General features: G+C 34.9%; 6 protein-coding genes across 7 annotated transcripts; 4 read left to right on the forward strand and 2 right to left on the reverse strand.

The window, feature by feature from the left end:
* Positions 1–1,828: 1,828 nt before the first annotated feature.
* On the reverse strand, positions 1,829–4,872 carry LOC131944757 (centriolin-like). Its single transcript, XM_059305564.1, has 5 exons — positions 4,491–4,872; positions 4,063–4,186; positions 3,873–3,923; positions 3,110–3,747; positions 1,829–2,533 (listed from the first exon to the last, which is right to left on the reverse strand). The coding sequence occupies exons 1-5, from the start codon at positions 4,596–4,598 to the stop codon at positions 1,868–1,870; spliced, it is 1,587 nt and encodes a 528-aa protein (XP_059161547.1). The 5' UTR covers positions 4,599–4,872; the 3' UTR covers positions 1,829–1,867.
* Positions 4,873–7,719: 2,847 nt separating this feature from the next.
* On the forward strand, positions 7,720–12,361 carry LOC131944768 (uncharacterized). Its single transcript, XM_059305580.1, has 8 exons — positions 7,720–7,800; positions 8,075–8,188; positions 8,606–8,732; positions 9,089–9,175; positions 9,535–10,229; positions 10,412–10,516; positions 11,163–11,213; positions 11,470–12,361. The coding sequence occupies exons 2-8, from the start codon at positions 8,078–8,080 to the stop codon at positions 12,106–12,108; spliced, it is 1,815 nt and encodes a 604-aa protein (XP_059161563.1). The 5' UTR covers positions 7,720–7,800; positions 8,075–8,077; the 3' UTR covers positions 12,109–12,361.
* Positions 12,362–16,039: 3,678 nt separating this feature from the next.
* Positions 16,040–19,627, forward strand: LOC131944778 (uncharacterized). Its single transcript, XM_059305592.1, has 7 exons — positions 16,040–16,134; positions 16,725–16,852; positions 17,068–17,194; positions 17,488–17,840; positions 17,989–18,093; positions 18,601–18,651; positions 18,777–19,627. The coding sequence occupies exons 2-7, from the start codon at positions 16,745–16,747 to the stop codon at positions 19,431–19,433; spliced, it is 1,401 nt and encodes a 466-aa protein (XP_059161575.1). The 5' UTR covers positions 16,040–16,134; positions 16,725–16,744; the 3' UTR covers positions 19,434–19,627.
* Positions 19,628–27,394: 7,767 nt separating this feature from the next.
* Positions 27,395–35,124, reverse strand: LOC131944809 (uncharacterized). Of its 2 annotated transcripts, XM_059305627.1 has the most exons (10): positions 34,971–35,124; positions 34,599–34,701; positions 33,964–34,121; positions 33,699–33,864; positions 32,723–32,763; positions 32,534–32,558; positions 31,756–31,833; positions 31,346–31,420; positions 30,864–30,898; positions 27,395–30,215 (listed from the first exon to the last, which is right to left on the reverse strand). In XM_059305627.1, coding segments are annotated over exons 2-10 (2,250 nt in total). In that variant the 5' UTR covers positions 34,600–34,701; positions 34,971–35,124; the 3' UTR covers positions 27,395–28,544. The 2 variants fall into 2 exon arrangements, with proteins under 2 accessions (XP_059161610.1, XP_059161609.1); XM_059305626.1 differs by having other exon boundaries at positions 34,599–35,124.
* Positions 35,125–36,557: 1,433 nt separating this feature from the next.
* On the forward strand, positions 36,558–44,902 carry LOC131944800 (non-structural maintenance of chromosomes element 3 homolog). Its single transcript, XM_059305613.1, has 9 exons — positions 36,558–36,710; positions 39,847–39,936; positions 40,825–40,888; positions 41,101–41,180; positions 41,936–42,036; positions 43,103–43,185; positions 43,546–43,588; positions 43,891–44,068; positions 44,381–44,902. Exons 1-9 carry the CDS (start codon positions 36,708–36,710, stop codon positions 44,438–44,440), a joined length of 702 nt encoding a protein of 233 aa, XP_059161596.1. The 5' UTR covers positions 36,558–36,707; the 3' UTR covers positions 44,441–44,902.
* An 8,102-nt stretch (positions 44,903–53,004) lies between these two features.
* Positions 53,005–60,443, forward strand: LOC131944794 (myosin-IIIa-like; the record flags this gene model as incomplete). The annotated part of the gene is made up of 7 exons (XM_059305607.1): positions 53,005–53,054; positions 54,304–54,491; positions 56,424–56,528; positions 57,095–57,194; positions 58,489–58,565; positions 59,538–59,698; positions 60,208–60,443. Coding segments are annotated over exons 1-7 (907 nt in total), but the record flags the coding sequence as incomplete, so codon positions are not given.
* Between the last annotated feature and the right edge of the window lie 9,089 nt (positions 60,444–69,532).

Consider the following 69,532-nt stretch of genomic DNA (forward strand, 5'->3'; position numbering starts at 1 on the left):
TATTGTGTTCAGTGTGTTGTACCAAAGTACAGAATACAGATAACTGACAGCAGGCAGATAAAACGAGCCTAGCTGTACCAGGAAGAAACGTAAATATACCACCGTTAAGGTTTGTTTACAGTTTAAAATGGATATATTGTTAGTAAATATAACATAAGTAGAAATACCACCATTGTTTCTTTTTTATTAGCATGTACATTGCTAATAAAAATATCGCTATTGTATATTGTCCTACATTCCAACCGTTTCTTTCAGGCATCGCTTCTAAGGGGTGAAGGGGGAGGAAGTTTGGCTCCCCCCTTCCCTCCCCAGCGAAGAAAAAGGTTTCTAAAAGGAACACTGCATGTAAACTCTCAGTAATTATAGATAGCATCCGTTAATTGTTAACTTATGTCTACACTGCTTTCCATCAGTGGCGTAGGCAGGGGGGGCGGTTGGGGGGGGGGGGTTATAACCCCCCCATAGAACCTCGGTATATATATAAAAAGTATGAGGGGGGTGCAAATCGAAAGTTTGAGGGGGGGTGCAAATCGAATGTTTGAGGGAGAGGGTGCAAATCGAAAGTTTGAGGGGGGTGTAAATCGAAAGTTTGAGGGGGGGGGGGGTGCAAATCGAAAGTTTGAAGGGGGGTGCAAATCGGAAGTTTGAGGGGGGGGGGGGGTGCAAATCGAAACCCCCTTAAGACGATCCTGGCTACGCCACTGCTTTCTATATTGCCAATAATAAAGCAAGTTTTGTGTGTCTACCATTTGATTACTAGTTAAGATATGATATTATCAAATGACAATGTTGATGTTTAGTAGCCCACCTTTTTCTTTGTGACAACATTCAAATGACTTTAAAAAATTAAAATTGTGTTGTTATGTTGTTATTAGAAAGCAAACAGCTACCAGTAAATTTTTGGGTTGTTTTCAATATAGTAAATTACCCTTAAGAACATATAGAGTAGACAAGAATAGAAAAGGTTGTAAATGATTGTGTCAGCTTCACGCGGTACGGGCTTTTACTTTGCTTTAGTCGAGTATGTGCGTGTGTGTTTGGTGTGTGTGTGCGTGCGTGTGTGTGTGTGTATGTGCCGCATGTGTAACTATAAAAATATCGAATAAAAAATATTAATTAACGAACGGAACAAATGATGGTATAATTTTAATAGGTATTTTTTGTAAATGTAAGTAGGCATTTATTTTCCATCATTGGAAATTAAGCATGTGTTACTCCATGCTTAATCTACTTCACATTCTATATAAGGTAGGACCACAGAAACATTAAGTGCATTAAATGACGTGTCACTGGGAAAACCCCAACTGGGAAATCTAAGTATGAATGAATGTGAGTTTCCTTCAAATTTATTACATGCTTGGGTAAATCCAATTACACAAACATACAATATAAAACAAAGACATAATAGAGTTATAATAAGGTTACAATGTTATTAGCGCAGTTAGATTTCCAATTGTATAATTTCGAAAAACAATTATAAACTTAATAGACGAGATATTGAATTCAAATTTTACATGTACGTTTTTATCATAATATGTAACATCACATCATTGATATATGCAGTGGCGTAGCGAGGTCGGGTGTCACCCGGTGCGGCACTTAATGGTGTCACCCCCCCCCCCCCCTAGAGGCATAGAGACCCTTCCCAGGGACAAACTTGCAAATTTTCGATTTGCACCCCCCCCCCTCTCAAACTTTCGATTTGCACCCTCCCCCCTCGAGTTTTTCTCTATATATTTTGCTATTTTTTGCCTTGGTGTCACCCCCCTAAATGGTGTCACCCGGTGCGGTCCGCACCCCCGCCCCCCCCCCTCGCTACGCCCCTGGATATATGTAAATGTAGCTATGTTGTATTAATTAGAACTATCTATCGTGAGTACAGCAAGCGTTGACCAGAATATTTAGATTTCTGTATCAACTCCAACAGCTGAAAGACAGGTTTCGTCCTCTGGGTTTTATCTGTTGTGGAGTTGTAGAACAGTACGGCTCTCTTGCCACACTCCAGGTACAACTCTCTCAGATCGTTTTTCGGGTGCTCTATCCACTCGCTGAACGACCTCGGCTTCTTGTTCTGCTTCTGGTTATACTCAAACAAGTCACCGCACGTCACGACCAGAACACCGAACTTGTGGATGAAGTCGTCTCCCAAGACTTGTTTCAATCGTTTAAGGCAGCTTTGATCTTCCATGCTGAACTTTGTACCGTACTTAAACACAAACAACACGGCGTTGAAACCTTTGGGACAGAGAGAAAACGCGAGAGTGAGCTGTTCTTTCTTGGCGTCAGACACGACGGGGTTGACGTGCGATGAGGCGAAACCCAGATCATCGCAGGTGAAGCACTCGTAGATGCCGCGGTTGTCCACCACGGTGATGGTGTAGCCGTCCATCACGGCCGTGGCGATCTCGCTTCTAGACTTGCTGCCCTCTACACAAGCTCCTGCTAGGACGGAGCTGCCGAGAATGGAATTTCCAGTTGAACTTTTTCCTTGTCCTGATTTTCCTATCATCAAAATGTTTATTTCTGACTTGCCCTGAAAGAAAATGATAAATTAAACCCAGATCTGCTTTTGAAAGCACCTCGGCATGCCAGAGTTTCTTCCAGGCTTCTCTCTCTCCCGCCCTCCCAGAACGAAATGGAATTTATATAGAAAACCTATACTTTTTATACTTTTTATACTTTTACCATTGTCCGCCACCCTGGTAAATGTTGTCCGCCCCGCCCCACCCACCACAAAAATATCAAGTGCTCCCCCCCCCCCGGAGAAAAAAGTCTGGAAGAAACACCACAGCATAATGATGGTTATGTTATATCTTACACGACCACATATTTAAATGATTAAGAAAATTTTAAAATGTAATACTTATTTAATAATCAATACCTGTATATTATATACCATTACGTTAAATCAATTTGTGTATATTTCAAGTACCATAATCAAACCGCCATAGTGCTAGGATGTTGAACTCACCTTACCATCAACACCATCTTTACTGCTGGCTTATTTAATAATCAATAACTTGCATATCATATATTATTATATCGACTTATTTAGTGTGTATTGAAGTACCATTATCAAACCGCCATAGTGCTAGTGTGTTGAACTCACCTTTCCATCAACACCATCTTTACTGCTGGCTGTGTGCTTTCTGACCTGGTTCTCCAGCCCCGCCATCTTGCAGCTCAAGTCCCTGACGTCACAGCTTGCCATGTTAACGTTAGCCTCGAGAGTCGCTAGCTTCACTGTGACCAAATCCAGTTCCATCTTCAGGGTGTGCTGGCTTTCTTTCAGACTCCGGATCTGGCTAGCCAATTCTTCCTTATCCTCCATAAGCCTTATGGGTTCCTTACCATGTTTTACCTCGTTGACTTTTTCTTTTTCAGTGATTTCTTTTTCAGCCTTTTCTTTATCAGCCTTTTCTTTTTCAGCCTTTTCTTTTTCAACCTTTTCTTTATCAGCGTTTTCTTTTTTAGCCTTTTCTTTTTCAACCTTTTCTTTTTCAGCCTTATCTTTCTCAGCCTGTTCGCTAACTTTAATTTGTCCCTTGACGCTTTTCACGACGTTCAGCTGCCGCTGATCAATCTCCTCCAACTTTGCTCTCATCTCCATCAGCTGGGTTGTCACCCGTAGTTTCCATTTGCTGAACTCGTTGAACTTTTCTTGAGAGTTGTCCGCCCTTTCCTTCAGTGAGTTGATGTCCCTTTCCTGGGCGTCAAGTCGAGTCAGTGCTTTAGACAGGACTTCATCTGTATACAGAATCAGTAGAACGTTAATGCCAACTTAGACTTTTGATGTAATTTTAAATCTAATTTTATTTTTAAAGTAAAAAAAATTGTTATGGTCAATATTTTGTTAGCATAATGGCTCTTACCGTGATAGTCATTTTGTGTGTCTTGTTCAGCCTTGCACGATTCATTTTGGACTAAAATTAAAAACAAAATATATATGTATTAATTTTAAAAATATTTAATTTTAAATCGATGTTTAGGGAAAGGAACCATCGGTGATATTTCAAAAACCACTACGACCATTTTTAAAATCGCTTCGACGTTCCGACATACCTGTAACCGAGTCTAGTTTTCCTATCAGGTAAATGATTGCACTGTCGATTAAATTACAAATCTCAAGAAATTCTTTCTGGCTTCCCTCTTGATGGCTCATAAATTCCTTCACTTTCTTTAACACCTGGTATATATATATATATATATATATATATATATATATATATATATATATATATATATATATATATATATATATATATATATATGTGTGTGTGTGTGTGTGTGAGTGTGTGTGTGTGTAAGTGTATATATTGCGTACAACCTTTAAAATTCGTTTAATTAGTGGGTTCACAATTCATTTCTTTAAATGCAAATAGTTTATAAACATAAAAAATAAAAAGATGTAAGTAGGTTTATAGATTTTATAATCAATGAGGCAGTTAGTACTATTAATCAACTTCTTATTGAGCTAACTGTGTGCGTACCTTATCAACGTAAGCATCTAGGTTAGAGTGTAGAGCTTTTCTCTCCTCCTCTAGCTGCTGGAGTTTCTGTTGAACAAATTGTTTCTGTCGCTCACAAGCCTGGGCCATGCTGGTTAACCATAAGCCTAACTGGTGGTTAAACCTAATATGTTGATGGTTTATCCACAAACCTGACTTGTCGTTGAACTTAACCTGTTGACTGTTTAACTTAACCAGTCGTTAAACCAAACCTTTTGACTGTATAACGACAAGCCTGACTGACTAAACCAAACTTGTTTGTGCTTTCACGACTAACTTAACATTAAGCAAACACATTCGGTGTTTAATGACAAGTTTATCGTCGTCGTTAGAATGCAACTATTATCTACTTCCTGTTCGGGACTTTATCATCCCCTTAATAAATTATCTGCCTAATTGTTGGGCTGATAATAGTCCACAACATGCTATCTTATCAAGCTGGTAATATTTTTTTTTCGTCATCTCTCTCCAGGGCAGTGGTTCCTAACCTGGGTTCAATTGAACCCCTGGAATTCGGCGAAGATTTAGACAAACCCGACTCAATTGATTCACGGTCGAATTTAGTCAGTGCGGCCGATAGAACTATATTAGAAGGGTTAGCTGAACAGTCATATAAAACTGGCGGGGTTTGGTACCTCCAAAAAACTGAGAGCCGCTATTTCCTATATGAGGAATAAACCGAGTTATACATTTGATTTAAGATTTTTGTCAGGAATAATCATTAGTTATGTTGTTCAATGTTATTTTGTCACCAAAACAAAATTGTCAACAAACACATGTTATAACACATTTTACATTCGTTTATGTTTGAACATACCATATTTAGTCCACTTATAAAAATATAGATGTGGTAAGTTCAGCATAGACTGTAAAATATATTTTACATTTTATATTTGTTTATTTTTAACCTACCATATTTAGCCCAGATATACAATTGTGGGTGCGACTAAACAAATTAACACTTAGGGGTCAACCATAAATGACGTCACGCTTTTTTTGACGATTTTTACCCCCCCCCCCCTCCCCTCCGTCACACGTCGTCACAAAAAGCCAGATCACCCCCCCTAAAATGACGTCACACCTCAGCCTACAACCCCCCTCAAAATTGCAGTTGAATTTCTTTTTTAAACATCGATATTTTTTCCAAAATCTTGTCTGAAATATGTCAAAATAGAGTATTTTAATCAATTCCTATTATAATTTATTAAAACCGTTTTCTAAAACGCTAAATAACGTCTAAAATTCGTTTTCTAACATTTCTTATCTATAAAGCAAAAGTGTGACGTCGCACTATCTGAAACCCCCCCCCCCCTCCCCCTCATCACACATCGTCACAAAATTACCGACCCCCGCCCTCCCCCCTACGAGTGTGACGTCATTTATGGACGACCCCTTACTTAATATCATTAATGGTTTTTAAAAAAGTACCTACCACAACAACATGGGAAAGGACCGAGAAATTCAGAAAAGAAGGTGGAGATGTTAACCCATGGAAATTAGCAACATGTATTAATCTCTACAAGATCCACAAAGATTAAGAAAATATAAGAGACCCAAAAAAAAAACACCTGGATCAAGAAACTAAAAAAAAGACATGAAAGTTATGGAAACATGTCGGAAAGAATGGGAGAATATTGAAAATAAACGATATCTCCTCTCACGTTGAGAATGTGAAGAGGAAGAACATTCGCATTCAAGTGCAGCTACAGTCTAGCTGATATGTGTTTAAAACAAGTGTGGTCTTTAAGCCAGTGTGTTACATGATAAAGATAACAATGCATGAGATCAGAATTTCTTACAGACATCTCTTCGGGGGGCCCCCCCACCCCCGCCCCTGAGAAAGTCTACCGACCCCCCCCCCTTACGAAATGGAATTTATATAGAAAATATATTTTTAATAGTGTCGTCGTCGTCGTTCCCCCCCCCCCCCCCCCGGAAATTTTAATCCGCCCTTCCCACGACGAAAACTTCAAGTGCACCCACGGAGAAAAAAGTCTGGAAGAAACACTGCATGAGATGGATATTTTACTGTTTTATTGCTGCTACACACTCGATAGGTGTAACTTGTAAATATTCATTCTCTAGAGAGAATTCTATGTTTAGCAGGAAGTGTTTTCTCCATTAGATGAAGAAGCTATTTTTAGGTGCTTACCATGCTAAGGACATTTGCTGTGTGTAGGTTGTGTCGTATTAAATGTGTAGCTGTTTTTTTCAGATGTGTTGTAATGTGTTAAGTGTAGATGGTTTTTCAGATGTGCTGTTAAGGCTGTACTGTGTTGCTGTTTTTTCAGACGTGCTGGTATAGGTCTAGTTGTGTCATTTAGCTACGGAACAAATAGTGTGACGCCCAATGTTAAATGTGTTGTTTTAATAGACGTACTGATATTGTTGTACCGTGTAGCGACTGAACAAGATTTGTGACACGCCAAATGTTAACTGTGTTGTTCTTTTAATAGACGTGCTGATATTGTTGCGACTGAAATAAAAGTGTGACACCCAATGTTAACCGTGTATGTGTTTTAAAAAATGTCGAGGTAACAGTCTGTGTTGTATATTATGCAGGATCTACACATAATGAGGTTCACTGCCTGTGTGGGTGCTAGACGATTTAAATAGATAGAAAGGTTTTTGTTGCTTAAAATGATAGTGGTTTCCCTGTTCTTTCAGACGGTGTTTATACCTAGACACTTACATCACAAGTACAATACACAGTGTTTATTTTGTGATATAGGTGATATATGTAACTTAGGCAATATAGGCAATTTAGATAACGTTGATCATATTGGTAATTTTGGGCTATTAGTCATACAGAAAGTTTAGGTAATTGAGTTAAATAGTAAATAATTAATATATGACAATTGACACGACTGGTGAAGTAGAGTTTGTTTGGAATCAAATACCTGACAATTAATTGAGCTAAATAGTTCATGATTCATATCTGACAATTAATACGACTATTGATAGTTTATCTAGATTCAATAACAGACAATTAATTGATTTAAATAGTAAATAATTAACCTTTTAACAATTGATAAGACTGTTGAACTATAGTTTATCTGGAATTAAAAACAGACAATTAGTATTTAGAGAAAACAATGTATTTAACGCAGCTTAAAAAAAAACTATATGAAGTAATTAAGCATTACTTATTAAAATGTTTTTAAATTTTAAAATCTCAATATATTAAAAACATGACCGATTATTTAAGCTACAGGTTTTGTGATCATCCGCGAATTACTCGGTTCAGTGATCAGATGCTTATGGTAATCCATAACCCATTTTGATATCTAAGGTTGGTACGGTGTTTCGTTGGGTGTATTATTAGCGATGAGTGTCATTGTTTGTTAAATAGTCTACATGTATTTATAAGTGTTATCGCTTTCTAGTCAACATGTAGTGGTAATTTTTATCGCTTGTTGGGTACTTTTATGTATGTAGACGTAGTGTCAAGTAGTCAGTGTATATCACTGTTTCTCTAAATAAACATTTAACGTCAGTTTATTAAATTCAAGTTTTCTAACTAAACAAAGCCAGTTCTGACTGACTGTATTTCTTCACAAACCCAGACGATGGCAGAACCAATCAGTCAAAGACACGCTAAGTTTATTCAGCAAAAACTGGCACTTCTGTTTGAAGAAAGACAAAACCTGCTCGCGCATGTGGACGATTACGTCAATAAGGTACATTTAATTAAAGAGAATACTACAAGTGTAACAAAATAAATTAATTAACAAATCATCATCATCATCCTTTCCCAATCATCCTTCGTGCCCAAGACCTCGGCAACTGAAGGAATAGTGTGGTCAGCCGCCTTTGTTTTCCCTAACGTGAGCTAGGTACCCATCAGAGCTGGATTCAGGAACGGTCTACTGACTTAAACCCGGATTCGAACTCTCTAACATTAAAAGAAATTAAAAGAATATATTAAATACAGTTACGCGAATTATGCCAAACACAGCGAAGCGTATTGTCTTCTTAGCAATTATTAGAAACTGAGATCACCTTTTATCAAATCATTATTTACATTATCTTAGTGCTTTATTAAATCATTATTTACATTATCTTCGAATTTTAGAGTTTTTTATTCTTGTGTGAAGGTCACTGACCGGGCTAAATCGTGGATGCAGAAGGACGATGCCAACAAACCATGTAGTTTTATGGACATCTGCTCCTCTATCGATTCAACGGCTGCATTTGTCATGGAACACGTCGACCATTTTTCAGGTCAAATCATTTTCATTTTTTAAAATATGCTTTTGCTTATAATTTAATAATAGTTTTTTCTTGTAATTTTATATCATGGTGTATATACAGTGGCGTAGGCAGGGGGGGTTAGGGGGGGTCATAACCCCCCCCCCCCCCCCATAGACCCCTCGGTATATATAAAAAGTATAAGGGGGGGGTGCAAATCGAAAGTTTGAGGGGGGGTGCAAATCGAAAGTTTGTCCCCGGGTAAAAATTGGAACCCCCCTTGAGACGATCCTGGCTACGCCACTGCGTATATATGTTTAAATGTATACACCATGTTTGTTATTAAAACACGCTATGCTAATTAATTCTTCCACTTCTGCAACCTTCAGATGGATCAACAGTTCTGACCCCTCCCCCCGGGAACAGCAACACTAAAGAGCAAGCTTTGAGAGACAAAACACCTGAAAACACACATGGTAAAATATTCATAGAAATTATGATTACATTTTTTGTACATGTAAGTTCTTATGTTTCAAAGGGTAACCACGAACAATATATATATATATATATATATATATACATCGTTTAATATAATAAAAAAACAACTTATCATGTGATATTTAACAAGAATCAAAATTCAAAGTTGTCATAGAATTGACTTGTAGGAGTGTAAATTATATCATGCAACACTTAATGGTATATATCTTGTATCATGCAACAATTAATGGGATATATCTTGTATTATTTAACAATTAATGGGATATATCCTATATCACATAACATAATTATGTAAAATTAATAGGATATAAACAACGTATATGTATATTTGTTACAGAACAATCATTGACCAATCTTATTGAACGGGTACAAGCGGTCGAGCAAGTTCTAGAGTCGATAAAAAACATAAAGGCTGATGTAGACGGTATCAAATCACAGATAGATCAAATAAAGAGTGATCGAAGGACAAAAAACGCTGAAAATGACCAAACTACCAGCAGATCAAATGACTCGGCTCTGAGAACTGAGATGACCACAGCAATTTCTGAACTACAACGTCAGTACACTGAGGTCAAGAAGAAGACACAGCTGACGACAGAGAAATGTGGAACTATTGAAGGAGGGTTACACGAATGTTTAAAACGTCTTGAACGATTTGAATGTAGTATGAAAGATTTGACAAAATCTGTAACTTCGTTTGGTAAAAAACACGAAGAAGGTCAACAAAAAACGAACTCTCAAATACAAGATCTAAGAGAAGAGTTAGAACAAAACATGGAGGAGAGAGAGAAGAAGCGGAACAAAAGAGTCTCACGACTGAAAGACAAAGTCAGTGAATTGGACGTCATTTTAGCAGGACAAACATCTAAACTCGCGGAGTGTGAAGTTAAAGTTAGCACCAACGTGAGAGAGATGAATGATCTGCGTGCAAAGCTGGAGGTCTTGTCTAAAACAGGTGGAGCAGAAATGAAGAGCGTCCCACTGACTGAGAGGGGTGGTGTCGTGCAAAGACGGGATGATACGGAGACAAAGGTAGTCTAAGTCATAAATAATTAGGTATTTAAAATAAATATACTGCGTGCTATTATTCAGATTCTATTTTATTTAACCGTATCACATGTTTAATTAATTTCGTTTTTTTTTCTCCAGAATAAATCAAGCAATGAATATTGTTTTAACTTGTATAATAAATTAATCTTTTATTCTTATCATAGATTGGAATATTGTACCAGACGATCAGCAAACGATTATTTCCCTTGGACAATTTGCAAACTACACTGAACAAATGTATCGCTACAAAAGCTGCTAGGGATGCTGAGGTTTCTATATCCTTAAAATCTTTACATGTGTAGGGGTGCTGTGAGGCCAAGTTTGGGAAAGTTTGATTCTATATATATCTGTAATATTCCGTCATGAGCATACAATGTATATTCTTTCTCTAGGGATAACCTTTTCTTATATATGACTGGTACAGTATGTGGAATCAAAGACCACTTGGAGATGATAAGAATACTGTTCTTTATTTACGCATCAATCTATTTACAACTAAAACTCGACTTCCACTAATACTATCTAAATGCAACTAACACTTCTCCCTACATGCTCGAATGACCAACTCTAACACTATATTTTAACATCTCTGCGTCTTTCCTCTAGCGCTATCTATCTCCAACTGCTGACCCACACTTCACTGGTCAACTGACCGTCTCACGTGATCGGTCATCTCCTGCAATTCTATTGGTCTACCTGACTACGCTATGCTCGGTTTCTGCAATTTTCTGCTTGACCTACATGACGTTTAATTTGCGTCATCACAGGTGCCTTAACTAACATCTAAACGTTTATTATAACAGGATATATATATATATATATATATATATATATATATATATATATATATATATATATATATATATATATTTATATATATATATATATATATATATAGTTTTCTGACGTCCACAGAAAGTTCTCCTGTATCAGCATGTTGCGAGTCTTAAAGCGGCCATTAATAAAGTAAATATCATTTTTTTTTCTTCACCTTATATTTTTTGCTTAAATGACAATTTTTTTTTACTAAATGTAAACGTTATACAAAAAACCACACAAAGTTTGAAATACTTTTTTTATCCAAATTCTAAAATATATTTCTTCAAGGCTCTGAAACCACAGTTCATAGTATAAGATTTTTTTTTAATTGAAATTTAAAAAAAAATATTTTGAAAATGATAATTACGAATTTTTATTAATGAAACTTAATTTTTTTGTTTAGAATCAAGGGGGCTACAGTATACTACTGGTCGGTGGGATTCGCTCAGGTAAAAGTTCGACTGGGAATTCCCTTCTCGGTCATCAACCTTTCACCCCGGGAGGTCAACAGACGGAGGAATGCACTGTGGCGTGCGGCGAGGTCAAAGGTCAGATCATCGAGGTCGTGGACACGATTGGCATGTACAACTTCCGATTTCCTGATGAGATCCACTCCACACGGCAGATGATGAAGCACGTGTTTTCTAAAAACCCGCGCGGTTTTCACGTCTGCCTTTTTGTGACGTCATACACAAACCCGTACTACGTCAGCGATCTGAAATTTATCGGGTACCTGAAACAACTGTTCGGTGCGGATTTTGTCCGGAAGTTCTGCGTGCTTGTCGTCACTGGGGGCGACCAGTTTGATCTGGAGTATTCCAGCAACGGCGTGTCGTTCCTAGACTGGGTGAGCTCAGAAAGCTGTGAGCTAAACCAGATTTTTATTGAGTGCAACAGACGGGCTGTTCTGTTTGACAACAACACGTTAAGTGAGGACAAGAAAACCAAACAAAACGATAAGGTCTGGGAATTGCTGGAACAGATGCTGAACTACGACCCGAGGTTCACTGAGTGCGATATGGTTAACAGCCTGTCTAGGTAGTGCTATGGGAAAATAAAACAGTATAGCTAGAAATTGTCTTGAAGGATGTGAAAAATTAATAGGCGTCATCACCCGATACTATTTATAGAAGCAGCATTAGAGGTTTGGTGAGGTTCTGGTTTAAAGTGATAGGTTTATGGCGCAGATGTACACAGATGTAATATACTTTTTTAATTTCCTGTATACAAAGAAAGTGATTATATTTTTTTTATACCTCACTGTCAGATAATATGACCTTTGGGAAGTTTTGATATCAATTATTTTAAGTGGTTTGTACTTTTCTAATATATATATATATATATATATATATATATATATATATATATATATATATATATATATATATATATATATATATATATATATATATATATATATATACTAGCTGCATCCCGTGCTCCGCCACGGTAAATCTTTTTAAAATATACCAACTTTGGAACAGAACAAAACAAACAAAAACACAACACAAACACAAACAAAACACAACCACAACACAACCACATTACAACCACAACACAATCACAACACAACCACAACACAACCACAACACAACCACAAAACAACCACAACACAACCACAACACACGGTAAATCTTTTTTAAATGTACCAAGTTGGGAACAGAACAAAACTAAATACAACACAAACGAACGCAAAGAAAAAACAAAAACGAAAAAACAAACACAACACTCAACATAAACTCAATTTAAATGTAATCATAAAGGCATATTGCTCACAGTCAATCCTGTAGCGCCAAATCGCGCCCTTTCCGAGCGCCGGCGGAAAATTTCGATTTACACCCTCCCACCTCCCTCAAACTTTCGATTTCCACCATCCCCCCCCCTCTTGCTACGCCTCTGTTATAAAACCCCTAGCTTTTCCGCAAATAAATTAAAGGCAGTATTTAGAATATCCGTGTTTTGCCGACCATATTGCACTTTATAAATTCATGCATTTTTTTCAGTACTTTTAAAAATTTACAAAAAGTTTCATGACTAAAACCATTGCGCACCTAATGAACGTGATGACTTAATATAGTAATGGAGAATAGTTGATTAAAAATTATAATTAAACAGTACATTCAGTGAATAAAATAAATAAAAGATAGCCTTTTATCAATCAATGCTAATAATAATATTCCAACAATAATGTACTCTTACACGTCTGCATAATTTGCATTCACATTTTGCTAATTATATTATTCCAACAATTATTCCGTCTTGCAGATTTTGCATTCACATTTTTAGCGTGAGTTCAATTTATCTTTGAATTACCTCCATTGGCAAAATTACTAAGCAGTTTAATTAGATTTTTTCTACTGTACTGTTATTATGTTATTAATATGTAGGCCTATCCACTTTTTCTGGTAATATTAACGAAAACGATATTTGACATTGATCCTTTTAATATGTTTTAGCAATGTGCGTGTATTTAATATTCTCTTTACGTTATGCAAAATTGTACAAACAGTGGAAATTATAAAATAGCTTTATGCCGCTATATAAACAAACCCTACTCTAATACTTATAATAAGACACTGCGGTGCACTGAAAAGCACAGCATGGTGCGTAGTTTACTTTTATAGTCCCAAAATCTATAGCGATGACGGACGGAAGGAAGGAAGGAAGGACAGACACAGCCCGCTTATATTATAGATATATAATATGGCATGGCAAAGATTAAATATTATATTCTACAGGATACTATATACTATGTATATTTTTAAAAATATTTAATATGATAAAAAAAGCATTTTGTTTCAGAGTAATAATGAACACTTGATAAATGTGATGTTCTCTTAAAAGCCATAATTACTAACTACTGTTTATAATTATTACTATCTTTCAAAGGCTATGTGTTATTAGTTTTTATTAGTGATTGATTTATTAATTATTTTTTTTTTACTTTTACTCAACAATGATGTTAGAATGTTGCTTTTACTTGATGAATGTTAAAAAAAACGTAACACCAAATAAATGAAACAATTTACTGTTACACATGTGTTACAATTCGTCGTCTTAGAGCACCAGTAAATTATGAATATCTTTACGCTTCATGTCAAATTTTACCGTGTATACAGTAAATAATACGCATTTATTCATGTTGTTGAAACACAGGTGTAATGTATAGAAACTATCTAGATCTGAAAATATATTCAAAACTAAACTTAAACAACAATTATTTTATGACCTCTCATTCATCCATAATGTTCTTATTTTATCTCAATTTGTATTATAACTATGTAATATTATTTCTCAATTCCACATTTTTAGTGCTATGTTACTGCTATGTCTTTACTACGCATTTGCTTTTTTTAATGCTGTTCTTAAATTGTTGTTTTATTTGTTTAGTTTTAAAACGGCCAATGTGAAAAAAGGCCTACGTGCCTACTATTGTTACCGTTATTGAATAAATTGAATAAATAAATTGAATAAACAGCTACAGCACATTGCGAAGCTTGTTATGGTCTTGTTACACGGCTTAAAGTGTGTTGGTCTGTTTTTTGTTTTACTGAAATCATCTTCTTACTAAATATACTGTGACAAGTTTCACACAATACATTATACTACACGTTACAATTTTTATAGAGAACTGACACGCTATAAAATATGAATAGATAACTATTTACAAATATATGTTTCGATAAATAATAGCTTTAAAAAACACAACTTGGAAGAAAATTGTATTATTATTTATCTGGCACCTAATTATTAACACAAGTCAATGAGTTTACAACATTCTCGTAACTAGAGTTAGGTAACGTAGATCTACATATAGAAAACTCTTCACTGATTTTGTTTTAAAGCTTACCTGCCCTTTTCTAACCTACTATCTGATCGTGACGTCTATTTATAGCTTTGTAGTTAGCATCCATGCAATAAACAGTGGGTGCACGATTTATGGAATAATTGCAAGCATTCGATGCGAACATAAAATCACGTATTCTTGAATTGGAAGCTGATACCACGTGACCGATATGGCCGCCTTGTGTTGTGGACTGAGCCTGTAGGCTGCACACATTACAACTGGAGTTTGTTTCAGGCATCTATTCGCAACCCCAAACCTCCATAAGAAATATAATTTATATATAAAATATATATTTCACCCTTTGACAGACCCACGACCTCCTAAAAATTTAAGTCTCTACACACTTTTTAAAAAGAAAAAAAAGAAAATCTAAGTGTGTAAATTTGACTATTACAAATTGGGAGCTCCTGAAAGAATGGTCAACAGTAGAAGGCACTAAAAGTTTTAAGATGTATGTTCTAGCAATTAATATTGCCTACACGTAAATATTTTGCACATGTGTTTTATAACTAAAGTATCAACATTAATAATCATATCGAACAAGACAATACTAAAAATTGTGAAAATACAATGAATTGGGGAGGGTGGTGGTTTCTCATTTTGTTATATAAATTTGTTTTATTGTTATATTACTTATACGGGCTTATGGTCTATCAACGTCTTATTTAACTATTTTGTTTTTATTAATTTTTTTTTCAAACGTTTCAAACTTTCAGCCATTGAATTCATGGTTTATGATTAATTTTTCGAGACTTGAAGAAACTGCATATAAAATTTAACTTTTATCCGTGGTCAAAACAACTAAAATAATTATTTAATTTTTGTGTTCCTAACATTATATTGTCCTGTTGGAGGTGGGATGAGAGTAGTGGTTTTTAAATTCGTTAAAACATTTTGGTTATGGTCTATGAAAATAACGTAATACGGAATATTAAAGTGGACTCAAATATGCCACGTTTTGGGTTATAGGGTATGTCCGAGCTCCTTAAAAACATTGTTTTAAAACAAAAGTAGGCGAGGTGCTAAAAATAAACTAGTACAATTTGTTTCGTAAAATAAATTTAGGTGCAGATAGGGAATTCCCAATATTACATATTACATAATGAGGTCAACAAAAATAATGTTTTAAGTTGGTAAAGTCAAGCGCCATGTTCTATGTTTCGACACAGTGTTGGCTAATTATTTTAAAGTCAAAATATAGCGGCTCTCTTGATTATAACTGTAAGTTGTTAAATCAAAATATAGCGGTTCTCTTGATTATAACTGTAAATTTTAAAAATGTGTAGCCTATTTGTGCTTGTTAAGTTACAGTCAACCCAATATAAACGTTGTAGAACGCCTTAGTAACTTAAGTAAACAAACGATGCTTTACGACAAGATGGTTTTCCTCTTTCAATGAATCATTGAGTTTACAATCATACAAAGCAACAGTCAGCGTACTCTAATGTTTTAGTCAATTTATTCTAACTTATTTTTTCATTTATTACATTTTATTTTTTTAGTCAATATATTTCTTTTTAGTAAACTAACACTGGTCATATACTGGTCGTCGTTTTTCATATATTGTTTTATGTTTATTCTCCATTTTGTGAAAGTTTAAAAAACAACAAAGATTTAAACATCATTCGAGTATATTTTATTCGATAAATAAATGAAACCATAGTGTTAATAATCTAAGACAACTAAAAACACGCATGACTCAAGTTTATCGTAAAAGTTAACATATTTTGTGATTGTGTTGTTTACAGTTGACCAACACGTTTGAATACTTTACATTGGAATATTTAATTTTACAACCATTTTTATTTTAGAAGAGCAAAAACACGAGTAAATGGCCCACAAGACGACAAAACAGATCGAATTCTTAAACACTAAACTAGAGTCATTACAGAGAGAAAAACATCTACTTCAAACTAAAATCGATGATTCCGTTAAGAAGGTATAATATGTATGTCGGGCATATAACATATATATATATATATATATATAACATAATAGAATACTGTGATTTACCCTTTCATTCTGTACAATAAGAGCAAGTCCTTAACAACAAGTTATATTACTTGTTAATAAAGGTATGTATCCTATAGAGGAAATTATCAGCATGATAACTAGTTTTAAACGTTACCTTTTTATTTTGTTTCCGTGTTGAAGATAACAGATGAAGCATTGAATTGGACAAAAGGAAACAGTCACGCAGACTTTCAGTCCATTTGCAGTATAGTAGACGCCACCACTTATAAACTCGTTGAGATATTTGACAGTTTCAACATCAACTCAGGTGATTTTTTTATATGTATATATATATATATATATATATATATATATATATATATATATATATATATATATATATATATATATATATATATATATATATATATATAATGTTTATATGTGTGTATGTAAATAAATAAATAAATATTTATTTATACATATATATGTATAAGTATATATATATATATATATATATATATATATATATATATATATATATATATATATATATATATATATATATATATATATATATATATTTATATATATATATATATATATATATATATATATCAGACCCAAACACCAAAACTGAAGAATGCACGGACAACATAAAAGAACTACAGAGTAGGCTAGATATGTTAGAGAAAACACAACATGGCAATGATAAAAAAATCAGGAAAATTTCAAAGCAATTGGAAGGCAAAAATAAAGAGCAGATTGATATACTGCAAGTAAAGGAACAGCTAGAAGCTCTAACGTCAAAAGTTAAAGACATCGAGTCGACCAACGACAGTTTGAAAACTTGCGAAGATGTGATAGACAGCAAATATAATACAAAATTTAACAAAGTTATTGAAGATGTGGCGACCATTCGACGTGATCTAGAATCAAATGTTGCTTGTCTTAACTCTGAAAGGGAGAGAAATGTAAGACAGTGTCTCATTTTGTTTTGTAGATTTTATTCGCAAAAATTAGAAGAAAACGTTTTTATAGTTATATAATTAGATATTTAAAAAGTACTTTACTGTTGTGATCTAAGGAAAACACAAGGCAAATAATGCTTACCTCTTACAGAAAAAAATTGTATGCAAACTTCTGTCGTCTGAGCTTGTAAAACTGGACAGGTTAGAGGGAGTGGTCAACAAAAACACGACAAAACAACAGGAAACAAAAGAGGAGGTGATATGGTCTTTTTGTGTTGTTTTTTGTGTATCTGTTCCTAAAAAATACCCAGACATAATTGAACTGTTAGAGGATCTTTTGTATCTAGATTATAAATGGCAAGCAGATCTTGTACGGCAGAACAAGTGTGCAGCAAAATAAAAAAATTAGTGTGATAAGAGAGTAACTGTGAATTTAGTGAATAGTTATATTTAATTCTGTTACTTTACATTCCGTGAAGCTGAAAAAGAAAGACAAACGTTTCAAGATTCTGTTGTAAATTATTGCGGGCGGCGTGGTTGAATGGTAGAGCGTTTGACTGCTTGCCTGTAGGTCTCGAGTTTAAATCTCTGTTCGGAGCTTGATTCATCCTTGTAACTTAATCTGCCTAATGGGTCGCTAGGTCTAAAGTGGAATCTTTACTAAATGTATGTGATGTAAATTTCGTGAAGCTGTAAAAGACGATTAAGTGTTTTTTTTCTGTTTTCGACATTGTTTAAAAGATTATTTGTTTATGTATTTAAGCTTGAAGAAGCCATTCTTCAGATTTACAAGTTACAATGGAAGTCACCTGGGGTATGGTTTTGTTTTAAATTCTAACAAATACTACCGAAATTGTTTTAAATTATATTTTGGATAAAATAATAAAGAAACACCGAAGCAGCAATACTAAAATATACTTTTACGTATATTCTAAGCAGGTGAAGATTACGATGAACTTTCTGCTAGTTGGAAGAAGAGGCGTTGGTAAAACATCAACAGGCAACTCAATTCTTGGATCATCGAAATTCGGAACGACGAAAATAAACCACCTGTCTCAAACCGAGGAGGTTTACAGTACTGAGGTCAAGGGCGAGGTGACGAGTGTCACTGATACGGTGCCGTTTTTACAAGACTCCACAAATCTCATACCGAGGCAGATCGAGGCAGCTCATCTGGGAGAGCTGGAGAGGTTCCACGCTTTTGTTTTTGTCATCAGATACGGCCAGCTTGAGCGTGATGAAGATGTGGCGGCGTTTGATGATATGAAGAAAGTCTACGGCGATGATTTTACTCGAGATTATTGTGTCGTAGGGATGTGCTGTGGGGATGTGTTCTACAGAGAAAATCCTTCACAATGTTTTAAGAGTTGGTGTGCTAAACAAACAGGGCCTTTGGGTTACATCTTTAGACACTGTAGTGAGAGAGTGATCTTGTTTGACAATGTTACAGATGATGGGGCGATGAAAGAACTTCAGATCGCCCAGATTAAAAACACGGTCTACAGGATGCCTCATAGGGGTGTTCGATACAAACATAAAAAGATTGACAAAGGTTTTTATGAGGTCAATTCATGGTTTGCTGCGTTAGTGAGATAAATGTCTTAGAACACCGGAAATCTTCAGCTTTATCTGTGATGTAGCCATTGTATTTTCCTCTGCACGCTAGTGTATGGATGTGATTTATTATATTCTTTTTTTATTCAAAAAAGCGGAGAAAAAACTTAACTTATAGCACTGTTTTTGTTCACTGATTTCAGTTGAAACACGAATAAATTAAACGCTTCATATGTCTCTGAAACATTAAAGATTAGGTAGGCCTATATTAATTAATTATTATCCTTCGCGACGATAGTACTATGGTAGTATCGCTTATAATAAGAGGGCTGAATTCTCCTAACACAGGGGTCGGCAACCTTTTGAGACGGAAGAGCCAAATGATGCAATTTACAAAATGTACTAGTTTTTAAAGAGCCACTAACATTTTTTCTCAATATTTAGGATTAGGTATATATATATATATATATATATATATATATATATATATATATATATATATATATATATATATATATATATATATATATATATATATATATATATATATATATATATATATATATATATATATATATATATATATATGGTTCCATGACAAATGATCTCAGGACAAATGATCTCAGACAAAATATCTCAGACAAAATATCTCACGGACAAATGATCTCAGGACAAATGATCTCAGGACAAATGATCTCAAGGACAAATGATCTCAAGGACAAAAGATACCAGGACAAAATATATCAGGACAAATGATATCACGGACAAATGATCTCAGACAAAATATCTCAGACAAAATATCTCACGGCAAAATTTTGATAGTATGTACAATGATTTTAGTTGATTTGAACTTTTTTTTTTAAATTGACTGTCAATATGGTTTTGTTTTCTTTCTTTACGCATCATAATTGTGAATAAAATGAATTTGTTAAACTTAACAAACCATCAAAAGATTTAATTAACTTAATCTTTGTAATGGCCTTTGATTTGAAAAAAAAATCAAAATTAAAACAAACTTTCTCCTTAGCCTGAAAGGTATGATAAATGATAATGTATAAAACAAAGTAACGGTAGCTATACAACAATAATGTTTAAAACATGCGAAATATCTTTCAAAAATGTTAATGGGTCTTCAGGTTCGTAACGTAAAATTATTGTTTTTATTGCATAATCAACACAAACATAACGTTTACGTTTCTTTGCTGACAGTACATCGTTATGATCACATCTCTCCAATACTATGTGATCGTGTATCGTTTGAACTCTTGCTCGACATGTTCTAACCCCGCAATATGACCGCTATTTGTCTTAAAAAAGCATTTGTCACCTGATCACTAAGGCGTGACCGACGCATAACTATTGACTTTAGATGATAGATGTATTGTTCATGGAGGGTGGATGTCTTTCCCTTAAGGCATGTCTCTGCCATCAAAGCGGGCGGCCACCTTGATACAAAGGTGTGTCTTTATTGTTATTTCATCCCCTTTGATCTAGTTTCGTCCACCTGACATGGTTGGATTGTCTCATGTTTGGCAAGCCCGCCTACGCTGTCTATCGAACAATTTCTTTAATCTTCTATAGTAATAATCCTAATTTTAAAATGCAATATACAATTTTAAAAGTGCAATATGATAAATTTATACGGCAAACATTTCTTACAATTATCATATGGGCCTATAAACAATATTAAACATATTAAACAAAACCATACGACAGTTAATAAAAATTGTTCAGATCAACTAAAATCACCCAATACACTATTAAAAATTAGGTGTGAGATATTTTGTCTGAGTTATTTTGTCTGAGATCAATTGTCCTGGTATCTTTTGTCCGTGAGATCATTTGTCCTTGAGATCATTTGTCCTGAGATCATTTGTCCTGAGATCATTTGTCCGTGAGATATTTTGTCTGAGATATTTTGTCTGAGATCATTTGTCCTGAGATCATTTGTCCTGTCACCATATATATATATATATATATATATATATATATATATATATATATATATATATATATAATTTAAATAAATAGCTTTAAATATGAAATAATATTTAATATTTCTTCATATTTAAAAAAAAAAGAAACACATGTTTCGCACAAAACATATTATAGTATTTTAGCTAGCTCTGCTAGAATAATAAAATTAGTAATCATAAAATATAACTATAATCATTGAATATTTACATTAGTTACATCAATGTGAGCATTGACCTTGCATGCCTTTTGAAAGCTTGTTTAAATCTGGCTCATAACTTCTTGTTTCAGGAGGTTTCAAGCACGCCTCTAGATTTTTAGTTGTTAGTAGGCTTCTTACTTAACTTTTTATTGTATTCATGTAAGAGAACTCTTGCTAGCACGAATATGTTGACCTAAAGATCATCAGCACTCCTGATGTCAACTTCTCCACGTTACTGTACCATCCTGCAAGACTATTCCATGCGTCACATATGAGTGCCTCAACTCGCGATATTTCTTTTTCAGCTGTCCAGTGGTGCAGCGTAACGCAGAGGCGTGGCGACCCTTCCCGGCGCCCGGGGACAAACGTTTCGATTTGCACCCCCCCCCCCCCTCAAACTTTCGATTTGCACCCCCTCAACCTTTCAATTTATTTTTCCAACCCATTTTGGCGCCCACTAGGGTCGGCACCCGGGGACATAAGTCCCGTTCCCCCGTCCCCGCCCCATCCCCCCTCGCTACGCTACTGGCGTAACGTGCATGTTTTACTGGAACTTCAACTATTTTTACTTGCTCTTGAGTTCTATGAATTTTCCGCTCCACAAATTAGTCGTTTTCAAATCCAGCATTTGCATTTGAAGCGAACCAGCATCAATTCCAAATAGCTCGAAGTTAATCTCATTTGTTTTTGTGTTGAATTGCTCAAATCTCTTAGTGAACCCATCCTTCGTGTTGTTTGTTGTAATGCTAAAGCAATTCATGCAAATAGTTGCATTGGTTTCTAGATTTGTTTTCAGATTTTTCGAAATTTACCGCTCTCCGTGTCTTCAACAAAAAAAAAAAAGTATTATTTTTTTTCGAAACATCAACTTCCTTTTCTTGCAGTTTTACTTTTAGCTTGTTTATTTTCTTTGTGATAACCACCATGAAGTTGACTGTTTCAATTCGGGATGAACAGTTTAATAGGAAGTACATTGAAAATAGGGAGTACCTAAATATTCTAATAGAATAACGAATGTCTATTTTTATGATTATATAATTTATTACCGAGTGTTGCAGAACGATATTTTTTATGAGTTTTGAAAATAAAATAAAATAATTATTAATATGTGTGCATGGAGCCGAAGAGCCGCATCTTGACATCAAACGAGCCGCTTGCGAGCCGCAGGTTGCCAACCCCTGTCCTGACCGGACAAAACTAGTCTAATCGTGGTAAATGCTGGAAAAAAATAACATAAAAAACGTTTTCATAACAAGTTTTTATGTAATAATGTACTAAAAAATAAAATATTTTCTTTAAATATATAATAATGAACTACTATTTAAATAACTGAAAAGAAAATATTGGGTCACTATATTATGTATTAAATACCTGTTAATAGAACTTAAGAAGAGACTGACGCTTTTTTTTTTAGTTATTTAAATAGTAGTTCATAATCTAATATATAAAGCTCAGTTCTGTATGTAAAAATACATATGTTTGTCGTTGGTCTTGGATGGATTTAAGTGTTAGACAATTATCGTGCGCATTTGTCTAAATTTATGAGTTAAAAAATTACTATTGAAAGTGTTGGGAAATAATTTTCATTTTTCAAATTACAGTAATAATTGTCGGCATGTTCATTAAACACAAGTTTTAAAAATATATCATCTTTTACAAAAATTCTAATTATGTCTTTATTTAGTCCTATAGCACTTACTTCCCTTTGATAAATTAGGAAAACACAATTACTTCCCTTTATAAAACCATTGCATTAGTCGAAAATAATTTACTTTTTAATTACTTTGTTTTGGTGTTGGGAAAAAAAATAATTACATAATTAGCGGGGATTGATCAAGTGCAAATGTTGTAGGTATTTTACGGATAAGCTTGGAGTATTAAAATTGTTCATTAAATTGAAACAGGCGCGTTCGTTTAAGTGAGTGCAAAAGACTATGAATAAGTTGGGGTAGTATAGTCGTTCATTAAGCTAAAACAGGTGATTCCGCCCCGGGCGTTTATGTTCGCGTTAGTGTTTTCTTTGTGTTTAGGTGGGTTTGCGTTAGTGGTTGCGTTTTGATTTGGTTCGTTTTTGTTCTTTCTTTTTTCGTTTTTGTTTGTGTTTTTTTGTTTGGGTTTGTATTTTTGTTTTTGGTTGGTTTTGCGTTTGGATTTGGTTTGTTTTCGTTGTTTTTTTTGTGTGTTGGTATTGGTGTTTGTGGTTGGGTTTGTTGTTAGGTTTTTGTTTTCGTTTGCTTTTTTGTTTGTTTTTTCTTTGTGTTTGTATTGGTGTTTGTGGTTGTGGTTGGGTTTGTTGTTAGGTTTTTGTTTTCGTTTGTATTTGTAACTGTGTTAGCGTTATGTTTGCGTTTTGTTGTTTTGGTTGGTTGTGGTTTGGGTGGGCGATGCCGGGTTTATGATGATTACTAAACACACAGGTAATGGTCTTTAACAGAAAGGTTTTTCACAGAAGCCAGAGCAGGGCCTGGCCGGGACGGCTAGTTATATATAAAAGAAGATAATTTATTTTCTCCTTTTTACAAACTTTTATTTAACTAAGTCTTGCTTCCTCTGTCTGCCGACAGTCTGTCTGAAAGAAACACTGGTCGCATTTGTAGATCACACGGTACACACCGACTAAAGGTAGACCCTACTTCTATAATCTAGACCTGTTACCTACTTATGGCCACTAAACCTCAATAATGTAGTGTTTCTATCAGACTTTTTTTTCTCAGGGGAGGGGTGGGCACTTTAAAGTATTGAGGGTGGGGGCGGATTAAATTCTCCGAGAGGGGGGGGGGGCACTAGTAAAAGGATATATATTTTCTATATAAATTAAATTTCGTTGAAAGGGGGGCGGTAGTCGTCAGTCAGCGGGGGGGGGGGGGGAGGGGCTCTGCCCCCTACTTAAAGAGATGCCTGAAAGAAACTGCTTGCAGACACCTCTTAAGATTAGTATAATAAATTACGAGGTAATGTTAGTGTCTTTAGTATTGTGACGGTAAAACCGTTTAGGCTAGCTCAATTTTATTCTTCCGACACCCTCTACCTGCTCTCTTACCCCCCCCCCCCCCCCCCCCCCCTACAGCCACGTACATTCTTATCTTTCGTCCACCTCGCACGCTCCTCTCTAGTTGGCTAGATTGTGCGCGTGACACATCGCCAATTTTAATGCATAAATTGGGGATGCAACAAAGAAAAAAATTCATAAAAAAAACGTTTTAATAACAAGTTTTTATGTACTAATGCACTAAAAAGTAGAAAATAAATTATACACTACTATTTAAATTACTATAAAGAAAAGCGTGGGTCACTTTAGTACTTTAGTACCTATTGGATACCTTTACTAATATTTGAGAAGAGACCCACGCTTTTCTTTATAGTAATTTAAATAGTAGTGTATAATTTATTTTCTACTTTTTAGTGCATTAGTACATAAAAGCTTGTTATTAAAACGTTTTTTTATGAATTTTTTTTCAGTACTTTACATGCTTTATTTACAACTAGTAGTGTAGATAGTAGATCTAGATCTAGTATCGGCATTATTATACTACTAGGCATGCTGCCCAGCTTCGCTTAGGCTTTCGAAAACATTGAGAATTTGAATGCTTAATTAATTCGCCCGAGGGTCGGTCTACGACCTCAAGAGTTATGAAGAGGTTCCTCCGTGGACATTTTTTTTCGATTTATAGCTCATATAAGGCACCGGTCAGTCGAGGTCAGTTTTGACCCCCTCATCGTAGACTTTTCGGCCAACCGGCCCCCGTGTTCTGTCGCCCCAAGGCAAGATCCTGCCAAATTTGAAGCGCCTGCGGCGCCGGGAAGTGCCCTATCGGACACCCGACAATCTAGATCTAGATCTAGAATCCTAATAGAATTTTTTTTAAGTTTAGCCCGAGCAGAATAAAAAAACATACATTAACCAAATTGACTTGGTGTGTCTCGAACCCGCACCACCTACATCTCCGCTATTTAGGCACCTTATAAAATACGGAGAATGAAACACGTATTTTAAAATCTTTACTTACGGGAATATGCCTATTCTTTCAAATTAATTTTTTTTTATCCAAAATTAGCCAGTTCCAAACAAAGATTTTGTATAAAATAAATAAGTCTTGAAATAGTTTAGTCCTAATATAGAAATTTATTTTTGGAATATATTTTAGAGAAGTTTGAGTCTAAATCTAGATCTTAGCGTGTACGTCTAGTTATTGCGTAGATTTAGATTTAGTCTAGATCTAGATCTAGATCTAGAATCTCTAGATCTAGAATCCAAATAAATAAAATAAATTTTATGAGTTTAGGCCGGAAAAATTGTATTGTATACATTTCATAGTGTACGTAGATCTAAATCAAATTTGAATGAAAAAGTTCATTTCTTTTTATTGTAAACACGGCAGATGACGTCATTAGTTAATGTATAAACATTAGTGACGTCACAGTTTTATGCGTTCTTTTTCACATGTATAAATGCTTTTCCGGTTGCATAAATAATACTGTTTCTGTACATTCGAATATGCCTTTATTTTTTATTTTTCTTCTTTAAATAAAATTGTGGTTATACATTTAAAACATCTAACATTATTTTCAACAAAAGTCCGTATAAAGTTCTCGATATATTGCTGTCGATTCTGACGTGATGTTCGGCGAAAGTATTTTGCGGACAGAGAGAGAGAAGAGCGCACATGGCCTTTTATATATTAGGATAGTGTTACATGACTAAAAACCATTGCGCGTCTATTGAACGTGATGGCGCAGCTATTGAATCTGATGGCGCAGCTATTGAACGTGATGACGCGTGTGGTGTGGCTGGATAGACATGCCTAGTAATTCGGTCCAAATTTTAATTAATTCATAAAAAATTAATTAGGCATCCAATTAAGTCAAATTTAGTTTCAGATTGCATTGTCTTCATGTCTTGACCCACGTGCCAACTGTGAATCGTATCGGTCAAGTAGAACTGTCCGAATTTTCACTCCTGCGTTTCTATCTAGACTGACTACAGACTGACGACTGACGACAGAGGAAGTGAGTTAAATAAAAGCTTGTAAAAACGCACTCTTCTAGCACTGAGCTCAGCTGGTGGTGTCGCACGCGGCGTTTGGGCCGTCGGCCCTACTCCTACGTGCATGGTTTTGTATTATCTATTTTAGCTCATTTTATAATTACATTGTTTCTAACCCATAAATATATGCGCAATTCATATTTTTAAATTTTAAATGTATAATAAATACAATTGTACTATTGCAGTAACTTTGTGTTTTTATAGTTATTATTTTACTATAGGCCGTAAACTGTGGGCATTGAGTTGACCCGTAGTCATCGGACCTGATATTGTATTTTATACACCGGCCGTAAACCCTTGCCAGAGTCAAGAGGTCATCGGACAAGGCTGTTATTACTATATTCCCGGTAGAGAAGCGGCTCAGACCCTCCTACCGGTTGAATTCACGCATTTTACTCGTTATCCCAATTAATACGCTACCAATATACTTTTCTTTTACCGTTAACAAGTATCGATGACGACATTATTGGTTTTTTCGGCAATGGCTTTTTAATTCTATGTTTACTCTGGAATCAATTACCTCATTTTATTGGATGTAGTTTTCCGGATTTAGAACTGTACATATTTCGTTTCGAAAACTTCCTATATGTTCCACGTGATGTCTTTCCCTATGCATCTTTAAATTTCCTTGTGTTTTTTCTAGAGCATTCCAGACAGGCAGACAGAATAGATAAACTATTATAATGATACTGATAGGGCCTATTAGGCCAATACTTTTATTAACAACATTCAACAAGGCTTAAAAACAATGATCAATCAAAAACCAAAAAAGTTTCTTCAATTTACTGTTTTCACTTTATTTGGCAAATAGTAATGGAAAGTAACCGTAATGGACACCAGCGAGTAGACGGGAATCCTTCCATAATGTTGTTGACATGGAATAAAAATGTGCTTTTTTAGATTTAGGACCGTTAAAAAAAAAAAAAGTAAAAACTTAAGCCTAAAATTAATTTAGAAATTTTATATTTTTAGAATAAATGCTATAAAAGTTGCAGATCCAGAGAACTTGAAAATAATTTGTTGAGTTTAAGGCTACATTTCTATTTATTTTCATCAAGCCTATGTTATAACCGGATGTTTCACTTTCGTAAGACAAATATTGATTGGCTGTACAGTAACTTAGTGATCGATAACTATTTGTTTACAAAACTTTGAAGATCAAGATTTTAAATAACAATGCAACTTTAAACCCTATGACCTAGTTTTTCTTTTTTTAGCTTACAGTGTGTACAATAAAATTTATGGCAGCCATTGTTTATGTCGCCATTACACGTGAAAACCAAAATGTTTTTGCTTTTTTTAAATTTGTATTTAGTAATTTAGTTACCGAAAATATTAAAAACATCAAATTAATCCAATCTTTAGTAAATTCCGAAAAAAAAAACAGACATGCAGTATTGTATAACAATATTAATTGTAACTACGCCGTGCATGATTTTTAAATTAATTTATGGACCTCTCAAATACCTTTGCGTGCTTTGAGACTTTTCTCGCTGGCGTCCATTGATGCTATGGCAGTAAATAAATAGATTAAAAATAGATTAAAACAAACATTAGTAAGATAACGGAAAATACATTTAGTCTGCAAAAAGCCAAACAAACTGAATTGGTTATTGGCCCTTCATTTGAATGCATTGGTCGTTTAAAGGTCTAAATGCATAACAACTCAACTAGGCATACATAACATTACATAAATATAGATAAAGCTTTACATTCATTAAACTAAAGTCAACCTAATTAAAAATGGTATCAAATTTTGGAATAATAAATTAAGTGAATAAATCTAGGATATTTATAATTACTATTTACTTTATATGCACAGTTGTGTTATATGGTTTTTCAGTGTGTAACAAGTCCAAATGAATTTACATATTAGGCTATGTTTGACCAAATAAAATAAGCAAGCTTTTCTATTTTTTTTAAATGATTGATCTTATTGCAAACAGCAGATCTCATTTTTAACTTCAGGCTCATACAATTTGTGATGGTTTGATGGTTCTCTTTTTATCAAAATCTCACTACTGAGTCTCCTATAATCCTGACTATGTATTTCAAAAAACAAAACATTTAAACTCTCTTTCCACTTGACTTCTTGTATGCTCAACTTACTCAATTGTGATAATATAATTTGTAATTCTTTATTTATTTCCTTCTCTTGATTATGTAAAGACATTTTTTCATCATCTAAAGAAACTTCCCGTATTCCCAGCTGTTCATCACACAACTGTTTTTGTTTGTCTAAAGCCTTTTTTGCCTCAGCTTGTAGTGTATATAACTTTGACTCAAAAATGTGAGTTTTTTCATCTATTGCATCACGTAATTTTTGGCACTTTTCTGATTCATACATCAGACTTACAGAATTCTCTTTTTGAAGTTTTCTGTACTCTGACGTTAGCATATCTTTCTCAAGTTTAAATTGTTTAATTTCATCATCTTCTTTCTTTTTAAACGCCAATTTTATAATTTTATATTCCTCTTCATATTTAAGTTTAATACTTTGAAGCTCTTCAGCAATGTGAGATTCAAAAGATTGCAATTTTTCTGTAATTCTTTGCAATGTTAAAAGAAGAGCCTCCCTTTTTTCTGTACATTTTTTTGTTCTTTCTTTAAACTTTTCTGTTTCAGTGGCAAAATCTTTCAAAGTTTTTTTCATGTTAAGTAGTAATTCACATAGATCACTGTTCATTTGAATTCTTTTTTTCAGTACTCCACTACCGCAATCTTTATCCATTATACTTCTATGAATTTCTTTTGTTTCATTATGAAGTTCTGAAGCTAGATCAATTTTTGTATTTATATTTAAGAAAGTAATTGAAAACAGCTCTTCAGTTCTAGTCAGAATTTCAATTAAGTGACTTAAATTTTCACTACAAATGTCTTTTTTGTGAGAGTAAACTTGCTTTTGTTTAATTTTTTTTTCTACTTGAGCCAAGTTTGAAAAACTAAATCGGTGCCCACAGTATTGTATCCTATTAACATAATCAACTAATTCATCTATTTGTTCTCTTTGTGTTTCATGGTTGGTTGTATTGTTATCAAAAAGAACAATTGGATTTGATAAGTAAGTGCTATTCAAATTATCAGCGATAACACAATCATCAATTGTAACAAATGTAGAATATCTTTTCCTTGTACACCACTCTTTAAATGTTATATTCTGAGTTTTTAACAATGTTTCAAGACCTTTACCGTTAGTAATAACCAGAATACAAAATCGTGTTATGAATTCTTCAAAAAATATTTCTTTTAAAAACTTCAAAATATTTTCATAGCTCTGCAATGAAAATGAATTACAAAACTTCTCAACAATGAGAAGAGCATGGAATCCTCTAGTGTTTGACATAAAAGCATGCTTCACACTTTCAAAAAACAGGTTTAATGATTTTTCATCTTCTCCCCACTCTATGCCATCCACGACTCTTATGATGCGATTATTGTATGTTACTTCAGCAGATTGTACAGTGCCAGGAAATGGTTTCAATGCTATGCTGGCATCTGTTTCAAACACCTGGCGACCCAGGATTGAGTTGCCAGTTGCACTTTTCCCAACTCCACTTCGGCCAATCAAAAGTAGATTTATTTCCTTTTCAGGATATTCAAAAGTCTGAAATTAAAGATATAAAATTTCACTGAATAGTTTTTTGTATTTCTGCAAATGCTGAGTTTATCAAACTAATAAATACTCCATCATATAGGCCTACTAAATTGAGAACAAAGAAGAAGAAACTAATTATTTTTTTTTAAAGTTGAATTTTTAAATGTGGTGGTATACAAAAACTTTTTATTGCAGTGGTTATGGCTTTATCAGATTTTAACAAGAAGCTTCAACCTACACAGAATGGGTATGGACCTACACCCAGGGCACAATTTTTGCTAGAATTTTAAGTAACAGGAACAGTAATAGAAATAACAGAAACACATCCTATTAAAAAACTGCTATCATACCATACTAACTGTTGTAGTGTGCTAAAAAAAAAAAGCCAAGATAAAGTGATAAAATAAAATAGTTGATATTAAGACTGTTGGTATAGACAGAAATTCATCAGAGTGGGGGGAAGGTGTTTTCAGAAAACAATGTCCGTAGATATATATATATATATATATATATATATATATATATATATATATATATATATATATATATATATATATATGTGTGTGTGTGTGTGTATATATGTATATGCACATTTATTTTAATGTTTTTTTGCAGTCTATATTACACATAATTACACTTAATAACATTAATTGTTACCTGTAAAGCATCTGAATAAACTGTATCTTTGACATCTTAAAAGAAAAATATAAAACTTTTTAAATTGAAGAAAAATGTTCAAGTGCAGTATTTTTACTTCTAACATATTGCCTTGTGTTGTGTTGTAGGCTATTTGAGGAAGTTTTCACATATTTTATAATTCAAATATAACTCATGCCATTATTATATCAAGCTGAAGATATATTTGAGCAAAGCATACAGAGCTGACATGTCATGTGAATATATTTAAAAACTATTTAAAAATTGCATTAAATCTCAAGGTGCTTAGATATCATCTCTATAAGTACCACAACTACCTGATGAGCAATTTCTCTAGCAAAGTCTAAACTGAGGTAGACTGCAACATAATAAAGAATAAAGCATTTCTCTCACTACTGTTTTCAGCTGTAAGACATGTGTTTTTCAGTAAGATCTGTGTTTACTTTTTATCATAAATATTAGAATATTTTTTTAAAGTTCACCTCTTTTGTTTTTAAGTTGATTTATTTCATGTTCATAACATTTTACTTGTGTTTCATGTTGTTTAATTCTTTTTTCTGTAATAGATAATATTAATACATCAAACTGAAAACATCTTTCAGATTTCAACATAACACTTAGTAGTCAATTGTGTCATTACATATGGTGTCAAATAGTGCAGTAATGGAAGAAAATGGAATTTGTGTGTATCTGAGAATGTACATTAGTTTTTAGATGTGTTTATCACAGAATATGTAGTTGACAGCTTTAAAGCTCATACCCCTGATATATAACTAAATACCAATGACTTCTGCAAGTTTACAGACTTGTCTATATTGAATATGATATTTTACCAAAAAAAGGACTGCTAAATTGAACAATATTTAAATGCAACACTAATAAATCAACTCACCAAGTTCTTCTTTTGTTGTAACTAGCTCAGCTCTGAGAATATCAACCTCATGTTTTAGTTTTTCTGATTGGGTTTTTTCTGATGAACATCAGAAGTAAAGACAAAATAGAGCATGATATTAATGATTATCATTTTTTTTCCTAATTTAAATAACATTAATTATAGGTGAAAGGCTAATTTGCAGGTCTATTTATGGTAAAAAAAAAACAATCCATAAGATAGAAATAATATTGGTTTTGTCTTTGCAATATCACCAGAGAGGGTTAGCACTTGTGTTTTGGCTAGTGTTATAATTTTTTTTTTAAGGTATACTTCCCGATCAACATAGCATATAAGTATTATAAGGATGATTGATTTGTTTGCGTGACATTGGTATTTGAACTGATAGAATGGTGAACTAAATGAGCAACTGCATTTACATGCCCTTATTTGAGTCAGATACCAATCAGAGCTGGATAGCTATATTGAACAACAGATGTGTCCCATTGTGTTAAGTAAAGGCATGGACTAGATTTTGTGTTTAGCCTAGAGTTTGGATTAGATTTTGTGTTAAGGATCAGAGACAGAAGCTTGTGGTTGGGCAAAAGTTTAGGTTAGATTAAGATGTAATGAAACATTACGGAAATGAATATAAAAAATATATAAAAAAAGAACATTATTTATTTCCAGACAAAACAAAACAAAAGATTGTTCTATTTTAAATTACTAAATGTTTTAAATTTTTGCACTTACAAGTATAAATTTAAGTATTTTATTTAGTATATGGAATAAGTTTTACCTTCAACAGGAGTAGGAGATTCATTCTGAAGAGAGAAAAAATACAGCCTCAAATATATAGCTCACAAAAAAATTGTATTCAGCTTGTCAAGTCACTTTGAATTTCTCTTTTGCTTAGCAAAAAATACTGCCCTATTGTGATGGAGTATTTTATACTATTTATGGAGAAAATACTAAATTAGATACAAACCTCACAGGTAGATACTTGAGAAATATTCATACATAGTTTTTCTGGAAACAAGAAACATTTTGTTAGCAATAATAGTTATTATAAATGTAAGGTTTCATCAATTCTAGTGATCTCTGCTTCTAATGTCTAAGTCACTAGGTTCAATCATTTTTCTTCTAAATTAGCAACTACTTAAAATAAAATTCATACGCCTATTCAATTTATTTTTAATCAATTGAATAACACACAATCACTATATATATATATATATATATATATATATATATATATATATATATATATATATACATATATACATATATATATATATACATATATATATATATATATACATATAGTTAGATAGATAGATAGATAGATAGATAGATAGATAGATAGATAGATAGATAGATAGATAGATAGATAGATAGATAGATAGATAGATAGATAGATAGATAGATAGATATCTTAATATATAAAAAATATTTAAAAATAAATGTAAAAATAATATAAATAAATCAATCAATCTCTCTCTCTATATATATATATAGTATATTAGTCCTATATATATATATAGTATATAGTCCTATGCATACATATATATATATATATATATATATATATATATATATATATATATATATATATATATATATATATATATATATCTATATGTGGATGCATGTATGTATGTATTTAGCCTACAGTACAGGACTATGTTTTATTGTTGTGTCACCTAAATAGCCATATTTTATGCATATATCAACGATTGATCTATAAAAAACAGTAATTTTAAGCAGTGTTTGTTCCAGACTTATTTTATTATTTTCTTAAGGGGACACTTGAAATTTTCGGGGGGCGGGCTAAAATTTCCGGGGGACGGACAATGTAAAGTGTATATATTTTCTATATAAATTCCATTTCATTCTGTAGACCCCCCCCCCCTCTCAAAGAGAAGCCTGGAAGAAACTATGATTTGAAGTTGAAAGGTGACTACCTTGAATATTTTCTAGAACCACTGCAATATGATTAAGTTTAACCTCATCATTGTTTAGAACTTTGATCAAACACTCAAACCAGCCATCATATTTACTGAGGCGATTCAGTAGCTCCTCAGCCCCTGCTGTATTTCCTTTATTGTTAGCAAGTGCAGTTATAAACTCCTAGGAGATTTTTAAAAATCAAAATGTTTAATATACTATAATGTTATATACTAAAAATATTATTTGCCCTTTTATTTTTTAATATAAATGAAGGCGTACCACATCTTTTGTAGTGAATATATGTCTGCTGTACTTATGAAATATGTGTATCACATTGTCAGGAATTATGTATTTCACAAATATTTCATGAATCTCTTGTCTGAGGCGTTCACTGTATTTTAGATACACAGCATGCTCAACAATCCTACTTTCCTCCACTAAGATATAAATAAAACAAAATAAAAGATTGTTACTTTTTAATTGAAATTAAAATTTGATAAAACACTTTACTGTAAAATAAAATTATTAAATCAAATATAGAGATCTATAGATTTATATATCTATATCTATTATATAGCCTAATCTATATTAAAAATTTTTTCTGGCAAAGCTGAATTTTTTAAATTATAAAAATTGTTGTTTTTTGTCACAAGCATACACATTAATTTTAATTAATATAAACATGAAATAGAGCCTCATTGAAAATATTAGTTGCTTTTAGATTCACTTAAAAAAAAAAAAACTCCATATTTTGTGGTTCATTGAAGGTAATTATTGAGTATTGAGTAATTAAGAATTAACAATTTCAAAAATAGGGCTTAGATCTAAATAATTAATTTTTAGAATTTTATTTAGTATTTAGGCCTATGAATTTGTTGTAGCTTACTCATTATAATATTATTAATAATACTTACTAGTCTAGTAATACTAGATCTAGATTCTAGTACTTCTTAGGCCTAGATCTAACTAAGACTAACTAGATCTAGATCTAAGTCTAACTAAGTTGTTGTACTAGGCCTACAACAAAAGTAACAGAGTAAATAAATAAATGTAGTCCCTATGGCCTATAGTCTACTAGACTAGATAATCTATATAGACTACTAGATCTAGATTATTATATTTCAAATGTTGGTTAACTGGTTCGGGTCTAGATATATCTAGATAGACCTAGATTCTACATTAACTTTGTAGGGCACAAGATCTACAATATAATCTAGGCCTACAAACATTACATCACTAACACCACAGGCTTATGTTATTAATTTTAAAAAAAAACTAGGCCTAACTGGGGAACTGTTAACAAAATTTATAGATCTAGACTCTAGTAATAATTAGCGAATTTAACAGTTGCCTAAACGATTTTAAGAATTAATCTAATATCTAGACAAAATTTTATCAAATTTTAAAAAATGGCTGTGCGGGATTTCCTCTACAGCTAGTTGGCCTAGGTTATAGCGACCCGTAGGGTCACATGCGTAGCTAGAGCAGTGTTTCTTCCAGACTTTTTTCTCCGGGGGGGCACTTGAAATCTTCGGGGGGGGGGGGGGCGGTAAACTTTCTTCGGGGGGGGGGGGGGCGGACACTGTTAAAAGTATATATTTTCTATATAAATTATATAAATTTCATTTCGTTCGGGGGGGGGCGGTAAAAATTTTTCGGGGGGGCTTCGTCCCCCCCGAAGAGATGCCTGGAAGAAACTCTGAGCTAGAGGAGGGAGGGTGGGCGGCCGTGCCGGGCGCCGACCCTAAAGGAGCGCCAAACCGGGTAGAGAAAGTTATCACAAGCTCATTCTAAGCAACAATACTGAATTATTCAATCGAAGGTAAGAAAATAAGACTGCAAACTGGCTTTACGGATTTCTTTTCTACATAGAACGTACCCAGAGTTTCTTCCAGGCATCTCTTCGGGGGGGGGGGGGGGGGCGCCCCGAATGAGATGGATTTTATATAGTAAACATACACTTTTACTAGTGTTCGCCCCCCCCCCCCCCCTGGAAGAAACTCTGTAAAGGTATCCGATAGATACGAAAGTGACCCACGCTTTTCTTTATAGTTGTTTAAATAGTGTATAATTTATGTTCTATTTTTTAGTGCATTATTACATAAAAACTTGTTATTACAACGTTTTTTATGAATATTTTGTTCCGTACAATAGAGTTGCATGACTAAAAACTATTGCGCACTTGGTGAATGTGATAACACGTGTCTAATAATACGGAATAGTTGGTTTATTCAGTTAGAAGTGCCCAAAATTTCGCTCGTTCGTTTCGATCTAGGTAGACAGACTGTCGACAGACAGACTGACAACAAACAGAGGAAGCAAGTTAAATAAAAGCTTGAAAAACAAATACTAGATTCTAGATCTAATTTGCTTTCTTTAATACAAGCTATGCTCGCTAAAATATGTAAAAGATTTCATGAGTGGCCAAATATTTTATTAAAGAAAGCAAATTAGTAAGGCATATATATTATTAATTATTGTTAGTGCATTTAAAAGCTAGCTGTTATAATTTATATATGATTTAAAAAAAAAAAACATTTCTTTATTTTTTAATAAAGACATTACAGCGACCAATTATTTTACTAAAGAAAACATACTAAGCTCTCTCCTTTCTATAAAACACGATCTAGTTCAAAATTTATCGAGGGCATATGCCATCTATTGTTTAGTTGCTGTTTAGTTTGCTCAAATGGACATAGACTCTAGATCTAGTGTCTACAATCAATTTTTAAAATCCATGTGGTAAATACAACTTTGGCAACATTTTTGTGTTTTGTTCAGGCTTGACAAAAACTTCGTTTTACTGCTAGTGACTACCTATAGTAAAGTTTCTAACATTAAAGATTTAAAAATAATAAAATAAAGAGCAAGAGGCTAAATCTAGACTCACTTATCCCTAGATCTAGATTTCTAGAATCTTTTTTATAGACTAGATCTATTTCTCAGATTATAGACCCTATTTCTTTAGACCTAACTTAATAAATAATATTCATAATCAAGAAGCTCGAAAGACCATCATCATCATGGTAGGTCATAGGCCTACTATTTAATATTTATTAAATATTAATTATAATTAATTAATTATTAGCCTAAACAATTATTAATAAATTGATGTAACTTACATAACATACCACCCCAGATTAGCTGAGACATAAGAACATTTATTCCTGTTACCTACAAAGAAATTAGAAGTTTTATGGTTGGTTAGAAACAGGTGGGGGCTGAGTCGGTTGTATTGCCCCTTGCCCTTAGGGCCTTAGGGGTAATAAGTATGTGTACCATTTTAAAAATTACTAGATCTAGCTAACATCGGATGGCTGAATTTTTACTTTTTTGCAGGTTAGAATTGTATTTCTATCATTTAGACACAAGTCTGTTTAACAATTAATACATTTTGTGTTAACTATTTTTATACCAGTGTCATATTCAGTGGTCTAATAAATGAGAAACTTGCACAGAGGGTATCAAGAGCCACATAACAGTATTAATGTATTCATATAGATTTAGTTATTATCTAACAAATAAAACCATTATGGTAATGATCAGTCAAGTTTTACTCTGATAATGATAAAAACTTTATAGCATGGACATGGTAAAACAGGACAAATGTCGGCCATTTTGTTTTGGCACCAATAATCACTGCAAAAAAAATTCACCAAAATAAAACTATTCTAGCCATAGCTATAATAATAATCATTAAAAAAGTTTTTAAAAACCCACGTTTTCTGATTGAACTAAAAAGTAGAAAATAAATGCTATACATCACAATGATGCAAGCGATCACTCTACTATAAGCGATGAAAAACGTGGGGCGCCGAAGTAAAAGTTATATTACTATTGATTAGATAATACTATTGACTTTTATTAGGGAGCTTGTAGAGAGTCAACAGTATTAGAAACTGTAAGAAAATCACGGCGCCCCACGTTTTTGATCACTTATAGTAGAGTGATCGCTTGCATTATTGTGATGTATAGCATTTATTTTCTACTTTTTAGTTCAATCAGAAAACGTGGGTTTTTTAAAACTTTTTTAATGATTATTATTTTCTACTTTTTAGTCTTTGTCTGTTTGTTTGCATTGAAATCGTGCTATCGATTTTATCTTTTCACTTTTTTTTTGGGTAAACGAAGACAACTCGTAAAAAGACAACTCGTAAAAAACACGTTGTGTGAATACGTTGCTGACTAGAACACATAGATTTGAACCCGTGTTGAGTGGGTTAGCAATCCTGTGCCCAACCACTTGACCATATCGTCTCCCCCATACTGGCCACCAGTTGTTACGTTCTGGTTGTTTGTAGACAAACACCGCGTGACAACTACTCAGTAAGCAAAAAGAGGGAGAGTACCGAACCTTGTTTTCATCAAATTACAGTTACTGGGTTATGTCCCTTTTTCCCCACGTTTTTTGTACAATTATAAAGGGGTATAAAATGATCAATAAAATGTTTCCATGGATCAATTTAGTAATAATAACAGTTGAATATTGTCATCCGAAACAAAGCTTCACTGAAAATTTCAGCGCGCTAGCTAACTGGGAAGTGCCCGAAATTTCGATCGCATGATTTGATTGGAAAAACAAACAAACAAACAAACAGAGGCGAAAGCAAGTTAAAGAAAAACATGGGAAAATAGTGTTAATATGTACAACAACCAATGCTCTGATACAGGAACAAAGAATGGGCTTGAAAAACTCATTTGGTTTATTACAAAGTGAAGTTTCCCAAGTTATGTCTATTTGTAAAAAAAGTTCACAAAATAGTTTTATAGAGATGAGAAATTTTAGGGAAAGAGCAGTGGGATTAAATCCTGTTTCATCCACTCCCTATTGGACCAAGCGGGTCATAAATTACATAAAATGAATCCTCTGCTTCTCTGTTATCAAAGAACAGACGTGGTTGTTACCTCAGAAGTAGATTAGTAGTGTTATTGGTGGTTTTGTGGGGGTGGGGTGCTGATCGAGGCCTAATACCACATGGCTCTTAGTGCCCTGCTTTACCCTATAGATAACTGAACAATAAACCAAAATCAATGGCTAAATATATCAATATAGGCCAGAAAGTAACTTTAAACAGCAGTGTTTGAGAGCAAGATTTGCTTATTAAACTCAGCAGCCATTTGTAAAATAGAGTGGCTTCCCCTGAATCTTCAGCTATAAGTTTAACACAATAAAACTTAAACAAGATGACTGCTATAGTAAATGAGCATGGTTGCATCTGTTGGAAACATCGCTAGTCTTCATCTATTACTGAAAAGTTTTAATTCAATTGTTTAAAAACATGTACATAAATGAATCAAGGAAACATTTTTGTATTTTTCAAAACATAAATCCTCCTCAAAATGTGAAATAATTATTAAACTTTAAGGGGTCACCTGTTTATCACATTACTATTCGCGGGCGATTTTACGTACCTAAAACAATAGATTGCCATTAATAGACAGCTTGGTGCATCAACTTTTGATTGTATTGTTATTGTTCAGGTATACTTTATTTTATATCCACCCTCATTTTGACGCACTTGGCAGCTTGAAATAAATAAAAATAAAAATGGCCAATCTTATATTTCCTCAAGTAGACTAAATAATAGTTAAAAGTTTAAAGTAAGGATTTCATAGTACTTGCCTAAAATAGTCACTGCAAATGTATAGGCCTAGGCCCTATTATTTGGTTAATTTAAATATCTACTTTCACATGCACGCCATCTATGAATCTCTAGAGGATCATGCGTGAAATTTTGTCATAAATTATGTTCCAAGCCAAATAATAATATCACTTAAATGCAATGACACAATAACATGTTTATAGGCTATTCATGAAATTTGATTAATTTTGATGCCTTTGGTTCATATCTAAAAAAAATTTTAAGACATGGAAGTTGAAAAACCAAAAGACCTACTAACTGTAAGCCTACATTTACACCTGCTTATGAATTATAATTAAATTTTGACACAGTGTTGGCATGTTTTTTTTATTGAAAAAAATCAATTCCCATAAGTGACAAGAATGAACACTTTTTATTTCTCAAAACTGGCCATGTTTTTCTAGTATGCTGGAGTCTAATCTAATATATATTTATCTAATATTAATCTAAAAACTTTATTTTTACTAAATTAATATCCTTCAGACTAATTCTTATTAGTATTTCCATTTTACTTTATAAGCCATCCCAAAGACAGAGCCAAAGTTCCACAAGTTTGAATCAAACTAAGGATAGACCAAGATCACTTGATTCTGCTGAGTTTGAAAAAAAGGTTTTTATTTTTTATTTATTTATTAAACTTGATGTATAGTTAGTTTTAAAATAAACATAATTGAGGCCAAGTTTGAGTGTTTTTTGTATGTTGAGCTGTGAAACATGATCAAACTTAACAGATAACACTCAAACATGAGCTTATGCTGATAGTTTGGCACCAGTGCTAATTTGGCTCCAGAAACTAATTATTGAAATTGAATTTTATGCCTCATTTAAAACCAAATTGAAGTCTAAGCCTGTTCAATTTGTGAACATAAATTCATATCTAAAGTGAAACTGTAAGTATAATAAAATGCCTATAAATATGTCTGCTCCTAAGCATTCTGCATTGCCCAATGCGAAACCTTTATTATCACCTACATTATAACCTAACCCTTGCCATAAATTGACAAAAACAAATCTGCAATCAATAAAATTTTAACATTTGTAAAAACCTAGGTAAAACATAAGCATGGAAAATAGAATAAGCAAATAATGATGATAAATCTAAGCCCACATATAAGCCTGTCTTAAAAGTAAAAAAAAAAAAAGTACCCTTTTATTAAACATTAAGGGTCATGGGGCAGATAAAGTAGAGTCCATCTGTTTCAGTGATCTCATATGAAGGAATAGTGTGGTCAGCACTATGCTCAGCTGTTAACCTAAATTGAAATCAAACATGAAACAATACAAAACATTTAACCCTTGTGCACCATAACACTGTTAACACAGCTCTACACCTAGCCTAGAACTATTTTTTACCCTCTGCTAATATACTTATCTAAATGTGCACAACTTTAAATTCCATGCTTAAAAGTCGATATATATAACTTAAAGAAATCAAAACAATATAAGAATTACTTTTTTATGCAATAATGATCTGTCACTTTAGAAAAATAAATTTCAGGTGAATGAGTTGATTCAATACATGTTAGTCATGGATCAGAAAAAGACTCCTATTAAAAAAAAAGGTATTGCTATTTTAATTCTAAATTTAATTTTTTTATATACAAATTTTTAATAAAAATATTTTTATCATTTCACAGTAGCATATAAGTGCAAAATTTGCACTTCTTCACTTCAGCTTATTTTTATTACCTTTCAAATCCCCAACACTTTTTTCTTCTCATTTCTTTCTAACTTGGATTATATCAAGCATTATTGCTGTTCTATAATGTTTCAGATATCAACAGAGTGGTTTTGAAAGAGCATAAGAGACTATTCCCTTCTATCATGGAAGAGGCTTCTACTAGATTATCAAAGGTTTGATATAGGGCCTATATATATTTTGTTTCCCACCCAATTTTCATTAGCTGCATCTATTTGTCTTTGAACTTATTGGCTTATTTTGTTGCCGAATATAAGAACATAAATTATAACATTACTACTTAGAAAGTAGGAAACACAATTCAATTAATTTAAACCACCATACAATAATAAAGTAACAGTCGAACACCTTTATCAAACCTTTCTATCTAATGTTCTTGTTGTCCAAACCTCTGCCTTCTGTACTGCCCTTGACCTTATACATGTGTATGGCCAGACCACTTGAGTGAGATGCATACATTTTCCACACACCACCAGTCAGACTAGAACTTTAAATGGACTAAATCTGTTGGTTTTTTGCACACACACCAATTTCAAAATCACTCTTAAATTTGAATGTGTTATAAACATTTAGTAGATGCTATGTACAATTCTTTTGCTGAAAGAAAACTACCATTGTGTATTTCACTTTGTATCAGTGTTAGAGATCTTGGATAACATGAGAAATGGGTTTGGGTGTGTGAGTGGAGGAGGGGGGGGGGGGGGTTGGGTTGTATAAGTAGGACTTTAGCAAAGACTTGCATTGGAGTAGAACGAGAGGTGGAGTAGGTACTAGTTCATGGTGTTGTGTTTTCTTTTAACTTAAGTTACTATTAAGGAATACAGTTAATACAAATGGCTTGATTTTAGTGTGTAATACAAATGTGCACTATCTCTTTCTCACTCTTAATAGAAATATATTTTATTTACAGGTTTTTGGATTCAAAGTGATAGAACTGCAAGATAAGCACAAAGGATCATTTATTCTAGTTAATGAACTAGATTTCAATGAAGAAGAAAAGTTTGTAGAATGGTATAAAAGCATTTATTGATATTATATAAGACAGGCATGTTTGGTTTAACATATCTTTTTGAAGATAAAAAGATTTTTATAAAATTGTAACAGTTTATCTATATATATAATTCTCTTCTGGGAGCCGTTAGAAAACAAGCTGCAAGCGCCTCCTTGCAGTCCCCTCTCTTTCTCTTTATCACTATCACTAACACACCCACCCCACCCCCACATTGTCTGGTGAGCTGTGGTCACGCTTTTTGTTTACAAAGCTAAATGTTTACAAATCGTAGAGCGTAGAGTCGGGTTTCTATTAGGGGCAGATAATTTAGTTCGATTTTAAACTTACGGGAGTTAACTAAGAAATAACTAAGAGGAGGCTGCTTTCACGGGGGGAGGGGGGTGTAGGTTAGGGGAAAGGGGGGGGGGTTAGTGTTTTAAAGCAAATATTTTCAGTGGCAGCATTGGTACTGTCGAATTCACAAATTATGAATTATTGAAAAGTAGAAAATAAAACAACTAAATAGCGGCGTATGATACGCTGCGGGTCGGCTCGTACTAATTAATATCTAAGTCTGAAACTGGTTTCCTAGACTACAATTTACATTGATAATTGAGCTTGTTATCTAACTAAAGGAGAAATAATGTAGTTCTTTATAATTAAACTTTGATTGAACTGTAAGGTAAATCAAAATTTCATGGCATTTTTTAAACAAGATTATTTCACTTATACATTTTAGGTAATTAGAATTGAGTTAATGTGATAGGTTTAAACCTTTCTGATACCAGACTTTTTAACAGGTCAAACACCTGACAACTTTTCTTTTAGCTGTCTAAAAGTTTCCTGGGGTTGGCTTCAGCATAAATGAAATTTTTTAAAGTTTAACTGTGTGGTGTGGTTAAGTGTCAGTATTGTTTGCTATACCAAAAGTCAAGTTCAGTTTCTGGAGTTTATACATTTTGTTCATTCAACCCCAATGAGTATCTGTAGCTCATCTACCTAAATGGACCACTTGATCTGAATTGTTAATTTAGTTTTAAATATTTGATTGCTAGTTCGTGTAATTTTTTTACAATTTGTATATAGGTCTGAGGAAGATAGTGCAAAAATGGGTCTTGTGTCTGTCATACTTGGAATGATTTTTATGAATGGTTCTGTTATTTCTGAAGGTAAGACATTTTCTTTTGACGATTTATATGTTGTACTGAAAGTTAAAACAGTAGTAAATGTAATTGAACTTGAAAATTTACAGAAATTTATTTTCTTAAAATCCACTTATATGTGATAAGTGCCTATTATTTGTATGTGAATACATAGTTTTTGTGTTTTCTATTTTAGCGAATCAAAATAACTATCACATTAATAATGGTTTGGGTGTTAAAAATGTGGTTTTGAATTTTTAGATAACGAATGAAGAAATGCTTTATTTTAGTTAATGGACACATTTGATTTAACAAGTGTAAACACAACTCTAAAATAAATACAATTGTTTTTGTTTATATACAACTAAATATTATTTTAAATTTCAGAGGAATTGTGGCATTCACTTAAAAAATTGGGCTTGAATCCTGAGTAAGTAATTTTAAATATTTTGTAAATATCCTTTAACACCCTTGCCAGAAGTAGATTGATATCTTAACTTGGATAATTAGGTGACATTATCATGTTATTGAAAATATGATAAGGTGTGATTGAAATATTATTAATCTAATTTTTGTTGGTCTGTCCAAATTAAAAAAAAATTCTGACAGGACTGGCAAGTTCGCTTCTACTTGATTGACATTAATTTTAATACATGTGTAATTATCATTTACAATGCTTCCTACCGTTTATTACCAGTGTATGAAATGATGAAATGTTTTTGTGCATTTCAGAGAAAAAAATGGAACCTTTGGGAATGTAAAAACATTAATTATGGAAGATTTTGTAAAACAAGCATACCTTGAAGTAGTAATCAAGAATAACCAAGATCAACCTTATAAAGAATTTATTTGGGGCCAGAGAGCTCATCATGAGCTCAGCAAACGTAGCGCCCTGGAGTTGGTGTGTGCGGTATGGGAATTTTTTTTTTTTTAATATGTAAACGTAGTGTACTTAAATTAGAATGTGAGGTAAGGGACAAATATGTTCTTATATATAAATATTGTGCAGTTGAATTATCATGTGAGGGAAGTGAAAAAGTTTGTTTTTATACATAAATGTATTGCACTTGGATCAGTGTGTGAGGTAATGGAAAAGTTGTTAAGTACTTCTTGTTAACATTTTTTTTTGGTTAAAAACCTAGCATACTTTTGACTTCAAAATTTGTTTTACAGCATAATTGAAATAAATTATTAACAAATCTGCTTTTCCATTTTGTTTTAGATTAATGGCACCAAGCCAGAAGATTGGCCTCACCACCGCCAACAAAGTGAAGAGGTTTGAATAATCTGTGCACAAGAATTTTAAATGACTAGAGCAAATGTGTTTATTTTCAATGTTACTACCAGAAAATTAAGCTACATTATTAGTGTAATTCACCTATCAAAAGTCAATAGGCTTTTGTTTTTCAATTATGCAAAAATTTTAGTACTGTACTCAGGTATAAAATACTGATAATAAAATTAGAATATAGCAGCCAAATGGACTTCATGTTGCATAGACTTTCAACTAGAGAAACACTTCAGTTTGATAATTTGAATTTAATATCTATATATTGAAATATCTGAATTATACATTTGTCTGAAGCACCCAGATCAGCATGACCTCTATACTTATTGTAATGAATGTACAGTTATAACTTACAAAGTGTAATAAATTAAATGGTTTAATTCTATATACCATAAATGGAAATATTGAATAGGTTCTCTTGTGGGACACTCATGTGATTGGCTAAAAAATTTGCCTTCATTTGTGTTTTTCTAAGAGACTAATAAAATAAAGCAATCTCTATATTTTCCAATTACAAGAGTATTTTAAATATGAGCACTATATGAGTTTAAATTCAATGTTGGTGTTAGAAAAACATGATGCATCATTAGGTTGGAACTATTGAGTAAAAGTTGATTGAAAGTTAGAAATCTCTGAGTTTAAATCAATGTTGGTGTTAGAAAAACATGATGAATTTAAACTCATTAGGCTCTGACTTTTGAATAACTGTTGATTGTAAGTTAAAAATCTTCATACTACAGAATAAATGTTTTACAAGTGATATAAATAGTTCCAAATGTATATAAATTACTTGTGAATGTCAAAATATATTTACACTAATTCATTAAGTGCATGTTTTCTGTTTTTTGAACAATTAATACATGTATGTTTTAGCCAATTCCGCACAAAATACGATTTTATGACTTTTTTCCCCTGACTATATTTCCTCAGACTATTCTCAGACATGTGTTAGCACATGTATGACCTTTGACATATTTGAGCTGGGTTGGGTTGATTCTTGCAGAACATTCTAGGCCTGGTCAAAACACAGTGTCATTGTTTGATATCACATTCAGGATAAGTTTGTTCACAAATGTTTATTTTCTTTAAAACAGTTATTTTTAGCCTCCGATCAACTGTCTTTATTTATGGTTAACTATGCTTGCCAGTTGTTTATGTACAGGCTAGAAAATTAGACATCAGCTGTGGGTCATCCTGTGATGAGGCAAGCAGGATATCATCTAGCCTAGTCTTACACAGCAGAACCATCATGGCTATCTGCCTTGCCCAGTACAGTTATACTTGTGTTAAACACTTGTTTTATGTATATTATACACATCTAGAAAAAACTTGCAAGCTAGTTTGTGAAAACATTTCTCCCACAGAAATTTGTAAAAATGGTTATCATGAAAAGCTGTATGTGCCAAGTGGAATCGAGTGTTGTAGGGTTAATGTTGTCTTATGCATAGGATTTCAAAGATGAATGATCTTATTTTAATATTGTTATTCATATTTTACCTATTTTATTTTGGTTATGTTATCTGTTATGTTCATAATGGATTTTCTAGTTTTTAATATTTTTTCGTCTCGTCTTCACCTAATATTAAGCCTAATGCTTACTCACGTATTTTCAAAATAAACTGGTATACACATGAGCAAATGGAAAGCAAATATTGAAATGAATGCTGTTACAATGCCTTGTCTAAAGAAAAATGTAAATAAAAACCACGGACGAAATTTTTGTTGTTGTTTTTTAATAATACTAAAACTTTTATCACTCTGTAGCTTGTTCACTCGCAGTTGTACGCCTATAATTAGACCAAAAACTATACATTAAGTCTTACTGTCTTACTACCGGAAATTAATATTCATAACACTTCACAATAGCTTAATCAAAGCACAAATTGTCTGAAGTTTGTAAACAATAAAGGAAACTACACGATGACGTATCATTTTACACTTCCATCCCCTATCCCCCCCCCCCCCCCCTAAAAAAAATTCACGGTAGTTTAGCAAACCACTGTATTTTCATAAGGGGACATAACTAGACTAAGATTATTTTACCCAAAATATTAATTGAGTTATTCCCCTTAGACCATAAAACGACAGAAATGAACATTTTTAGCAACTGGATAATTTTTTATTCATTGATAAAAAAAAAATTAACAAAACCTTTATACATGCTAAATAATAAAAGTACAACTTAAAAGCCCCCATCCCGCTTATCAGAAATCGTCCCAAAAGCCCAGCCCCTCCTTTTCGCAAATTTATTGAATTAAAAAAAACGTAACGAAAGATACATAAATTTCTACTTTTGTTGTCCCATTTTGTTGGCAAGCGTTCTTAACACTTAACACACACATTAATCAAAAACTGACGACACTATACACACAGGCATAAAAGTCGAGTCTGTTCAGTAGGCCCTACTCATCAAGACTTGAATATCCTCCTACCTAATGATAGAAGACTCAGAACCTTATCCGTTTTCTCAGATTGTTTGGTCAACACTATCTCCTGCTTATGTTGCTTTCTCCAACTCGAGGTAGCACACGATACGGTTGTTATGCGACAGGGTTTCTGGGAATACGGAAAGAATAATTCATCCTCGCTAAAAAGTTTTGGACCCCACTGTTTATAATAATAATAATTCGCTGGAACATTTCTTCGTGGCTAATGTATTGCAAATGTATTTAACTTTGTGGCTTATAATAGTACAGCCAAAAGAATAATTAACACAAACTAATATAGAGGCTTACAAGATGTACGATAATCTAATATAAACTATTCTGAAAGATATAAAGCGTACATATTAAGCACAAACTTTTACTGCTAAAACTAAAAGGTCTGTGGGTGTGTATGCATTTATAGGCCTACTGTCCTACATGTTGATGCTACTATGGCATAGCTTATGAAAAAAAAATATACTTGACACTGACTGGGTTTTTTTCGAGGTGGGTATCTAGATTAAAAAGATTATTATCAGATTACGGAGGCTTACATTCTTCAATGATGACGTATACAAATATTCTGAATAAAATTTTTTTTTTTTCAAAATTTAGGTCTAGATCTATATAAATTTGCAAACGACGATTAAAAGTGTTATAATAATTTTTGGTTTATTAAAACTCTCTGTCAGTTTTTGTAATTTAGATTAAAAATTAAATTCTTGGAGAAAATTTTAGAGTAGCTTACCCTTGAATCCTGTAAACAAATAAATAAGTAGACTAGTTATTTAATATTTTGTTAATGTCATGAACACAGCTGAAAGACCTTTTTTCTTTTTTTTTCCGTATAACGTGAAATACTAAGATACACATAATAGTTTTAAAATGAAGAGAGGACATTAAAAAATGATACTTACATTAACAAAGAACTAAGACACCCAAACACTTCTGGATCTAAAATTCAATCAATTCTAATCACTGCAGTAGTAATCTGAGGGACAAATCTCATTTCTGCGACTTGTGAGATACTCCGAGTAGGTAAGTGCTGAGTAAATAGTAGTAAATACCCTATAAAATAATTGAATAAGATTAAGACAGTAGCTTTGAGTGATAAAAATGAAATGACTGAGGACAGACACATTTTTTTTAGAACTGCTGAAAAATTGAATGAACTACTGAGAATCTGTGAGTGTTTTGTGTGAAAACTGAAAACAATCTTCTAGAGATCTAGATCTAAATCTACAATTTTTTTTGATCAGCCAGCCTGATGCTTCTGTCTGATTTGATCACTTACTTTAGTAGTGTAGTGAGTAATAAGAGAAAAAATAATAAATTTTCTCGGACCCAGCATTAAATAAATAGGTAGGCCTACACAATAATACTTTTCTGTTGTGATTTTTTTCTTGTAATGGACACCAGCGAGAAAAGTCTCAAAGGTATTTGAGAGGTCCATAAATTAATTTAAAAATCTTGCACGGCGTAGTTACAATTAATATGGTTATAAAATCCTGTCTGTCTGGTTTTTTCGGACTTTACTAAAGATTGGATGTATTTGATGTTTTTAATATTTTCGGTAACTAAATAAAAATAATTAAAAAAGCAAAAACAATTTGGTTTTCATAAGTAATGGCGACATAAACAATGGCATCCTGCTATTCGATAGGCCGCCATAAATTTTATTGTACACAATGTAAGCTAAAAATAGAAAAACTAGGTCATGGTGTTTAATTTTGCATTGTTATTTAAAAATTTGATCTGCAAAGTTTTGTAAACAAAATAACTATAAAGTGGGGCTGTCAGAAATCGATCACAGAGTTCCTTTACAGCCAATCAATGTTTGTCTTACGAAAGTGAAACATCGGGTTATAACTTAGGCTTGATGAAAATAAATAGAAATATAGCCTTAAACTCAACAAATTATTTTCAAGTTCTCTGGATCTGCAACTTGTATAGCATTGATTCTAAAAATATTAAATTTCTGAATTAATTTTAGGCTTAAGTTTGTAACAAAATTTTATCTTTAATATTTTTATGGTCCTAAATCTAAAAAAGCACATTTTTATTCCATGTCCACAACATTACGAACGATTTTCGTCAACTCACTGGTGTCCATTCCATACAAATCTAGATATCTTACTTTAAATACCCATTATTATTATCATTTCTGACAAATGTCATGGCAAACTAAAACTGCTCTCTACATATACCTGGTAACTGGTTCTCTGCTTCTACTATTAAACTGCTAACTGCTAACAAACACTTGACTACTCCCTAAATGCTTTAATGACCACCTGATAATTCTATCTTTCTGCCAACTGACACTTCACAATTGCATAACTTATGCTAAAATTTTACCTTTTATGTTTATTTGATTTTCCTTGTGAATGTGCTTGTATTTTGTTATATATATATATATATATATATATATATATATATATATATATATACATATATAAAATGATCTATATATAAATCACATGGGTCCTAATAGCGGCCTGGGCTATTATGACCCGGGTCCAATAGCTACTTACTTATTTTTAGTTTAGTACATTTGTTGTTTTTTTTTAATTAATTTTTAATACTAGTTATCCTGCTGAATTTTAATGAATTGTATTGTATTTACTAATTAATGTTATTTCCTGGCTTTTCCTAATTGATTTGCGATGTATTGTTAAAACACTATTGATAAAATAATTGGCTAAAGTATTAATGAATAAAAAGAAAAAGAAAAGAACTATCTATTCCCATTTGGAAATGCATTTTATACATTTAATTCAAAGATTATCTTTAAACTAATAAGGCTTCCTCTGTTTGGACCCGTGTCTCTCTAGCCACAGACCAGTATTTGGATCTGGTTATTAAATTAGTTTAAATTTTTTTAGTAACACTTTCTGGTAGACTTCTTAAAAGGCAGGGTTTGTTCATTTTAAAGAGTGCCATACACAATGAATACGTTTTGCTGCTAGTACTATAATCTTTCACTAAATTGAATCAGGCATGCCCTCTTGCATATCTACAATGTGCAGTTTCCACCCTGGGCTCCCCCCATAAGAACCATTGTGTCTATGACTGTTTTAAAGTGTGCCATACACTATGGATACTGTGGGCTACTAAATTTATAGATTGAGACACATCCACTGGTGACCCGGCATCCCAAGCTCCCCCATGGCACCTACATTCATTTTAAACATCACCCTACAATAGGCACATGGTGACACACCTCATTTGATGAACCAGGGGTTGTACCTTTCAACCATGCGGTAGTGTAACTAGTGGCTCCTGAGAGTGCCCCGCAATGCCCCCGACACCTGGGGGGTCGCCGAGGTGTGTTCTAACTCATTATTACAGTAGGTGATTAACGCACACTCAAGGCTTTCATACAGCACCCCCTGGGGATCCAGGGCAGTAGTGTGGACAAACCTGCTCCCCAACAACCATGACCCAAGAAATAAAGCACCTGATTTGTTTACATTTAAATAACTCAGTTTTAGAAAACAAGTTCATATGTAAAATAAAATTCATTATTAGTAACACATTAATGAAATCCTCTTAAAATATTGCAAGTTAATTAAATCCACTGAACAAAAATGACTACCTACAAAATATTTTAGAGTTTGGTATATGTTTTGGTATTAATTAGGTGCTTTGTTTATTTTTACTTTTAACACTCATGATGTTGTGATTACTCAATTTAACTGGTTCTTGATCTGTTGTATCTTGAAGTCTTCCTGTCCTGTTTGATAGATAGTTGAGGTGCCTCAAGTAGTTTTGGTGGATGGTGGATTGTTGAGGTTTTAACTTTGTCTTATGATTGTTTTTCTCCATTCTTTCTGCCAACTTCAGTACCTCTCCCAGCACTAAACCTGTCCATTAGCTGATTAAATCTCCTTCACTTTTAACTTTCCACTTTCTCTTTCTCCTGACACAAGGAACATTTTGCTAGTACTTGTGACATGTATGGGACAGCATGGTTGAACAATAGAGCATATGACTGCTAACCCCAAAGTCTGGAGTTCAAATCCAGGTTAAACTTCAAGTCAGTAGAACATCCCTTAGTCCACCTCTGTTGGGTACCTGATTCCAGTTAGGGAAAATAAAGGCAGCTGAGTATACAGCTGACAGCACTATCCCTTTATTTGATGAGGTTGCTGAAAAATTTGAACTCTACTTCACACTTGCCCCATGGACTGTTAGTTCAAAAGGAAACTTTACTTGTGACATTTCTATACAACCTGAGCTTGTTTTAAAACAAATGTTAGCAGGTCATCAGGATGGCCGACTACCCTTGGTTGTTTTTTTTCAGCATTGAGTGATCAGCCTTTTTAAGAGCATCCCATATAACTTTTTATGATATTGTATTGCAATATCTTGGGGTTTATTTTCATACCCTGATGTTGGTGTCCATATAGCCATTACCAAGGAACATATTAGCATGCTTTTTATGCATAGGGCTTTTTTTTTTTTTTTTAGAAAGTATAGATGCAATTATAGTGATTTAATTCACAATAAAAAGAAAGAATAAATAAGCATTATACCAGTTCATAAACATGTTTTGGTAGCTGTCACAGTTTAAAATATTTGAGCATCTTTTTTATAAATCACAAGCCAATGTTCATTTATTGGATTCTCTAGTTTTAGAGATAAACATTTTATTCATTTAAGTCAGTGGCGAAACAAAATGCTGTACAACTAATAATGATTATTTAAACACACGTTTAGTAAATTTAAAAAAAAATTAAATTGACATTTTTTATCTGCGTAATGTAATTCTAGCGCTTAATTGTTGTGTATTGATTATTGCCTAAAAGAAAAAAAAAATTCCCTCCCTGGAGAACTACTGGTAACAAGATAAGTGTTATAGATTCATGTTGGCACTCACTACATAAGTGCTATAGATTTATGTTGGCACTCACTACATAAGTGCTATAGATTTATGTTTGCGCAATGTTCACGATTTATAAATGTTCCCAGCTGGATACTAGTTGTGATTTCTACTAATGTTTGATATATTGATTTATGGGTGTGTCTCATTTATGCTGGGTTTGTGTTTATTTTAGTCTCATTGTTAGCATTGTATCGGCTTAGCTTACTTATGTATTTAAGTAGAAAATCTCTGTGCCTTAATATATAAACATATTATTAAGAATACAAATATCATGCTTATATGTGTACGTATATGTGAAGTTATAGATATATATATATATATATAATCATTGATAAGTGTATGTGTAGTTATACATTATATATGTATGTATGTATATATATATATATATATATATATATATATATATATATATATATATATATATATATATATATATATATATATATATATATATATATATATATATATATATATATATATATATATATATATATATATATATATATATATATATATATATATATATAATATCTAAAAATAAAACTTCCAATAAAAATTGCAATCATTATTACTGTATCAATTAAGTTTATTTCTTAGTTCTCATTAAAACAGTTTGAAACTATATAAATTATAGTTTTGGCAACTTCATGTTCTTTTGTATGCTTTAGAATATGTTATAGATATTGAATGTGTGTAATCATACATATCAATTCATTATAATAAAGAATAGCCTACAGTATCCAAATACCAGAGACCTATGACAACCCTCTATATTTCCAGGAATGGTCTGAACCACAGGTGAGAGCATCAGGCAGGTGAGAATGTTCAACCTGTACCAGTACCACAGTGGGGTCATCAGCTTCTCCGAGCTCAAGGACCCCAGCGACGTATGGGAGCTGCAGGAAACCATAGGGGAGGGGACGTACGGGGAGGTGTTCCTGGGCAGTAACAGGTCTACTGGTGAGTTGATGTAACAATAGGGGAGGGGACGTACGGGGAGGTGTTCCTGGACAGTAACAGGTCTACTGGTGAGTTGATTTAACAGTAGGGGAGGGGACATACGGGGAGGTGTTCCTGGGCAGTAACAGGTCTACAGGTGAGTGGATTCTACAATAGGGGAGGGGACGTACGGGGAGGTGTTCCTGGGCAGTAACAGGTCTACTGGTGAGTTGATGTAACAATAGGGGAGGGGACGTACGGGGAGGTGTTCCTGGGCAGTAACAGGTCTACAGGTGAGTTGATGTAACAATAGGGGAGGGGATGTACGGGGAGGTGTTCCTGTGCAGTAACAGGTCTACTGGTGAGTTGATTCATTAATAGGGGAGGTGAGTTGATTCTACAATAGTCTTACAGCTCACTCTCAACATGCAGACTGTAAACATTTTAGGTTTAAATCTCACCGCAAAGACAAACCACACACCAAGCAGTTTGACCACCCAAAATACCATCAGCCTCATCGCAAAACATCCCCCACACAAAATACCACTAGCCTCAGAACACTGCATCCCCTACACTATATCCCACAATCTCAACACACAACATCCCAATCACACCCACATAATACCTCCCACCCATACAAAATCTCACCATCACAACACTCCACACACAAATCTTATGATCATCTCTCAAAATCTCACCACACAATATCATCCTCTAAATATTTCTTCACACAATTTCCCCCCACCCCCCACCCCACAGTCTCCCCCCACACAACATTGCCCCACACAACATTGCCCCACACAACATTGTCCCACACAACATTGCCCCACACAACATTGCCCCACACAACATTGCCCCACACAACATTGCCCCCACAGCTTCCCCCACACAACATTGCCCCCACACAACATTGCCCCACACAACATTGCCCCCCACAACATTGCCCCCCACAGCTTCCCTCACACAACATTGCCCCACACAACATTGCCCCACACAACATTGCCCCCCACAACATTGCCCCCACAGCTTCCCCCACACAACATTGCCCCCCACAGCTTCCCTCACACAACATTGCCCCACACAACATTGCCCCACACAACATTGCCCCCCACAACATTGCCCCCACAGCTTCCCCCACACAACATTGCCCCCACACAACATTGCCCCACACAACATTGCCCCCCACAACATTGCCCCCCACAGCTTCCCTCACACAACATTGCCCCACACAACATTGCCCCACACAACATTGCCCCCCACAACATTGCCCCCCACAGCTTCCCTCACACAACATTGCCCCACACAACATTGCCCCCACAGCTTCCCCCACACAACATTGCCCCCACACAACATTGCCCCACACAGCCTCCCCCACACAACATTGCCCCACACAACATTGCCCCCCACAACATTGCCCCCCACAGCTTCCCTCACACAACATTGCCCCACACAACATTGCCCCACACAACATTGCCCCCCACAACATTGCCCCCCACAGCTTCCCTCACACAACATTGCCCCACACAACATTGCCCCACACAACATTGCCCCCCCCCCCCCCCACAGCTTCCCCCACACAACATCTGACCCCAGTTTAATGGCGCCAACAGGTGAGAAAGTGGCCGTGAAGGTGATGGAGTCTGTGAGTGAGGTGGTGGAGGAGATAGAGGAGGAGTACCAAATCCTCAGGGACCTAGGGGACCACCCCAACATGCCCAAGTTCTACGGGATCTACCTCAAGAGGAAAAACATGCACCTGGGGGACTCAGGGGAAGACCAGATATGGATTGTTATGGAGGTATGTGGGCTTTGTTATGGAGGTATGTGGGCTTTGTTATGGAGGTATGTGGGCTTTGTTGTAGAGGTATGTGGGCTTTGGAGGTATGTGGGCTTTGGAGGTATGTGGGCTTTGTTGTGGAGGTTTGTGGGCTTTGTCATGGAGGTGTGTGCGCTTTGTTATGGAGGTATGTGGGCTTTGTTATGGAGGTATGTGGGCTTTGTTATGGAGGTATGTGGGCTTTGTTATGGAGGGCTTTGTTATGGAGGTATGTGGGCTATGTTGTGGAGGGATGTAGGCTGTCATAGATGTATGTAGGCTGTCTTAGAGGTATGTGGTCTTTGTTGTGGAGGTATGTGGGTTTTGTTGTGGAGGGCTTTGTTATGGAGGTATGTGGGCTTTGTTATGGAGGTATGTGGGCTTTCTCATGGAGATATGTGGGCTTTGGAGGTATGTGGGCTTTGTTATGGAGGTTTGTGGGCTTTGTTATGGAGGTGTATGGGCTTTGTTATGGAGGTATGTGGGCTTTGTTATGGAGGTATGTGGGCTTTGGAGGTATGTGGGCTTTGGAGGTATGTGGGCTTTGTTGTGGAGGTTTGTGGGCTTTGTTATGGAGGTGTGTGGGCTTTGTTATGGTGGTATGTGGGCTTTGTTGTGGAGGTGTATGGGCTTTGTCATGGAGGTGTGTGCGCTTTGTTATGGAGGTATGTGGGCTTTGTTATGGAGGTATGTGGGCTTTGTTATGGAGGGCTTTGTTATGGAGGTATGTGGGCTATGTTGTGGAGGGATGTAGGCTGTCATAGATGTATGTAGGCTGTCATAGAGGTATGTGGTCTTTGTTGTGGAGGTATGTGGGATTTGTTGTGGAGGGCTTTGTTATGGAGGTATGTGGGCTTTGGAGGTATGTGGGCTTTGTTATGGAGGTATGTGGGCTTTGTTATGGAGGTATGTGGGCTATCTCATGGAGGTATGTGGGCTTTCTCATGGAGGTATGTGGGCTTTGGAGGTATGTGGGCTTTGTTGTGGAGGTTTGTGGGCTTTGTTATGGAGGTATGTGGGCTATGTTGTGGAGGGATGTAGGCTGTCATAGATGTATGTAGGCTGTCATAGAGGTATGTGGTCTTTGTTGTGGAGGTATGTGGGATTTGTTGTGGAGGGCTTTGTTATGGAGGTATGTGGGCTATGGAGGTATGTGGGCTTTGTTATGGAGGTATGTGGGCTTTGTTATGGAGGTATGTGGTCTTTGTTATGGAGGTATGTGGGCTTTGTTATGGAGGGCTTTGTTATGGAGGTATGTGGGCTATGTTGTGGAGGGATGTAGGCTGTCATAGATGTATGTGGGCTTTGTTGTGGAGGTATGTGGGTTTTGTTATGGAGGTGTGTGGGCTTTATTATGGAGGTATGTTGGCTTTGTTATGAAGGTATGTGGGCTTTGTTATGGAGGTATGTGGGCTTTCTCATGGAGGTATGTGGGCTTTCTCATGGAGGTATGTGGGCTTTCTCATGGAGGTATGTGGGTTTTGTTATGGAGGTTTGTGGGCTTTGTTATGGATATACGTGGGCTTTCTTGTGGAGGCTTGTGGGCTGTCTCATGGAGGGATGTGGGCTTTCTCATGGAGGTATGTTTACTTCTGTCTCAGGGTGGGTCAGTGACTGATTACATTTGTGTGAGGGTGGGTTAGTGACTATCTACTTCTCTATGGGGGTGGTTTCAGTTACTGTTTACTTTTGTGTGGAGTTGGGTCAGAGACTATTTACTTCTGCGTGGGGGTGCCTCAGTAAGTGTTTCCTTTTGTTTATTCAGCTGTGTGGGGGCGTGTCAGTAACTGCTTACTTTTGGTGGGGGTTGGTCAGTAACTGCTTACTTTTGTTTATTCAGCTGTGTGGGGGCGTGTCAGTAACTGCTTACTTTTGGTGGGGTTGGTCAGTAACTGCTTACTTTTGTTTATTCAGCTGTGTGGGGGCGGGTCAGTGACTGATCTAGCCAAGCACATGATCAAGAAGTCGTCACGCTTGGATGAGCTCCTGATTGCACATATCTTAGCTGAGACTTTGAAGGTTGGTACAGAAAAGTTTTAGGTTTAATTTAAAAGGTCTGCAACATTCAGCTGCTTAATTGGCTGGCCAAGTTCAAACAAGATCTATGTAACTTAAGCTACAAGAAAATAACTAAATTAAAGCAATGAAAATCTCTGTATCTGATTAGCAAAAATGTAGTGTTTGAAATAGGATAGACTAGTGGTAGTATTTTTGTTACAAAAGCATTTTGAGTCCACAAATTCAGATCACCTGCAATAGGTATTGTACTTTTTGTGATTATTGTAATGGGAGCTAAAAGCATATTTAATTATTCATATAAATTAAAACTGGGGTAACTAAGTAGTGTTGATTTGATAGAAGTGAATTAACTACTTTTAACATTGGGGACTTATGGCAGTATAAATTAATACTTTAATTTAAATTTAACTGTTTATCTTTTTTTTACTTGGCAGTCCAATGATGGGCTGATTGTTTTCCTTAGTGATGGTGTCATGTGATGTTGTTTACCTAGCAACTTAATTGTTGACTAATATGTCATGTGATATTTGACCTTAGTGTCACATGATGTCGTTTACCTATTCCAGGTTTTAGAGCACCTCCATTCACATCTAGTTATCCATCGAGATGTCAAAGGTCACAATATTCTCATCACAAGCGAAGGAAAAATCAAAATGGTTGATTTTGGTTAGTGAAACTGACTTTTTTTCACAATTGCATGCCTTTTCAGTCAGGAGTGTAGCGAGGGGGGGGGGCGGGGGTGTGGACAGCACACCGGGTGACACCATTTAGGGGGGTGACAAATATATAGAGAAAAACTTGAGGGGGGGTGGTGCAAATCAAAAGCTTGACGGGGGGGGGGGGGTGCAAACCGAAAGCTTGAGGGGGAGGTGCAAATCGAAAGTTTGAGGGGGGGTTGCAAATCAAAAACTTGAGGGGGGGGGGTGCAAAAAATCGAAAGTTTGAGGGGGGGGTGCAAATCGAAAACCTGAAAGTTTGTCCCGGGAAGGGTCGCAACGCCTCTGGGGGGGGGGTGACACCAATAAGAGCCACACCGGGTGACACCCGACCTCGCTACGCCACTGTTTTCAGTTTAGTTTTTCTTTCCATTTATGACGTCCACATGGGGGGGGGGGGGGGGGGGGCATCAGAAAAAAATTAACTTTTGCGGATGCATGTGGACTTTTATAAGGGAGTTAAGTGGACTTTTGTGTGTGTGTGTGTGGGGGGGGGGGGTCCAAAATCACAAAAATTTGTGGACGTCATAAATGGATGACCCCAAATTATATTGTAGATGCATATTTTTTAAAACTAACCAGCATTTTTGTTCTACAAAAGTGTCTTTGTTTTAATAAGGAAAATGTAATACCAGTAGGTTTAATAGTTTAAATCTAATTATATGAGTAGTGGAAAACTGTGCTTCATAGAAAAATACTTTAATTAGTTTTATCAATCAATATGTGTAATACACAAAAAAAGTTGGTTAATAATTAATTTTAAAGAAAAGATTTAATTAATAGATTATGTTCAATGGATTACATTTTTTTGGTATTGCGCAATGGAAATATATACCCGATAAAGATTGAGAAAAACTTTAAGATTTAATCTGTGGGTGGTATTAATTAGATTTAGAGTTTTTACAGTTTATATAATTGTTTAAAGATTAGTTCAATATTTTGTTGAATATTTTGTTGAATATCTTGCTAAATATTTTGTTGAATATTTTGTTGAATATCTTGCTAAATATTTTGTTGAATATTTTGTTGAATATTTTGTTGAATATTTTGTTGAATATTTTGTTGAATGTTTTGTTGAATATTTTGTTGAATATTTTGTTGAATATTTTGTTGAATATTTTGTTGAATATTTTGTTGAATATTTTGTTGAACTATTTTGTTGAATATTTTGTTGAATATTTTGTTGACTATTTTGTTGACTGTTTTGTTGACTGTTTTGTTGAATATTTTGTTGCATCTGACAGGTGTGTCGGGTCACCTGGATTCCCCAACAGGTAGAAAAAAAACTCATGTGGGAACACCTTACTGGATGGCACCTGAGGTGGGTCTACTTTGTTTAATTATTGATGTCACATGACATATATAGTTCACATGACATTTATAACCTGAGGTGGGTCTACTTTGTTTGTTTATTTAATTATTAATGTCACTTGACACATATAGTTCACATGACATTTATAACCTGAGGCCTGTGAGAAATCAACGATGTAAGCTAAGTACTTTTAAAAATCAATGCATTTTTAAAATGTAATTTACCCTTTCAGTTGATGTTTTTATAGTTTGATGAAACATATGGATAATTTTAATCAGAGCGGGCTGAATAAGGACATCTATGTGTGATAGAGATAGGTTAAAATAGTTATTTGAATGTGTGTTATTTCTTTCTTCTGTGTTAACATTATGTCTTAGATTAAAAAAAAATATTTTTTTATGAGAAATGTTTGGTAAGTTTTTCTTTATTTGTGTCTATCCCAGTTAAAACATTTGCAATACTTTAAAAAAGAGGAGATTTAATTAACTTAGTAAGAAGTTATTTAATGAGGCTCATCAGCTTTTGTTTGTGTTAATTTAAAATAATATAATTACTTAACGCCAACTGTTGTATTGATGCGTGTCTGTGTACGTGTGTCATATTCTTCTCGTTTATGCTAAAAATATGCACCTTAGAGGATCACACAACTAGTGGTCTGTGGCCAGAGTCTAGACCATTGGCCTCTACATTCAAACTTCTAGAACATTTTCTTTATTTTCCTGTCATATCCTACTATGTGCATGTTTATGTTTTTAATAGTATAAATTATTTTATTGAGAAGTGCAATGTTCAGCATCGTATATATATTTAAGTTAACTTTCAAATAAAACAATATACATGATTTTCCTGACATATTGAATAATAAAGCTCAAGTGTATGTTTATGTTAGATTTTACTGACATTGAATAATGAAGTTCATATGTATGTTTATGTAAGATTTTCCTGACATATTGAATAATGAAGTTCATATGTTTATTCTAGGTGATCGCCTGTGAGCAACAGCTAGACTACACATATGATGTACGCTGTGACCTGTGGTCACTTGGAATTACGGCCATAGAACTGGCAGACGGGAAGCCACCACTTGGTGACCTTGACCCTAGACGAGCGCTGTTTAAAATTCCAAGGTCAGTCGAGACTGTGTTTGTATGTTGATGTTTGATGGTGGTATTTAGACACACCTAGAGGTGTCTGAAGCTTCTTTATTGTTGTTGTGTTTACTTTTTGTACCTGTCTTTGTTAAATAGTTGAGTGTGTTAAACTTTTAATTGGTGGGTTGAAATTTGTTTATAGTTCAAGGAGTTAGAGCCTTTAGCAAGTTTCATCAATAGTTTCTGGACTAGTTTAATTTAAGCTAAAATCAGAAAATGAAGCGTTGGGTTTGGTTTAATACTGAGAGCTTGGGTTATTTAGAATCAGCGTCTCTCTCCCCCCCCCCCCCTCGAACAAAATAGAATTTATATAGAAAATATATATAGAAAATTTTAGTCCGCCCGCCCCCCCGAAAATTTCAAGTGCCCCCCTCCCCCCGGACAAAAAAGTCTGAAAGAAACAGTGGCTATAGCGCCAGTTAAAAGGCAAATAGCGTGGTCTAGTGGTAGCATTTGTGCTTGCTAAATTGTAAGTTACAAGCCTGAAACCTGTGCGTAAGACAGAACTGCCCCTCATGGCCAAACCAGATGTGGACCCCCACTGGTGTAGTGGCTGACGACCCCACTGGTGTAGTGGCTGGCGACCTCACTGGCCTAGTGGCTGGCGACCCCACTGGTGTAGTGGCTGGCGACCCCACTGGTCTAGTGGCTGGCGACCCTACTGGTGTAGTGGCTGACGACCCCATAGGTCGAATGGCTGGCGACCCCATTGGTCAAGTGGCTGGCGACCCCACTGGTGAGAAAATGCTTGTTTTTTAGCCCTGTTCCAGTTCTAAAGAGCATAGTTTGATCTGGTAAAGACCATACCATCATCATCACTTTTTCCCTTTAGTGCCCAAGACACATGGGGCGCCACAGAAAGCTCCCTCCACTTTTGTCGGTCTCCAACAATTTTCCTGGCTGTCCCCCATGACAGTCCTGCCTCTGCCAGCTGCTTCTTCGCCCGCTGTGCGCCTCAACTTCTCCTGTTATCTTTTTCCTTGAGGCATCCAGTTTAGCGCCATTCCTGCAATATCACCTGGTTTCATTCTTAAGACATGCCTCATCCAGAGTAAAGACCATATACCAGAGAGTTAAGTTTTTTGTCCAGGTTTAGCCTCACTCTACTATTTCACCCACCGAAACCCCAGTCCCAAACTGGTACTCAAATACACCACACATTTTGTGACACCAGTTTCTCATTATTAAACCACATATTTTTTGACACCAGTTTCTCATTAGTCTTGCATCGAGCTGTTGGTTAAAAACAATAGCGAATCAATGCGCTTGCCCCACCACCGTAGACGTCCACGCCTTCGATAGGTTGTGACTTACATCGATTATTTCCCTTGGTTTTTGGAGCTCTTCTGTGTTCTACCGCGAGGTACAGGAGAAAGTCACGCATAGATTTTACCAGATTAGTGCAAGGCTTGCGTGCTTACTTCCCTTACCATCCAGTGCAAACATGTTTCAGAATACAAGTGCGTAGTTTTCCCCCTTTGGTAATAAGTCAATACACGTTGAATTGGGACAGGGTTATCCTACAAAAACACGTTTTAGTTAGGGGCTGTCGATAAATGACGTGATACAGTTAGGACGGAGGAGATGGGGGCGGTTCTGACGTTTATAACGATAATTGTATACAACATTGGGGATTTGGAAGAGGGGCGGGGGGGGGGTGGGGAGGATAGGGGAAGAGGAGTGGGAGATGTACCTACTGTTTTTTTTCAGGGGAAGGGGGGGGGGGGGCGTTTTCTCTCCCCCCCCCCCCACCCCCGGAAAATGGAACCTTCAGTCGCTCTCCCCCTCCCATCCCCGAAAGTTTCAATGCCCCCCCCCCCTCAATGAGAAAAAATGTCTGAAATCAACATTGGATGGACCTTAGTGACGTTATTTTAGTTGCCGAGAAGGCTGCATGTTTTTTTTTTAAAATAATTGTTACGAAAACAATACCGGATTAAAGAACGCGCAAATAAGCTATCAGAAAAAGAACAACTGACAAAACTCGTATTAAAATTAAGAAAAACAAAGTATGATTATACAGAAACATTTCACTTTTTTTTCATTTAACAAGTTACAACTTCGTATTCTTCTGTGTTGAATTAAATATTTCTTTATGCTAACTCCCGTGTTTGTCAACTAGAATGACCCGCTAAAACACACCCACAAACGTAAACACGAACCATCTTAGTGCTCGTGCTTTAGACGCCATCATTTCCTCCTTTAACCGGGTTGTCACAAGGGAGCAACTACTGTAACGAAACGACCAATGATTAGTTATTATCTACAGTTTCTAAATTTAGACCACACTCGCGTCAAAAGAAAATAGCTTACATCACGCGCGAGTAGTTTCTCATAGTAATCACACCTGGGGTTGATGTAGACTAGTTTCTGTTCTAGGTTAGATTGAGGAAGTTTTGTAAATGATCGTCAAGGTTGATCAATAAGGTGTACAGTTGTTGGTTACAGGTAATTAGTGTTGAACTGTTGAATACCTGATGATCTGATGATTGAACTGTTGAGCTTATGTTGGTATAATGATAGAAATGTTGTGGTTTTATGGTAAAAGTGTTGTATAAATATAGGTATGATGGTAGAAATGTTGCGTGCTCGATTGTATGGTGGTAGAACTGTTGTTTACATGATGGTGTGATGGTATAAATGTTGTGTACCTGAATGTTTGATGGTAAAAATGTTGAATACATGTTGATGTGATGGCGGAAATGTTTAATTCATGATGCCACCGCCCCGCCCTTTAGCTATATATCAAGCACTAAATCCTATAAAGGTTAGTCTGTTGAACAGAAGCGCATTACTAAAAAGTGTCTGGTATCTTAGCAATTAACAATTGTATCGAATAACGATTCTAGTTTCATACTTTTCCTATGCTGCTCTGGAATAATAATGTGGAGAACAAAAAAATAACTGACTCAATGTAACATTTCTCATTCATCTAGTTTATTCTCATTCTATCTTATTGTGTATTATAACTAAGTAATATTATATTTTTATTCCAAATTTTTGAATGCTAGGTTACTGCTATGTCTTTACTACTCAATTTCTTTTTAAAAAAATTAAAATTGTGTTATTCTGTTTTTTTTAAAAAAAGGCCGAAAACCGCCCTCCGTCCTTGCTATTGTTACCGTTATTTAGTAAATTGAATAAGTCACTTAATCTATTTAGCAGCCTATGCTCTCAGCGAAATTTTTAGCGAATTTTTTTTAATCATCCATACAATGGCGTTTTATTAGCCATTTCACAGACACTGTTTATGTCGTCACTTATCAGTCACACACACCACCACCATACCCCCGTCCTATTTGAGCGGTTATGGCATGCCGACTTGATCCGAGCACCCTGTTTTGTATTCGCCATCCGATTTTTTCCAGATGAATTTTTAATGTAGCCCGGCGCTCTTGTCAGTGGTTCTAAAGTTTCTGTACCCTGACCCTCTCGAACATGATAGGGTACACTGTCGTTCAGACCAATGCTCTCATATCTTATATGGTGTGTGGAAAATAAATGGGCTAGATATAATTAGGAATGACCGATACAACTTGCATTAGAGAATTAGGTATAAAAGAAAATTGAAAAAAAAAAAAAAAAAAAAAACAAGAATAGTAAACACGTTAAGTAAAAGAGACATTAGGAGTTAAAACCTTGTTTTATGTGTAAGGATATATAAGAGCTCTGTAAGAGATTTGTAGAAATATTAATAGAACGAGAAGCCTCGCTTTAAAACCTTATTAGTCAGCATTACGATGGCCGGCATATACCAATAACCACCTTTTTAAAACCTCACCAGTCAACATTGGCCGGCATAGACCTAGAACTGTATGGCCGGCATAGACCTAGAACCATATGGCCGGCATAGACCTAGAACCGTATGGCCGGCATAGACCTAGTACCGTATGGCCGGCACAGATTGAGAACCGTCATTTTAAAACCTGACCAGTCAACATTTGCCAGTATAGACCTTGTACCGTATGGCCGGCACAGATTGAGAACTGTCATTTAAAAACCTGACCAGTCAGCATTACGATGGCCGGCATTTAGCTGCAGGTGATTTTCAAATCGGATTATCTCCGCCAATTTCGTTTTTATTCCAATCTTTTTTTTTGTTGTGTGTACACGTGAGCTGACATCGATTTCCCTGCTACTCCAAGAGCTGCCTCTAGTCTACGAATATTGTTACGGCACTTTGCTACTCCAAGAACTGCCCCTAGTCCATTGAATATTATTACTGCACTTTGCTACACCAAGAGCTGCACATAGTCTACGAATATTGTTACGGCACTTTGCTACTCTAAGAACTGCCCCTAGTCCATTGAATATTATTACTGCACTTTGCTACACCAAGAGCTGCACATAGTCTACGAATATTGTTACGGCACTTTGCTACTCCAAGAACTGCCCCTAGTCCATTGAATACTATTACTGCACTTTGCTACACCAAGAGCTGCACATAGTCTACGAATATTGTTACGGCACTTTGCTACTCCAAGAACTGCCCCTAGTCCATTGAATATTATTACTGCACTTTGCTACACCAAGAGCTGCACATAGTCTACGAATATTGTTACAGCACTTTGCTACTCCAAGAACTGCCCCTAGTCCATTGAATATTATTACTGCACTTTGCTACACCAAGAGCTGCACATAGTCTACGAATATTGTTACAGCTCTTTGCTACTCCAAGAGCTGCCCCTAGTCTATTGAATATTGTTACAGCACTTTGTATAGTGTAACTTTTTAAAATGGTTGTCTAAAAATGTATTGAACATTTAAAACAAAAATCGATTTTTGTAGTGCATGCGTACTCACACAGACAGGATCATTGCTAATCCTAATATTTAACATAAGTCCATCTTACGCTCTGAAATATAAAAACGAGTTTGTATTGTGCTGTGTACTTTTAACGGTTGTTTTGGGTACTCTTTACAGCGTATTACGTAGCGCATGGGCCTACTATACGCTATTTGTTTTTTAAAAAGTCTGTTGGGTTTTTGGGCAGAAAATTAAGAATTAATTTAAACAAATTAATAAAAAGTCTAGTGACAATTTAAGCGCAATTTCCTTATGTTATCCATAACAATTTTTAATTTTTTGTGACCGAACGAAAGGATATTTTTTTGCGCTAAAAACCTACACGATGCTCAGTTTAAATTAAAAATATCCTAGGCCTACACGATGCTCAGTTTAAAAATTCTTAATTAATTTTTTGTGACCGAACGAAAGGATATTTTTGAAAACTTTCTTCGGCAATATTGTTCTAAATTATGGCAGGAATCGATTGGTGAATGTTTCAAGTCGCTAAGTGGTCTGGTTGCCGAGATATGGGCCGAAAACTGTATTTTTTCGAGTTTTTTTTGGCTTTTCCGGGAAATCCAGGAAGGAATTCCGGGAATTTTTTTGGCCCACAATCATCCTCGGAACTTGCTTAACATATTTGCTTTTGGAACTAGTCCTCGATATTGCTTCGTTGAGGAGGAGATACGACTTAAAGCTGCGCACATCCATCCATCCATCACCAGTTGTTCTGCAACCATCGTATCCAGTTTTCAGTATTTTCAGTGTAAATGTTTTGTATATACAGAGCCGGTCTGTGTAGCTAGTAATTATTATTTAAATATACACTCTTAACTCCCTCTCATTATCCGGGTATCAAGAATAGTTTATCGAATTCCTGCGCCGATCCTGCGTCAGTACCAGTTGTCACCCACTAATTGCAACAATTTTCTCTCTATAACCGCACTACTCTTACGCATGAGAAAAATAGTTCCCGGCCAGTGCCTAGGGCGTGGATTTTTCTTGTAAAAATATATATAGAACATAAACTCAAGATTCGTTCTTATTGTGATGTGAAGAGGCTATTCACATCATCGAAAAAAAAAGTAATTTTGTTTCTAAAATACGAAACTTGCGCGCATTTATTTAATGAAATGTATAGAAACACGGCAAAATGCGCAGAAAATAGTCCCTCTTTCAGAATAATCCGAAAGCTGTTACCGATTGTTAGTAGAGAAAGATAATACAGAAGGATAATATTACTCAGTTCAATCACACTTATCAGCTTGTTTAACCTGCATTGATTGTAAACTCGATAGCACGCGGGATATTTATTTAATTGTTGCTGTTTTAAAACGACACGTGGAAATAGAGATATAGGAAATATATACATTATCTTTTTTTAGTTTTCTATTTTAAGAAATATTATTTTATAAGTAAGTTAATTTGTGTGTGTGTTGTGTGTGTGTGTGTGTGTGTGTGTGTTCACGACTGCTGTCCCTTTGTTCCCATTGATGTATGTGCGACCAATCTGTGGTATCGATACGCCTGATATCTACGACATCCGTTCTAAAATAAATCCAGAAAAAGCCTAAGGCAAAAATCGAATCAATAGTATCGGTTTGAACGATACTTTAACCAAAAATGTATTCATAAACCTTGCTATAATTATATAATTATATGCGTTGGAGTATTAGTTTATTACTCTAGCGGTTCTATTATTACTGGAGTAACTCTAACGGTTCTATTACTGGAGTAACTTTATTGGTTCTAGTATTACTGAAGCAACTCTATTGGTTCTAGTATTACTGAAGTAACGAATGGCTGTACTATTACTGAAGTAACTCTAACGGTTCTACTATTGCTAGAGTACCACTGCCCTAAAACCCAAGTTGATTTATCTGTTGTGCAACTCTATTGATTTTAACATTGTATTGTTAATGTGTTTAATGTTTACATACACGATAAAACAAGCCCTTTATCCGATTCGAAAGTTACCAGCTGTTAAACCAAACCATAACTAGAACAATATAGACCTAGATAGAGCTTAAACCAAACCCTAACTAGAACAATATAGACCTAGATTGAGCTTAAACCAAACCCTAGCTAGAACAATATAGACCTAGGCCGAGCTTAAACCAAACCCTAACCCAACACTTGTGAAGAACAGAATAGATCGAGCTTTAATAATCGATTTGTCAAACCATGTAATGCGTGTGTTTTGCGTTTAACCGGTTTAAATAATTGAAGAAGCGTCAATATGACTTCAAAACGAATCAATGACTCCGCTATAGACTCTGTGATGCTCGACTATCCAGCGTCAGTGGCTTGACGGTCGTCAATCGACCGTTCTTGTGCGTCATTGACGATGGAATCACGTCGTTATCTAGGTCCACGAGGGTCTATATACTGACAGCACTGGAGGGGGGGGGGTGTCTCTGCAGTGTTTAGACTAGTAAAGTTTTTGGGATAATGGAGTCTTTAGGATAGTGATGTCTTTGGTATTTTGGAGTGTTTGGGATAATTGAGTCTTTAGGATAGTGATGGCTTTGGTATTTTGGAGTGTTTGGGATAATTGAGTCTTTAGGATAGTGGGATCTTTAGGATAATGGAGTCTTTGGGATAATAGAGACTTAAGGATAGTCGAGTCATTGGGATAGTGGAACGTTTAGGATAATGGAGTCTTTGGGATAGTCGAAAATGCAGTCTTTATAGTATTGGAGTGTTTGGGATAGGCGAGTGTTTAGGATAATGCAGTCTTTGCTATGGTGGATTTTTTTGTTATAGTGGAGTCTTTGTGGGATAGTGGAGTCGTTGTTATCGTGGCGTTTTAGTGTTTGGTTTTTTTATATTTTGATTAATTTATCAGTTTGTCATTTAACGCCGATAGACAGACAAGCTGTGGTGTTGGGTGGTCATTGAGTGCACATCGTTTGTCTTTTAACTACGGTAGACACACGTTATTTCTTAGGGGGGGGGGGGGTTGTCATTTAGTGTGCATCGTTTGTCCTTTAACTACGGTATACACATGTTATTTATGGGGGGGGGGGGAGGAGCAATTTTGGTGCGCATCGTTTGTCCTTTAACTACGGTAGACACATGTTATTTCTTGGGGGGGCGGGGGCAGGGGGGGGGGGGGGTTGTCCTTTAGTGCACATCATTTGTCCTTTAACTACGGTAGACACATGTTATTTCTGGGGGGGAGGGGGTGGGTGGGTTGTCATTTAGTGCGCATCGTTTGTCCTTTAATATGCTATTTCTGGGTGGTGGGTTCCATTGAGTGCATATCGTTTGTCCTCAAACGACGGTAGACACATGCTATTTAAATCCAGCGTCAAGACAGACGTATATTAATACAACTTCTCATTAGTGCGTCCCTCTCATTGAGAGTAGCTCAGCTAATCAATGGTGTATTTCATCAGAGCGGGGCGCCTGAGTTCACTTCAATAAAGTCATATGCCGTTATGGTTATTGCAGACACACACACACACCAAAGTAAAGCTAGTGCTAAGTTTTTCAGAACAGATTTTGATAAAGCGTGTTCGTTACTCCTGTTATTTAAAGTTATTTCGATACTTAAGTTGCAGGCATTTATATTGAATGAAGCTTTAATTTTTTTTAGAACAGTTGTTTTCTGACTTATATGAACCAAGTTGGTAGGTAACGGAGTTTCTGAGCTTTCGACAAATGGGGTCTATGTGACAATCTTAAACTCCTACGTTCTTCGATACTGTAAACGTGTTGTCTATCCGAATTTTGTGTCCTATGCTGACGGTAGTCTTCAATATTTATCTTCTTTTTTTTTTCTTCAGTCTTTTTTCGAATGTGACGGTATGGCCTAACGGTAGAGCGCTAGAATCCGAAAGTATCGAGTTCGAATCCGGTTTTTTAAGCCAGTAGAATTTCCCTAAGTGCACCCAGCTTTGATGGGTACTTAACTCAAGGTAGTCAAATTAAAAGCGACCGGGTAAAATGCTGACCACACTAACTTTTATATGCTGAGATCACTGAAATAGATTAACTCTACTTCACTTGCCCAATTGGCCGTTAGGTTCGAAAAGGGATAAAAATCCCTTTGTTGTTCTTATTCTATGTGACATTTAAAAAAAAAATATTTATAAATCTATTCCTTTAAATAACCCATCTGTAAATAATTAAAATATCTGATTCTGTATTTACTCAGTTGTCCCCCTTCTACATTTTTTTTTGTCGCTGTGAGTTTCTATTATTTGTATAGACGATGTCTTATTAAAATAAAAATAAAAAAATTCTCGCCCTGTGAAAATAGAATTATCTAACTTTCATTTATTGACGGAGTTGTCTTACCTGTTCACTCACCTCCCCTAGAAAACGATTCTATAAATAGCACTCAATAGCGTCCCCTGTTCAGCGCACAACTCACTCGGAACTATGTATTGGATAATTATCTGGTGAAATCGATTGTCCCCCTTTATTTTCGAGTGTGCGACTTTAAAGTTTGACGTGGGATCAAGAACCAGATAGACTTGATCAATCCGTCGTTAAATTTGGACAACAGAAGTCGCTGTAGGAACAATGGGTTGTCTTATGAGTAAAAAAACAACAGGCGTCTGGTTTTCTGAGGAGAGGGTTGGGGGTGGGGGGTTACCATCCTCAGGGATCCAGGTTCCGGTACCAGTCGTTAGTAGTTTAGAGGACAATAGAGGCTAGTCTTAGTTTTAATAAACAAGATTGACATCAACTATCCTTTTATCCTGCTTGGCGCGTATCCATTATCCTATTATCCCAAATTACAGACATCAACTATCTTATTATCCTGCATGGCGCGTATCCATTATCCTACTATCCCAAATTACAGACATCAACTATCCTATTATCCTGCATGGCGCGTATCCATTATTCTACTATCCCAAATTACAGACATCAATTATCCTACTATCCTGCATGGCGCGTATCCATTATCCTACTATTCCAAATTACAAACATCAACGATCCTATTATCCTGCATGGCACGTATCCATTATCCTACTATCCCAAATGACAGACATTAACTATCCTATTATAATTAACGACAGGTCA

This window comes from Physella acuta, unplaced genomic scaffold, assembly GCF_028476545.2.
Source record: "Physella acuta isolate Inbredline_101_S28 unplaced genomic scaffold, ASM2847654v3 ptg000508l, whole genome shotgun sequence".
NCBI classification, from domain to species: Eukaryota; Metazoa; Mollusca; class Gastropoda; family Physidae; genus Physella; species Physella acuta.

Excerpts from the sequence above, each read along its gene's own strand:
- LOC131944800 (XM_059305613.1), top strand. Across the intron at positions 39,937-40,824 it reads CTGCTGAGTTTGAAAAAAAG|GTGAATGAGTTGATTCAATA; the intron begins GTTTTTATTTTT and ends AATAAATTTCAG. Across the intron at positions 43,186-43,545 it reads TGGTTCTGTTATTTCTGAAG|AGGAATTGTGGCATTCACTT; the intron begins GTAAGACATTTT and ends TTTAAATTTCAG.
- LOC131944778 (XM_059305592.1), top strand. The coding sequence starts at position 16,745 with ATGGCCCACAAGACGACAAAACAGATCGAATTCTTAAACACTAAACTA. Across the intron at positions 17,195-17,487 it reads CAGTTTCAACATCAACTCAG|ACCCAAACACCAAAACTGAA; the intron begins GTGATTTTTTTA and ends TATATATATCAG. Across the intron at positions 17,841-17,988 it reads ACTCTGAAAGGGAGAGAAAT|AAAAAAATTGTATGCAAACT; the intron begins GTAAGACAGTGT and ends TACCTCTTACAG.
- LOC131944809 (XM_059305627.1), bottom strand. Across the intron at positions 31,421-31,755 it reads TACAACAAAAGAAGAACTTG|AAAAAAGAATTAAACAACAT; the intron begins GTGAGTTGATTT and ends TATCTATTACAG. Across the intron at positions 30,216-30,863 it reads TTTATTCAGATGCTTTACAG|ACTTTTGAATATCCTGAAAA; the intron begins GTAACAATTAAT and ends CTTTAATTTCAG.
- LOC131944757 (XM_059305564.1), bottom strand. The coding sequence starts at position 4,598 with ATGGCCCAGGCTTGTGAGCGACAGAAACAATTTGTTCAACAGAAACTC. Across the intron at positions 4,187-4,490 it reads TAGATGCTTACGTTGATAAG|GTGTTAAAGAAAGTGAAGGA; the intron begins GTACGCACACAG and ends TATATATACCAG. Across the intron at positions 3,924-4,062 it reads AAAACTAGACTCGGTTACAG|TCCAAAATGAATCGTGCAAG; the intron begins GTATGTCGGAAC and ends TTTTAATTTTAG.
- LOC131944768 (XM_059305580.1), top strand. The coding sequence starts at position 8,078 with ATGGCAGAACCAATCAGTCAAAGACACGCTAAGTTTATTCAGCAAAAA. Across the intron at positions 8,733-9,088 it reads ACACGTCGACCATTTTTCAG|ATGGATCAACAGTTCTGACC; the intron begins GTCAAATCATTT and ends TGCAACCTTCAG. Across the intron at positions 11,214-11,469 it reads TTAAAGCGGCCATTAATAAA|AATCAAGGGGGCTACAGTAT; the intron begins GTAAATATCATT and ends TTTTTTGTTTAG.